The 71,035-nt window shown below is 41.7% G+C and overlaps 4 protein-coding genes and 2 pseudogenes across 4 annotated transcripts; all 6 read right to left on the reverse strand.

Moving 5' to 3' along the window:
• Nucleotides 1-10,241: 10,241 nt before the first annotated feature.
• On the reverse strand, nucleotides 10,242-18,833 carry LOC139165513 (mas-related G-protein coupled receptor member H-like; annotated as a pseudogene).
• A 6,782-nt stretch (nucleotides 18,834-25,615) lies between these two features.
• LOC139166020 (mas-related G-protein coupled receptor member H-like) lies at nucleotides 25,616-34,067 on the reverse strand. The gene is made up of 3 exons (XM_070749280.1): nucleotides 34,004-34,067; nucleotides 31,484-31,610; nucleotides 25,616-26,674 (listed from the first exon to the last, which is right to left on the reverse strand). The coding sequence occupies exon 3, from the start codon at nucleotides 26,602-26,604 to the stop codon at nucleotides 25,675-25,677; it is 930 nt and encodes a 309-aa protein (XP_070605381.1). The 5' UTR covers nucleotides 26,605-26,674; nucleotides 31,484-31,610; nucleotides 34,004-34,067; the 3' UTR covers nucleotides 25,616-25,674.
• Nucleotides 34,068-38,013: 3,946 nt separating this feature from the next.
• On the reverse strand, nucleotides 38,014-38,947 carry LOC139165514 (mas-related G-protein coupled receptor member H-like). The gene is given in 2 exon segments (XM_070748692.1): nucleotides 38,014-38,292; nucleotides 38,294-38,947. Coding segments are annotated over 2 exon segments (933 nt in total).
• Nucleotides 38,948-50,098: 11,151 nt separating this feature from the next.
• Nucleotides 50,099-50,953, reverse strand: LOC139165515 (mas-related G-protein coupled receptor member H-like). Its single transcript, XM_070748693.1, has one exon. It carries the CDS (start codon nucleotides 50,951-50,953, stop codon nucleotides 50,099-50,101), a length of 855 nt encoding a protein of 284 aa, XP_070604794.1.
• A 2,833-nt stretch (nucleotides 50,954-53,786) lies between these two features.
• LOC139165516 (mas-related G-protein coupled receptor member H-like) lies at nucleotides 53,787-54,581 on the reverse strand. The gene has a single exon (XM_070748694.1). The coding sequence runs from the start codon at nucleotides 54,579-54,581 to the stop codon at nucleotides 53,787-53,789; it is 795 nt and encodes a 264-aa protein (XP_070604795.1).
• Nucleotides 54,582-69,281: 14,700 nt separating this feature from the next.
• On the reverse strand, nucleotides 69,282-70,316 carry LOC139166021 (mas-related G-protein coupled receptor member H-like; annotated as a pseudogene).
• Nucleotides 70,317-71,035: the final 719 nt, after the last annotated feature.

The raw sequence follows: 71,035 nt of genomic DNA on the forward strand, positions 1-71,035 counted from the left end.
AAAGAGTAGTAGATCCTTGGAACAAACTTCCAGCAGACGTGGTTGGTAAATCCACAGTAACTGAATTTAAACATGCCTGGGATAAACATAGATCCATCCTAAGATAAAATACAGAAAAGAGTATAAGGGCAGACTAGATGGACCATGAGGTCTTTTTCTGCCGTCAGACTTCTATGTTTCTATGTTTTTATAAATGCTAGTACTAGAACTGGTGCTAAAGTGCTTCAGGAGCAGCATGCTATGTTTCCTGTAACATCCACAGGCGTTTCCTTGATTAGCAGGGCAACATAACAGCTTTATGAGCCAGTGTTTAGACTGCAGTATTGCAGACTAATTCAAGAGTTCAAGTCCCATTGGTTCAAGGTTGATTCAGCTTTTCATCTCTCTGAGGTCAGTAAAATGTGGATCCAGATTGTTGGGGACAATATGCTGACTCTATAAACTGCTTAGAGAGGACTATGGAGAAGTATATAAGTCTAAGTGCTAAGTTCTATTTATGAATCTAATCTGTCACTTTAACCATTTTCAAAAGGAGTGTCAAAGGTCATTCAAAATCATAAAATATCCCCAAATTACAAACATGGCTACAAAATGGTGCATTGGTTCCATGGTGCAGGACTCACTAGGGCTTTGAAGAAGCTGTTACTGCTGAACCAGTGGAATTTCAATCTCAGGAGGCACCAAGACAATGATATTTATTTGTTGTTTGTTTGTTTGTTTGTGTGTGTGTGTGTTTGTTTGTTTACTTACTTACTTACTTACTTACTTACTTACTTACTTACTTACTTACTTACTTACTTACTTACTTATTTATTTATTTATTTATTGGATTTTTATGCCGCCCCTCTCCGTGGACTCGGGGCGGCTAACAACAGTGATAAAAACAGCATGTAAAAATCCAATACTGTACTAAAACAGCTAAAAACCCTTGTTATAAAACCAATCATACATACAAACATACCATGCATAAATTGTAGAAGCCTAGGGGGAGAGAATATCTCAGTTCCCCCATGCCTGATGGCAGAGGTGGGTTTTGAGGAGCTTACGAAAGTCAAAGATCACTAAAGATTCATCAAAAACAGGCACCCTCAGAACACTATAGTAGTAAGATGGTGAAATGGGTCCTACAAGTCCTTTGGTGACAAGGAGTAGAGTTGGAAAGAAGAGGAAAGAGACTCAATGAGGCTCCTTGCCAACAAGGGAGTCAATCATTTAGCTGAAAAGAGGAACAGGTGGCTCCTGTTTCCTGTTTGGAAAATATCTCAATTTATTTCTTAAACTCAAGTACAGCTTCAAGAGTAACCCAAAGATATATCCCATTCACATTCCATTGCATAGTTCCCTCTAAGCTGAGCAGTGAGCAATGGCTCACTTAAAAATCATCATCAACTCAGAGTTTTTCAAACCTGCCCAGAAGCCGAGAGGGAAAGAGTGAGAGGGAAAGAGTGCCGCCCAGTCCCGAAGGGACTGCCGCTCAGACACTATACTTTTCCGCCCCCCCCCCCCCAAAAAAAAAATAGAGGGAACACTGTTCCAGAGTCCTCACTTTGATGCCTTCACACAACACAACAAAGCTTTGAGCAGAGGACGTGCCTGAGAGACATTAGATCCATGAAAAGCAACAGTTGGGGGTTTGTTTGTTTGTTTTTTGTGTGTGTGTGTCAAACCTGCCTCTATTTAATAAAAAAAGCTGAAATCCTCTTGTCCCTTAGCAATTATATTTATGAAGCTCATAAACCATCTGCTGGCCAATTGTTGGTATAGTTTTAAAATCATATTTATTTCATGAAGAACGTATTCTGCAGTGTTGTTGAAATTGCTACATTGTCTATTAAAGACTATATTTTCTTTTCTTTCTTTCTTTCTTTTTCTTCTTCCTTCCTTCCCTTTCTCCCTTTCACTCTCTCACTCTCTTACTTTTTTCTTTTTCTCTCAATTTCATTGGTTGTTTTTTTAGAATCACTTTTTTATATTTTTCTGCACCATGCAATAAAAAGATACATAAAAGAAAACACATCCTACATGCCTAACATTATTTATACATGGGATTTTCTTATCTGATAAAAAAGCATAGAAAATAGAAAGCTTTCAGGAGCTTCTCCTCTTTGTTCTAACATTTAAACAATTAAAAGAGGTCTAATCTTATACAGTATATACCCATACCTATATCTATACCTATACATTATATACAGGGGTGGGCTACTGCCTGGATGGGGTTGGGGGAAAATGCAGTGGGGTATTGAATATATATGTTTGTGTGTTTGTGTGTGTGTGTTTTCATAGATTTTCATGGGTACAGATATGAAGGTCTTGGCATATTCGTGTTTCCTCTCGTGTAGGATTCAGAGATTTCTGGCGACGTTTCAACGAAGTCCCACTCGTCATCTTCAGGCTGGTGCTTCTGTCCTTGTGCTAGGGCAAACACATTTTTCCTTTTATTATTTTTATTTTTTTATTTATTAGATTTGTATGCCGCCCCTCTCCGTAGACTCGGGGCGGCTCACAACACAATAAAACAGTTCTAATAATCTAATAATCAAATCTAATAATTTACAATTTAAAATATTTTAAAAAACCCATTATTAAGGAGACATACATACAACCATACCATACATAACATAGGCCCAGGGGAAATATCTCAGTTCCCCCATGCCTGATGACAAAGGTGGGTTTTGAGGAGTTTACGAAAGGCAAGGAGGGTAGGGGCAGTTCTAATCTCTGGAGGGAGCTGGTTCCAGAGAGTCGGGGCCGCCACAGAGAAGGCTCTGGGCGGCCCCGACATTGCTTAGTTGATGGGACATTGCTTAGTTGACGGGACCCGGAGAAGGCCCACTCTGTGGGACCTAATCGGTCACTGGGATTCATGCAGCAGAAGGCGGTCTCGGAGATATTCTGGTCCAATGCCATGAAGGGCTTTATAGGTCATAACCAACACTTTGAATTGTGACCGGAAATTGATTGGCAACCAATGCAGACTGCGGAGTGTTAGTGTAACATGGGCATACCTGGGGAAGCCCAGGACTGCTCTCGCAGCTGCATTCTGCACGATCTGAAGTTTCCGAACACTTTTCAAAGGTAGCCCCGTGTAGAGAGCGTTACAGTAGTCGAACCTCGAGGTTTTTCAATTTTATGTACCAATGTCATTATTTGCTGTATTGGTTTGCTGATTTTCAGTTGAGAGATGTGACAAGGACAGGGACCTCAAGTAAAACCTTGATTTTATCTGCTTCAGTGGATAGCTCTTTGGTTTATTCAAGGCACCTCTCCTAGCTATGAGATATATGAATTTATTTGGTAATTCTTTGGCTCTAATGTGGCATCTTAAATGTACAAAACATTTCCATCCCAAAAAAAAAAGCCTGAAAATATCTCTCACATTTGTTAGATATTGTTTCAATGCATAGAAAATTTGAATAAGTGGAATATTTTTTTCTCATCTGTGAGATGATGTTGCTTGATGAGATGTCTCTTGGTCAAAGTCTAGCATCCTGAAGACAAATGGCCTTTCACCAGCATCTTGGAACCTCCCAAGTCAGATGAAATGGACAGATTAACCCAAAAACTCAAAAATAAAGAAGAATCAAAATATTATGAATTCTGGAAAAAATGTTATGACTGAGTAGAGACAAGGGAAAAAAACAAAAACCAAAAACAATTATGGTAGTAAATAAACAAGATGTTCTTGAAATCATTCCGAGATACAAAATCAAGATCAATCCAATCTGACTTTAGATTAATTGTACGATAGAACAAATGTGTGACAACCGCTGATGCCATAAGCTGCATATTGATATCAAAAGGGAAAAAATGGAACTGTTAGGTCAACAGTTCAACGGGGAGGGAGAGGGAACTAGGGGAAGCTCTGTATAAAGTATCTTAGAATTTAAGCACAACAACCATACAAATAATAATTATACTCTGAAATGATGTAATATGTAAAATACTATATATCTGCTCTTTTTTAATCTTTGTATTATAATAAAAATTATTTAAAACTAAAATAAAAATAAAAAACTCAGCCTGGACAATTCTCTCCAGAACATGACTTCAGAATTCTTGATCTATGTCTTCAAGGAGATGGAACCCTAGACATTAGATAATATCATAAAGTACAATTTCAGTTGTATCTTCTCAAAAGGGTATCCTATTGATCCAGTAGCAGTTACTCTCTTCGTGATATACAGTAGTGGGATTCAAATTTTTGTTACTGCTGGTACTGTGGGCTTAGTGGGTGTGGGTTTGTGCACATAGAAGGGGAGGGATACTATAAAATCTCCATTCCCACCCCATTCCCACTCCAGGGAAAGGTTACTGCAAAATCCCCATTTCCTCCTGCTTAGCTGGGATTCTTGAGGCGGAGAATAGATGGGACCAGGACCAGGAAGAGGGGGTATTTATCCATTCTCTGAACTACTCAAAATTTCCGCTGCTATTTCCCTTGAGCTATAGCTCTGTAAAAGGGACCTCAACTGCAAAACAGTTTTAGTGATGGTCTTATCCAGTGAAGCGTTACCAAATACAGTAATACCTCACCTTACGAACCTAATTGGTTCCCGGGGGAGGTTCGTAAGGCAAAAAGTTCGTAAGACGAAACACTGTTTCCCATAGGAAACAATGTAAAATGAATTAATGCATGAAAGAAAAAAAACGCAAAAAACCGCCGCCGCCCGGCTGTCACCTTTTGAAACAGCCGGGCGCTTCTCAGCGTTCTCCCAATGCCGAACCCGGAAGTTCGGCAAAAGTTCGGGTTTGGCGTTCGGGTTCAGGAAGATGCCGAGAAGCCCCCCGGCTGTTTCAAAAAGTGACAGCCGGGCAGCAGGGCTTCTCGGCAACGGCGGTGGGTTCGTAAGATGGAAAAATTTCAGAAGAAGAGGCAAAAAATTTCTGAACCCCGGATTCGTATCTCGGATTGTTCATATGGCGAGGGGTTCATATCATGAGGTACCACTGTATACCAAATACCAAACACTGTGAGCGTGGCTTATGAAGGACACCCTGCATTTTCTTTCCACATCTTTCATTGCAAACTGGGTGCTCTGGGGTGGAGCTCCATTTTTACTACCCCACTGCATTCGTGCCCTCCATCCGGGTAGCAGCCCACCCCTGGGCTCATCATTCTGATATCTTTCTGACATGGTTCTAAATCGGTAGTTTATAGCACTGTATGGGAAATTCTTGCTTCTCACATCTTCAAGATGAACTCTGACAACATAGTTTTTTGAGAGATATAAAAGATGTTTATATTTTATTTTTGTAGCAAGAAAGACATTTCGAAGCAATACCCAAGATTAGAGGCAGGTTAAAACTACATTTTTACAGAGGGGTTGATTTATTTTTCCCTCTGGTGATACAATATATCCTTACCAATTTTAATATTAATTCAACAAGTCCAGTTTATACCATTCTGTAATATAATTGTGATTTCCCAACATTACCATCTATTTGTATAAAAGTTATATTTAAATGTTTAAGATCTTTAAATAAAAGCTTGTGTATTTTCTATATTGATTATCATGAAAACGTACTTTTTTGAGGCAAACAAAATATGATTATATTTTATTTTTGGATCAGGAAAAACATTTTTGAAGCCAAGCAATGTCCAGCATTAAAGCGAAAGTTAAAATTATGCTTTTACAGAGAGGTTGAAACTCTATTTGTAGCATTCTCTGTGCTTTCAGGAGGTTCATCTTCCCTGAAGACTCTTTGAAAAATGACCTTGATGCTCTCTCTGGTCTGAGCTCGTTTCTTTCTCCCCACCAGATAATAGATTATTGGGTTAACACTGCTGTTTAGACAAACACCCAGATTAAAGCATTCCTGTAATCTGAAAAATTGTCCCCACGTTAAAAAGTAAAAAAAGTGCATTAACACAAAGATAGGTAATGGCAGAGTAAGAATAAGGAAACAGAGAAGAGTAATTAAGATCATCACTAACATTCGTCTACGTTTGATCTGTCTAGGTTTAGTACAGATTTTGACAAATAGGATCAGAGTAGAGATTGTAATCAATGGAAGGCCAAGCACAGAAGGCACAACCAAATGGAGATAGAGCCAGATATCTTCTTCAAACACCAATTCCACGATATGCTGTATTCCAACCAAGAGGACAGAGAGGATCCAGAGGAAAGCACAGACAGCAGAGGACAAATGTTTTGGCCGGGAACAGCGATGCCAGAATGGGAAAAGGACACACACACACCGGTCAATGCTGATGGCTGACAGAAGAAAGATACCATTTATATACATGATTTCAAGGAAAAAGGTTCTGATCCAATTGGGAAGTCTTGGCAAATCAAATTGTATGAAAGAACAAATGTAAGATATAGAGAAAAATACAAGATTTCCAAAATCAGCAATAGCTAAATTAAGGATCAATACGGTGAAAGGGTTCCTCTTAATCTGGAAGCCAAGTAGCCAGATAACAATTCCATTTAATGGGATTCCAATGCAGCAGATGATAAAGATTATAATACTTAGCACAAACATATTTTTGTGCTCAATGTAAATAACTGATAGAAGTAGTATATCTTCAGAATATTTTGCTCTAGTATTTCAGGATGAAATCCACCAATAGACTTTTGTAATGCAGCAATAATCTCTGATTTTAATGGGATTTTCTTCCTATTAGAAGAAAAGGAAGAAGAATGGATTCAATTATTTCTCCATAATTAACATATTGAAATGTCCAGCTCATTTAATAACAACAACAACAATACAGTGTTCCCTCAATTTTCGCGGGTTTGAACTTCGCGAAAAGTCTATACCACGGTTTTTCAAAAATATTAATTAAAAAATATTTCACAGTTTTTACCCCCTATACCAGTTTTTCCCACCCGATGACGTCATATGTCATAGCTAAACATTCGTCCGCCTTTAATAAATATTTTTTAATAAACTTTAATAAATAAACATGGTGAGTAATAATCTAAATGGTTGCTAAGGGAATGGGAAATTGCAGTTTAGGGGTTTAAAGTGTTAAGGGAAGGCTTGTGATACTGTTCATAGCCAAAAATAGTGTATTTACTTCCGCATCTCTACTTTGCGGAAATTCAACTTTTGCGGGCAGTCTCGGAACGCATCCCCCGCGGAAAGTGAGTGAACACTATAATAACCTCAATAGATGATGAGAGTCTCTTCTATAAAGAATAAAGTAAGGCATAATTTACAGAAACCCATAAGGGACAAGTTGTCACTTTTATCAAAAAGAACGTTGGAGTTTTTCGACATCTGGTGCCAAGTAGATTATAGGACCTAAAACTGTTGGCTAAGCAATCAGGCCAGCAATGGTAGGACTAATTGAAGATATGACAGAAAAGAAAGTAACAAAATAAAAAAGGAAATATTAACAGAAGTAATAGGTGCCCTTGAATGTAATCCCAGAACATTTGAAGCTTTCCTTAAAATACCATCGGGATTGACAAAATCACCATCGGTCAATTGCAAAAGGCAGATTTAGTTAGGAAAAGCTGCACATTGTGACAATTCCTTTAACACCATCAAACCATCACATCTGTCTGTCCCAGGTTCTTGGGAAGAACTGGATAGATGGCTAAAACCACTAAATCCAATCTAAACATCTGGCTAAATGATTATAACTATAATTTGTTAAATCACAATTCTAGCTGACTCTTATACACTGCACAATTCAGAACAGTGAAAAATAAAAAATAGAATAAAATCAATCCAAAAATATATATCCCCTTAGAAGGATTGTTGCTTCCACTATCTGTTCTGTCGGGCTCTCTGGTAGACTTCTCCCAAAACTTCACAGGTACAAATTTCAGACACACACACATTTGAAAATTCAAAACAATGTTCTTTATAATGAAAATTCACTTAACCTAAGCCCTCTTTTGGTATAGCAAAGAGCACTTGTCTCCAAACAAACTGGTAATTTGTACAAGTCCCTTATCAGTTCTGTGATACTTAGCTTGCAAATGTGAGGCAATTCAGTCGTTCTTTTTTCGCAAAGTGAAACACACTTTGCCCTGGTTTAGTTTCAAAGCGGGGGGGGGGGAAATCAGCACACAAAAGGTCAAAGTCAGTAAAGCAGTCACGAAACACAAGGATCAGATAATCCTCCACAATGGCCAAACCAACAGGCTGATATTTATAGTAGCCTCACTAATTACCACAGCCCCACCCAACCACAGGTGGCCTCATTTTCTTTGATAATAATCTCTCAGTTGTTGTTGCCTATGCATCGCTCTCCACATGCATGGCTGTATCATTAACTCTTGTTCTGAATCCAAGGAGGAGCTAGATAATTGATCTCCTTCTGAGCTGTCTGCCACACTGTCCTCCTCCCTGTCACTCATGTCTTCTTGGTCAGAGGAGCCTTCATCAGCAGATTCCACTGCGGGCAAAACAGGCCTGCAGCATGTGGTTGTCTCCCCCACATCCACAGTCCTTGGGGCAGGAGCTGGGCCAGAGCAAACCACAACACTATCCACAAAATTTGTCTATTTTTTAAAATCATATGGAAGAAGCTTAATTACATTGTTCAGTTTTCAGGACATGCTTTGTTCAAAGCTTCTTAGCAATTGAGAAGTCCTTTCAAGATTTGCACACCTCTTCTGTTTAGAGGGTATTAGGATGCCCCTTGGGACATTCTAGTCATTTTGTCTTAGTTGAAGCACAGAGGAATATAAAAGATGGCAGAATCTGTAGAGAAAATACATCAAAATTGATGAACATTCACTGCTAACTGAAGCTCTTCCTGTTTAAATCTGTGGAGGTCTCCATCTATTTACATTGTTTCTGAGGTTAAGAAAATGGATTTTATGCACAATATTCATGAAGGAGGGAAAGGAGAATGAAACAAAACTAAATCTAGTCTACTCAGAATTTTTTGATAACAAAAGATTTTTGATAACAAAATCTTAATCAAAATCCTAAGAGAAATTATGACTAATTCTAACTGTATGAGAGCTTGGGATAACCAGTTTGATCTGATTTTTATTTAAGGCATTGCCTAGAAACTGGGGGCTGTGATTTCTTTTATTTATTTGTTTCTTTTTCATCTCTAAACATCATAACATTTTTTTCACAAATCTACTTCCAAATTTCATACTTTGCAATTCATTTATCTATTTACAATATATTATATATTTCCATTTTTAGTCTTTCCACATTGTCACGCTGTTTTTCTCTTATTTTTCTCTTATTTTTCCCATCCAGTTGTAGCATTTCGTCTAAACTTGATCCGACTCATTTGGTCCTTTCAATTCTATTGTCAATTTGTCCATTTCAGCACACCTGTATATGTTATCAATAAATGCATTTCCCACCTCAGATACCAAAATCAGGTAGGTGACATTGTGCCAGTCACCTTCTTGTAACCCAACCCAAATAACTAAATGAATTAAAAGCTGAATAACAAACTGGGAGTGAGATTTTACATTTAGCCATTGAGTTCAGTGGTGTTACCTGATACCATCTTAATAATCCCCCCAATATCTATTCTGAATTAAAGAACTGAAAGGTATTTGAAAATAGCAATTACCACCATTCAAGTGCTACTTTTACTCCTGACATACCTGTTGAGGATAGGAGGAATCTCCAGGGGAGACAAGCAGCTCTCTATCAAAATCTAACTATCAGACAAAGTTCCTGCTGTCTGTCAATTGAAGCAATTATAACTGGAACAGAGAATTTTTGTGGCCCAAGACACAAAGTTATGTAGTAAACAAACTCAGAGAACTTGCTGAATAGTCTTCTCTGAATATTTCAAGTTAAACTGTTCACACACTTGATTTGCAAAAGAAGTACTTAAATATGGGAACTTAATTTGGAAGAAGGAACAACCTAAAAACCAAAATCTGGCTGAAAAGCAGATTAATTTGGATGTGGAATTTATTTTTATTTAGGAAATATTTTCATTTTCCCAAGCTAAGGCAATCCGTTCTGCTGATATCTAAAACAAATGTGAGCTTGTTCAATAGCATCTGAAAGCAAAATTTGCCAGTTTCATGGACTTTCTCTTAATGGATAATCATTTCCTTCTGTGCATTCTGCACCTTTTTCATCTTCAGTTGTGAAAGCGTATTGATCAGCAAGTCCAGTATATACCATTCTGTAATATAATTGTGATTTCCCAAAATTACTTTCTATTTGTATAAATAGTTATATTTAAATGTTTAATATCAAAAGCTTGTTCATTTTCTATATTGATTATCATGAAAACATACTTTTGAAGCACACAAAAATGTTTATATTTTATTTTTGGAGCAGTAAAAACATTTTTGAAGCCAAGCAACATCCAGCATTGGAGACAAGTTAAAATTATGCTTTTACAGAGAGGCTGAAACTCTATTTGTAGCATTTTCTGTGCTTTCAGGAGCTTCATCTTCCCTGAAGACTCTTTGAAAAACGACCTTGATGCTCTCTCTGGTCTGAGCTCGTTTCTTTCTCCCCACCAGATAATAGATTATTGGGTTAACACTGCTGTTTAAGGAACCACCCAAAACTATATACAAAGCGAAGGAAGTACTTTCCATAGAATGATCATTATAAAGATAAGAAACATAGAACCCGTAAATATTTAATGGAAGATTAAAAATAAGGAAACACAGAAGAGTAATTAAGATCATCACTAACAGTCGTCCACGTTTCATCTGTTTAGGTTTAAGAAAAAGTTTGACAAATAGGATCACAGTAGAGGCTGTGATCAATGGAAGGCAAAGAACAGAAGTCACAATAAAAGAAACATGGAAGGAGTGACTATAATAATAAGCATAATTCAGAATGCTTGCAATTCCTTCCAGGAGGAAAGAGCCGGTCCAGAGGAAGGTACAGACAGCAGAGGACAAACGTTTTGGCCGGGAACAGCGATGCCAGATTGGAAAGAAGATACACACACACACCAGTCAATGCTGATGGCTGTCAGAAGAAAGAGACTATTGATATACGTGAAGCCAATGAGCCCACTTATGACATTAATGAATACAAAGGTAAAAGGGATATTTGCAGAAGAGACGGAGTAACGACACGGACACCAGAGCTGGATTTAAACTTGGGTCATTTTATTATAATAAATTTGCATAATTTATTAATTAAATTAGCATGAATTAGCATGAATTTGCATAAATCAACATATTCAACTATGACCAGGAAACAGTGGACCTGCAGGGTCAAACAAACACTTCCGGGGCGGAAATGACGTAAAAGGTCAACATTCCTGGGCAACTAAGGGCGTAGTCAATGCTGGTCCAGGTGAGGGACCTCTCCCTCACCTGAGACCCTGCCATGCACTCGCATGAGGGGGGTCCCGCCGGCTCACCCCTACCCTGGGACTTCAATAGCGGGACCCAAAGACAGGTTCCCCCCAAGCGTGCAGGTAGCACCCACCATGGGCTTGGAGAGAATCTGTCAATCATCCCCAAAGATGCCCAAGGGAGAACGCGCAGTTGCTGAAACCACCCAGATTTCCGCCCCTAACCTGCCACGGAGCGGGGGTCAGATCTCTATCTTGGCCCCCCGACTCCCCCCTCTATCTGCGCCAGCTCACGCAGAGACCGCTGCAGGTCCTGTAAGAAAATGGCGTTCCCCTGTTCTGACAGGTGAACGCCATCGGCCCGGTAAAGCCATGGCCGATCTACAGTGATGAGGGGATGGGCCACTACAACCCCACCTAATTCTTTGACAGTTTTTCCCACGGCCTTATTCACCCTACGCCTGACCCGGTGTATGGCCCTAAGGGAAATGGCGTCCCTCCAAACGATCCTTGGGAGGATCTCTGACCACACCACTTGCGTGGTGGGCCATACCGTGCGAAGCCACCGCAGGTCTTCGCGCGCCTGGATGATCAATGGAAGACCACCAAGCAGGCACAGGTCATTGCCACCGAGGTGCAAGACCAGCCATCTGGGTGTGGCTATGGGTTGCCGACCACCCAGTCCCATCTGGGCGCGACCCTGGGTAGCCGCCCGCCCAGCAGCGCCGGGTACCGCCCTGAGATGCTGAGTACCCAGCAACGTCAGTAGGAGCCCCTCCCACCGCATACCCCTCCGGCCCATCCAAACAACATTGACCCACCGTCCCAACGACAGCTGGGTCCCAATGGCGCTTCTGGCAGCTGAGCGGCCGGCCCAGAAGACCATGCTGTGGCCACACAGCAGCGCCGTCGGTTTCTGCCTGGACTGGGAACCTGGAAGGGGACACACACAGAGAGGTTACCTAGCCTAAACCCTGCCCAGAATCCTCAGCAGGCCTAACATAACCCAAATATGCCGCTGACCGCCAGCGGCCGATCTCCTGAATCCGTTGGGCCGGGAAACCAGAAAGAGCCGCGCTAGTGGCGGCGCCGATACGGAACGAATGCGTCCCATAGCCGGCGGGATCCATGCCTACCTGAGACATAGCCTTTGACACTAACGCCCAGAATTGATACCGGGTCAGGGGGGTGCCATCCTGGTGTTGAAACAGGTACCCACTCCCTGACCCCCGCAAGCCACAAAATTGCTGCAAAGCAGCCACCGGGCACACCGACTGATCGGTGGCTGCACTAAGCTCAATCTTAACCCCTCTGTGTAACTGATCTGTCTTGGAATGTCTCACCAAAAGGGAGACACCCCCCTGCTTAAAGGTCAGATCAGCAAGCTGGAAAGCCCGGAGCGACAAGTCAGACTGCGAGGAGGCCATTGCCTCGCTGACCCTGAGGGCCCCAAAAAACATAACACAAGTCGCTGCCCTAAAAAGACGGGCCTCGTACAGAGAGGCACACAGACTGTCAAATGCCTGATTAATCAAAGACAGCTGCTGAACCGTCAGGGCCTGACGAGTGTCAGAAGGGAACCCCTGTCGCTCCCTAACCCAGCCTTCCAGCATCCTCCGGATGCGAAAATCACCCGAAAAATCACCAAACCCCCCCCGCCTTGGACAGAAAGGCGAGGCCGGCCAACCGAGACCTGATAGTCCTAACTGAAAGGCCACGCCCCTTCAGCAGGACACAAAATTCAGCTAGGTGCTCAACCGGGGCAGGCCAGCTATGGGGGTAACCCCTACCCAGCCTGAAATCCCCAAACTCCTTACCTGCACGCTGGTAAGCTCGCAGGGTGCCAGGTGCTACAGATAAGGCGATCGCCCTGGAGGCCTCGACTCTCCAGCTCTCGGGAGCCCGCCCAGGCTCCACAGGTGGGCTGGAAACACCTCTGGCGACTCTCGGGCCCACGGGGCCAGGGTCCGAAACCTGGACAACTGACCACGAGACAAGGCATCAGCCACCCCGTTATCTAGCCCCGGGACATGCCTAGCCAAAAACAAGGCGTTCAGAGACAAGGACCTGTGCACAAAATGGCGGACAAGCCGCATTACCCTGTCACTTTTAGAGGACAGGGCGTTCACAACATGGACAACCGCTAGATTGTCACACCAAAAATGCACAGTCTTGTCCCTAAACTGCTCTCCCCAGAGCTCTAAGGCCACTATCAAGGGGAAAAGCTCCAAAAAGGTCAAGTCCTTAACCAATGAACAAGCACTCCATTCCGGAGGCCATGCCGACCAGCACCACTGGTCACCTAACACTACCCCAAAACCGCAAGTCCCTGCGGCGTCGGAACACAGCTGCAGCTCCACTTCCAAAAGAAGCTCCTGCCGCCAGAAAGACAACCCGTTAAAACGTTCCAAAAACTCCCGCCACACGCAGAGGTCAGCCCTGACCCCAGCGCATAAGCGGGTACGATGGTGGGGCAAACGTAGCCCCTTCATCGCATCATACAACCGACGAGAAAAAGCCCTACCAGGCACCACAACCCGACAGGCGAAATTCAGGATCCCGGCCAATTCCTGGAGCTGCCGAAGAGTAACCTTCCTGCAGCCCAAGACCGCCTCAAGCTTGGTCCTAATTTTAATCAACTTATCCAGGGGCAATCTGGAAGATTGCTCCTCTGAATCCAATTCAATACCGAGGAAGGTAATCCTGGTGGCAGGGCCTTCGGTCTTCTCAGGGGCTAAAGGCACCCCCAATTGAGCACAAAGGGCTTCGAAGTCCCGCATCAAAGCAAAGCATTGCTCCGAGTGCGCCGGCCCGGCCAACAAGAAATCATCAAGGTAATGAACGACCGAACCCAGGCCACTACTCCTCCTGAGCACCCACTCCAGGAAGGTACTGAAGCTCTCAAAAAGGGAGCAGGAAACAGAGCAGCCCATAGGCAAAGCCCTGTCCACATAAAACCCACCTTCAAAATGGAAGCCCAGAAGCTCGAAGTCGCCTGGGTGAATGGGGAGGAGCCAGAATGCCGACTTAATGTCGCATTTACCCATAAGGGCTCCAACCCCACACTCCCTAACCATGGCCACGGCCGCATCAAAGGATGCGTACCGGACTGAACAAAGGTCGTCAGGAATGAAGTCATTCACTGACTCCCCTTTTGGAAAAGACAAATGGTGAATCAACCGAAATTCACCACTCGCCTTCTTGGGAACCACCCCCAGGGGGGACACTCTAAGATTCGAAAAGGGCGGCTCCGGGAAAGGCCCGAGGACCCTGCCCTCAGCAACCTCCTTTCGAATCTTAGCTCGAACAATGTCCTCATGTCTGACAACCGACCTGAGGTTGTCCGACATGAAAGCCTTCCTAACACCCACATAAGGGATCCGAAATCCCTCGGAGAAGCCCCTCAAGAGCAACTCGGCTCTCGGGCGAGGGTGGTAGTCGACCAACCAACCCTCAAGCACCGACACATTAATTGGGCTGGGCCCCTTTTCCCCCAGCTGCTGGGGGAGGTTTTCCCGGACCCCCGCCCTTCTTCTCCGCCCCTTTCTTGGGGCGGGGACAGACTGAAGCTGCATGGGACCCCCCACAATTCCCGCAGGCATGCTTGTACTTACAAAAGGGACGAAAACACGCCCCCTTTGCAGCAAACTCATGACAAGCGGGCGAGGCCACCTTGCCAGCCACACCAGGAGTCGCCTTGGCCGGCGAAGCCGTGCCAGGCTCCTCTTCCATGAAGTGCCCACTATCAGTACGCTCACACCCTTCCTTTCCAGACATATGCGTGGCCCGGAACCAAAGGTCCGGAACCACCATATCCCAAGGCAAGTTAGGCTCTATCGCCATCCTCATACGAAAGCCTTTATCATAATGGCGCCATATGGTGCCCTTATATTCGAAATGGGCCCTGGCAATCAAATCTATATATTTAAACATGGCAGAGGCCATAGCCGGCTGCCTCTGAATCACCACAGACCCATAAGTAAGAAAAGCATATAGCCAGGAGCTGAAGCATTTCGTTACTTTGGTCTTCTTTGCCTTCTCCCCCGGGACAATCTCTTTCTCCTGCTTAGGAACCTCTCGGTTTAAAAGCGAAAAAAGATCCACGTATTCTCCCCGCCATATAGCCTCCTTAACCGAAGGGTGAAGGTGGCATCCAAGAGGGGTGGACGGCAACCCGCACGGGATGGCCCCTGCTTTAATACAAGCGAACGGGTCCCAAACCGTGTTGGCCGCAACCCCAAAAACTCCCGCACCATGGGGGTAGGGCAAGACAGGAAGCGGGGGCATAACAGCAGGGGCTGGGGGGACCCACCCCCCTGCCCCGGGCACTGCAGGCATCCCCGCAGTGCCAGGCCCGGGCGGCGGAGCAGGGCCAGGCGCCAGCGGCCCCGAAGGAGGAACCGGCGGCGCCCAGACCTGCCCGCAGGTGCCCGTGGAAGACCCCAAAAAACTGGACCCACTCCCAACCCCCGCCGGGGGAAAACCCGAGGAGGATGAAGGGAGAAAGGACAGCGGTGTAGTGTGTAGTGCAGCCTCACCTGCCCCGTACGGGGTTGATGACATCCACGGGGGGCCCATTGGTGAGGGGCCCGAGAAAGCCGCCATCGACCCTGCCGGGGCCTGTCGTCCAGCAGGAGCCATCTGCACAGCCTGGGCCGCCGCAGGATCTCTTCCCAACGCCGCAGGAACTTGCTCGAGGGACCCTCCGGGGCCCGAACCACTTCTCCACTGCTCGAGCTCGTCGAGCCTCTCCAACACCCTGGCCCAAGACATGGCAGGAGAAAGATCAGGTTGAGGGGCAGGAGGCAACGAAACCCCCCCCCCCCCGTGCTGGGGAGCAACCCCCATAGGCCCCTCCCTACTGGCCCGAGCCCGGGCGGATGGCCTAAGGGCCCTCCTGGGACGCGTAGCCGGCGGAGCCATAGGGGCAGTGGCAGGCCTCTTCTTTGGGGCCATAACAATTCCCTAAAGTCTAAGGATACAGGGAGCAAACCCCAGCTGTTACCTATGATTAACTCCAACCCTCTGAGAGGAAGACAAGCGTCCCCACCCCTGAGCCACTACCAGTGTTAAATAAAATAAAAGGAGAGGCCCTTGCAACACCCCCTAGGCCCCCTTTCAAAGGCCCAAAAGGAATAAGCTCCCCCTCATGTGTAGGCCGCCTAAGGCCTGGAAGCCGGCCTCTACTCCAACACAGGACCGGGGACCACCAGAAGCCAAACCACCCCACCCCAAGTCCCGGCGGGGCCCCAACCGCGCCCTCCTCCCGTCCGGGAGGAGGTTACCAGTCCCCCTCGGGCCCGAGGGGGATCTTGCAGAAACTGAGCTCCAAAAGGTGGATCCACCGGGATTTGAACCGGTCGCTAGGCTGTTGAGTCCTCCGACGCTGCTGCAACTTTTCGCTCCCTCTGCAGGCCACAAAATGGCGGCCGCGACACGAGGGCACCCAAAATGGCGACCGGAGCAGCTCTCAAACGAGTGTCTGCTCCAGTGCTGGGTCCGGGCGAAAAGGCTTGCCTCGAGGCCTGCCGCCCTTAAATAGGGCCGGCAAGCCCCGCCCGGTCCCCACGTCATGCCCGGCCACGTGGGCCAGGCATTCCCGGCCGAAATCTCGCCTCGCGAGATTTCGGCCGAAAACAAGATGGCGGCCGCCATTAAGGGTCCGTGTCTTCCCGGCCCTTCAGCAAAACCGCCGTGGGCCGGTAAGTCGAGCCGGCGATATTATCTGTAACATATAGGCTATAAATTGATGAATGCAAACTATAGCCAAAAATAAAAGAAATCCAAAGTCAGCAATAGCCAAATTAAGAATCAACACAGTGAAAGGGGTCCTCTTAATCTGGAAGCCAAGTAGCCAGATAACAATTCCATTTAATGGGACTCCAATACAGCAGATGATTGATAATATGGTAAGAAGATCAATCATATTTTTGCTCAATGTAAATAATTGATAGAAGTTCTGAATACTCTGCTCTAGTACTTCACACTGAAATCCACCAAGAGACTTTTGTAATGCAGCAATAATCTCTGATTTTTGAATGGAAGTTCCTATAAGAAGAAAAGAAAGAAGAATGCATTTAATCATTCCTCCTTAATTATCATATAATCATGCATAGCTCATTTAATAATAACAACAACGAAGTAGGGGCAGCATAAAAGTTAAACAAACAAACAAACAACAATAACAATAATCAATAGATGAAGAGGGTCTCTTCTATAAACAATAAAGTGATGCATAACTTACAGAAACCCATAACGGACAAGTTGTCACTCCCATCAAGTAGAATGTTGGAGTTTCTCGACATCTGGAGCCAAATAGATTATATGACTCAAAAATGTTGTCTAAGCAATAATGTCCAGCAACTGCAGAACTAACGGAAAAAATGACAGAAAAAAAGTAATAAAATTAAAAAGTTATTACCAGAAGTAATAGGTGCCCTTCAATGCAATCCCAAAACATTTGAAGCTTTCCTTAAAACAACATTGGCATTGACAAAATCACCATCAGTCAATTGCAAAAGGCAGATTTACTTAGGAAAACCTGCACATTGTGACAATTCCTTTAACACCATCAAACTATCACATCTCTCTGTCCCAGATTCTTGGGAAGAACAGGATAGATATCTAAACTCACCAAATCCAATCTGAATATCTGGTCAATTAATTATAATTTATTAAACTAGGATCTAGCTGACTCTGATTCACTGCACAATTCAGAACAATGAAACATTTTTAAATACAATAAAATCAATCAAAAAATATATATCCCCTTAGCAGGATAGCTGCTTCCACTATCCACAAAATGTGTCTATTTTTTAAATTATGTGATAGAAGCTTAATTGCACTGTTCAGCTTTCAGGACATGCTTTGTTCAAAGCTTCTTAGCAATTGAGAAGCCCTTTCACGATTTGCACACCTCTTCTGTTTAGAGGGTATTAGGGTACCCCTTGGCACATTCTAGTCATTTTCTCCCAGCTGAAGCACAGGGGAATATAAAAAAGGACAGAATCTGTAGAGGAAATACACAGATGAACATTCACTGCTAATTGAAGCTCTTCCTGCTTAAATCTGTGGAGGTCACTCTATTCTCCAGAGCACCAGAGGGTCGGACGAGGAACAACAGCTGGAAGCTGACCAAGGAGAGATTCAACCTAGAAGTAAGGAAGAACTTCCTGACGGTCAGAGCGATCAACCAGTGGAACAATCTGCCTGCGGAGGTTGTGAACTCCCCAACTCTGGACACTTTCAAGAGGAGATTGGACTGCCACTTGGCTGGGGTGCTTTAGGATTCCTACTCAGGCAGGGGGTTGGACTTGATGACCTGCATAGTCCCTTTCAACTCTAACAATAAATAAATAAATACTCACAACCCAACCCAAATAACTAAATAAATTAAATGAAAAGCTGGGAGTGAGATTTTACATTTAGCCATAGAGTTCTGTGGTGGTAACTATGCCATCTTAATAATCCCACAAATCCTATTCTGAACTAAAGAACTGAAAAGGTATTTGAAAATAACAATTATCACCATTCAGGTGCTACCTTTACTCATGACGTACCTGTTGAAGATAGGAAGAATCTCCAGGGGAGACAAGCAGTTCTGAGATGAGGTTCCTGGAGTCTGTCAGTTGAAGCAATTGGAACAGAGAATTTATGTGGCCCAAGCCACAAAGTTATGTAGAAAAACAACCTCAGAGGACTTGCTGAATAGTCTACTCTGAATTTTACAAATTAAACTGTTCACACGCCTGATTTCCGGAAAAAGTACTTAAATATGGGAACTTAATTTGGAAGAAGGAACAACCTAAAAAAACAAAATCTGGCTGAAAAGCAGCTCAGTTTGGATGTGAAGTTTATTTTTATTTAGATAATATTTTCATTTTCCTAAGCTAAGGCAATCCGTTCTGCTGATATCTAAAACAAGCATAAACTTGTTCAATCGTTTCTGCAGCAAAATTTGCAAGTTTTTTGCTCTTTTTTTTAAAAAAAAATCTTTATTAAGTTTCTACATGTAAAAACAATCTAAACAAAACATACAGAGGAAAAAAAGGGAAGAAAAATGAAGGAAAGTAGATAAATATATAGAACATATAGAGCGTTCAATTTCAGTGATGTTCGATATATGCAAATAGATAGTTTTCTTTTTTCTTTTTTTTTTTTTTGAAAAATAATTTTTGTTGATTTACAAAAGAGATTATGTACAAAGGGAGAAAGATACATCGATTAACAACATTGTGATAACCTGACATACTTGCAGTTATGCCATAATTGCTCCATTCAATTATTTACATAGTTTTCTTATATTTATTTGTTGTATAAAAGACATAATTTGTCAACCATATTGTTGACTATCTCTATCAAGCGACCTAATATTATGTATTTTTTATCTAGTATGTGGAAATGTGTATTTATTTTCTTTAGTTCTGTATACCAGAGGTCCCCAACCTTTTTTGCACCAGGGACCGGCTTTCAGCTAGACCAGTTTTCCATGGCCCGGTGGGGGGGGGGGGGGAGCTAGCTGTCAGCGGCGCCGTAAAAGGGGCGATCAAGAGAGGAATGGGTGAATGAATGGACGGAGGGTGGGAAGGAAGGAAGGAAAGAGGGAAGGTACAGGAACAGAAGAAGGGTGCAAAGAAGCAAAGAAAGGTGTGAAAGGGGAGAGTAAGAGAGGAAGGAGTGAAAGAAGGGAATGAGGGAGGAAAGAAGGGAGGAAGGAAAAGGAAAGCAAGAAATGGAGGGAGGAAAGGAAGGGAGGAAAGGAAGGAAGAAAGAAGGAAAGAGGGAAGGGACAGGAACAGAGGAAGGAAGCAAGGAAACTTATGAAAGGGGAGAGTAAGAGAGGAAGGACTGGAGGGAGGGAGGGAAGAAGGTAGGAAGGAGAAAGAAAAGAAATAGAGGAAGGAAAGGTAAAAGAGAGAAAGAAAAAGAGCAAGAAAGAAAGAAAGAAAGAAAGAAAGAAAGGCAACTTCAAAGAAAGGCTCACTGAGCATCTCTCACTCTCTCTCTTTCTATCCCTCTTTCTTTCTTTCTCTTCCTTTCTCTCTCTCCTCTTCCTTTATCTCCTCTTTCTCTCCCCCCTCTCTCCCCCTTTCCCTCTCTCTTTCTCTCTCCCTCTCTTGCTATCTCTCCCCCCTTTCCCTCTCTTTCTCCCTCTCTTTCTCTCTCTCCCCCCTCTCTCTTTCTCTCTCTCTCCCCCTCTTTCTCTCTCTTCTTCTCACTTTCTCTCTCTTGTTTTCTTTCTGTCTCTTTTGCTTTCTCTCTCTCTCTCTTTCTCTTTTGTTTTGTTTCTCACGCTCTTTCTCTCTCTTGTTCTCTCTCTCTTGCTATCTCTTTCTCTCCCCCCTTTCTCTCACTCTCTCTTTCTCACTTTCTCTCTATCTTGCTGTCTGTTGCTTTCACTCACTCTCGTTCTCTCTCCGTTCTTCTCAGCGGTGACGCGCGCACGCCCTGCCCGCCTCACATTTGCCGAGAGGACTTTCGCCCCGGGCTCTCAGCAAGGGGGTTTGCATGAGAGGCGGGGCCGGCGGAAGGTGATATTCAATGTCGGGGGCGCACGGGCGGTCTTGCGCGCGCTCCCTATCTCCCTGCTAGCCCACTCGGAATACGTATTCAAAATAAGAAAAGCCTTTGCCGGCGAAGGCTTTTCTTATTTTGAATACAGTATTCCGAGTGGGCTAGCAGGGAGATAGGGAGCGCGCGCAAGACCGCCCGTGCGCCCCCGACATTGAATATTACCTTCCGCCGGCCCCGCCTCTCATGCAGCCCCCTTGCTGAGAGCCCGGGGCGAAAGTCCTCTCGGCAAATGTGAGGCGGGCAGGGCGTGCGTTCCGGGTGCGGGAGGAGCTGCGGTGAAAGGCAGGAGGTGGCAGAGGAGCAGAGGGGGCAAATCGGGCGGGCGGTGGGCAGCGCGGAAAGGCCGAGGGGGCCCTGGCGCCGCGGACCGGCTGAAAACCCCCAGCGGCCCGGTGCCGGTCCGCGGACCGGCGGTTGGAGACCCCTGCTATATACTATATTGGATATTTGGTTATTTCTGAGGAAGGTACAAATCATTTGGGGGGGGGGCTTATGTTACATTGATTTATGGTGCAATGTTTCTATATTTTCATTTTATTTGGGTACGGAGGGAGTGTCTAGTTTTTTCCTTTTAGGTTTTTTATGTATTTTTTCTGTTTGAGCCATCTTACCAATTTTCCCATATTTTGTAAAATTCAGATTTATCTTTCTCCTGAAATTCCGAAGTCATTTCGGTCATTTCTGCGCACTCAAGGACCTTAATTATGAAGATTAAAGTTGTGGGGGCTCTTTCTGTTTTCCAATTTTGCACATATAGGAATCTTGCTGTCTTTACAATATTGTCTTCATTTTTAAATTTCTGCCTTGCAATTCCAAGAAGCAAATGTTCAGGTTTTAAAAGGATTTTCTGTGCCACAATTTGCTCTAGATAGCTTTTCATTTTGCACCATTTTTTTTTAGCAAGTGGGCAAGTCCACTGTAAGTGGTAGTAGGTCCCTATTTCCCTTTTGCATTTCCAACATAGTGGTGAAACGTTTGGATACAGTTTGTTGAGTCGTGCTAGGTGTGTGTGTGTGTGTGTGCCAGTGGTAAAACGTTTTATATAAGATTTTTTTGTATGATGTTGCTAGCGTTAATTTGTTGTTTGTGTTCCAAATTTTTTCCCATGGACTTGCTCTTAATGTATACTTATATTTATGACCTATAAAGCCCTTCATGGCATCGGACCAGAATACCTCCGGAACCACCTTCTACCACATTTAATCCCAGTGACCGGTTATGTCCCGTAGAGTTGGCCTTCTCCAGGTCCTGTCGATGAAGCAATGTCGTCTGGCGGGACCCAAGGGAAGAGCCTTCTCTGTGGCGGCCTCGACCCTCTGGAACCAACTCCCCCCGGAGATTAGAATTGCCCCCACACTCCCTGTCTTTCATAAATTGCTTAAGACCCACCTGTATCGCCATGCATGGGAGACCTGAGACATCTCCCCCGGGCCTATACAGTTTATGTATGGTATGTTTGTGTGTATGTTTTCTTTTTAATAAGGGGGTTTAGTTATTTTTAATTATTAGATTTGTTATAAATTGTTTTGTTGTTGTAGTGAGCCGCCCCGAGTCTGCGGAGAGGGGCGGCATACTAATCTAATTAATAATAAGAGTAAGAATAAGAATAAGAATTAGCAGACTTGCTAATTTTTGAAGCATATTTGTAGATTAAGATAAAATCCTGTCATGATCCATTAGGGGTTTTATGAAAGAAGCAAGTTGACTCCTAGCTCTGTTCAAAAATCCATTAATTCTCCTGAAACACAATGCTGAACTTATGATATTTATTTATTGATTGATTGATTGGTTTTATCCAATACACAATGAGGGTTTTAGTGAGTATACACATAGTAAAATACATAATGAAGGTTATAGAGGAGGTTTTACTCATAGTAAAATATATCTAAGAAAGAACAGAAGAATAGAAGAGAAGATATAGGAATGGAACATATCAGTGAAAGAATAGAAGAAGAAATATAGGAATAGAAGAATGGTATAGGACAGCGGTCCCCAAACTATGGCCCGTGGGCTGGATGCGGCCCGATAAGGTCTTTTAACTGGCCCACGGCAGCTCATGAGATTTTACTGATTGATATAATAAGCTCCCGAATCTCCTGTCCACTCACCGCGGTCGGCTGCTGAGCAAGGAGAAGGTGGAGAGGCAAGGGGGCAGGGAGGAAAGCGAGCCTGCAATTGGCCCCTTCCTTTGCCGCCTTTAGGGAGAGAAACTGTTGCTGCCCTATGGCAGAGCAGCAACAGTTCCTCTCCCTAAAGGCAAGAAAGAAATTGGCCAAATGCAGGCCCCCCTTGCCTCTTCACCTCCTCCTCCCCACCTCCTGCTCCGCGGTGAGTGGATTCGAAATTCAGGAAAAGGCGATTGGCGATTGAAACTGTCCACTGAAAGTCACAGTTAAGTGCACCATGGCTAAGTGTGTGTGAGGGGGGGAGGCGGCTGCTTGAAAACCCCTGACCTCCATTGCCTTCTCCCCGTGGCACAAGGCGAGCGCACCTCGCCACTGACACAGGCAGCGGGGACCACCCTGTCCCCCCTGCACCAAGCTATGCAGTCCCGGATCGCTCGCTTCTCTAGCCAGCAAAGCCGACTGCCCGGCTTTGCTGGCCGATCCAGGAAAGCATTGCATTTGAAAAGAGAGCGGAGGGAGGTGGATGCAGCATGGGGCCGGACGCTGAGTGCCGGGGACGCCGGGGAGGGCAAAGGGGTAGATGTGGCTGCTGCCTCTCAGCTGCAGAGCCAAACGGGGGCGGAGGCAATGGTGGAGTCCGGCGCTGGGGCCATGCAGGGCCACTCATCCAGGGGGGCATGGACCGGCAAGCCGCCCTCTGCTCTCTCTCTTTCTCTCTCTGTTGCCGATGTGGTGTATGAGAGAGAAAGAGAGAGAGCAGAGGGCGGCTTGCCAGTCCATGCCCCCCTGGATGAGCGGCCCTGCATGGCCCCAGCGCCGGACTCTGCCATTGCCTCCGCCACCGTTTGGCTCTGCAGCTGACAGGCAGCAACCATGTCTACCCCTTCGCCCTCCCCGGCGTCCCCCGCACCCAGCGTCCAGCCCCACGCTGCCTCCACCTCCAGGTAACTCTCTTTCTCTCTCTGTTGCTGGCATGGCGTATGAGAGAGAAAGAGAGAGAGAGAGAGAGAAAGGAGGGGAGAGAGAAAAAGAGAGAAAGAAAGAAAGCAAGAGAGAGAGGGAAAGGAAGAGGAGAGATAGAAAGGGAGAGAGAGAAAGAGGGAGAGAGAGAGAGAAGGAGAGAGAGAAAGAGAGGGAGAAAGAGAGTGAGTGGAGGAGAGAGAAGAGAGAGAAAGAAAGAGAGGGACAGAGAGAAAGGGAGAGATAGAAAGGGAGAGGGAGAAAGAGAAATAGGGAGAGAAAGAAAGAGAGAGAGTGAGTGAAAGAGAAGAGAGAGAAAGAAAGAGAGAGAGGGGAAGAGGGAGAGAAAGAGGGAGAGATAGAGAGGGAGAGAAAGAAAGGAGGAGACAGAGAGAGGGAGAGAGAAAGAGATACAAAGAGAGTGAGTGAGAGAAAGAGAGGAGAGAAAGAAAGCAAGAGAGAGAGAGAAAGAGAGAAGGACAGAGAGAAAGAGAGAGAGAGAGAAAGAGGGAGAATAAATATTAAATATTATATTTGTTCCCATTTTGTTTTTTACTTTAAGTAAGGTATGTGCTGTGTGCATAGGGATTTGTTCATACATTTTTTTAATAGTCCGGCCCTCCAACAGTTTGAGGGACAGTGAACTGGCTCCCTGTGTAAAAGGTTTGGGGACCCCTGGTATAGGAGATATAGGAGAGCAATAGTACAGGGGACGGAAGGCACGCTAGTGCATTTGTACTCACCCCTTACTGACCTGTTAGGAATCTGGATAGGTCAACCATGGATAATCTAAGGGTAAAGTGTTGGGGGTTTGGGGATGACACTATGGAGTCCGGTAATGAGTTCCACGCTTCGACAACTCGGTTACTGAAGTCGTATTTTTTACAGTCAAGTTTGGAGCGGTTAATACTAAATTTAAATCTGTTGTGTGCTTTTGTATACTTGTGGTTGAAGCGGAAGTAGTCGCCGACAGGCAGGACGTTGCAGCATATGATCTTGTGGGCAATACTTAGATCATGTTTAAGGTGTCTTAGTTCTAAACTTTCTAGGCCCAGAATTGAAAGTCTAGTCTCGTAGGGTCTTCTATTTCGAGTGGAGGAGCAAAGGGCTCTTCTGGTGAAGTATCTTTGGACATTTTCAAGGGTGTCAATGTCTGAGATTATTTTGTTATATATATTAATATTTATTAGATTTGTATGCCGCCCCTCTCCAAAGACTCGGAGTGGCAATATGGGTTCCAAACAGATGAGTTGTATTTGAGGATTGGTCTGGCAAACGTTTTGTAACCTCTGGTAAGCTACTCCCATCCCTATGTTTCTCATAAATAAATGCCCCCTTAAATTCCACATTTACCTGTATTTACAGTAAAATATCAATTCATATTAAGTGCTTTATATATTGTTTCAAATTAATATCCTATATAGTGAAGAAGGTAATAGTAATTATTCAAATTCCAAAATGTCCACACACTAACTCATTTCTTTCCATTTTTTTGTTGCGATTTATCTTTCTCTCTGGTGGTACAATATATGTTTACCAATTTTAATATTAATTCAACAAGTCCAGTTTATTCTGTAATATAATTGTGATTTCCCAAAATTACTATTTATTTGTATAAATAGTTATATTTAAATGTTTAATATCTTTAAATAAAAGTTTGTTCATTTTCTATATTGATTATCATGAAGACATACTTTTTTTGAGACACACAAAAGATGTTTATATTTTATTTTTGGATCAGGAAAGACATTTTTGCAGCCAAGCAACATCTAGGATTGGAGACAGGTTAAAATGATGCTTTTACAGAAGGGTTGAAACTCTGTTTGTAGCATTCTCTGGGCTTTCAGGAGGTTCATCTTCCCTGAAGACTCTTTGAAAAACGACCTTGATGCTCTCTCTGGTCTGAGCTCGTTTCTTTCTCCCAACCAAATAATAGATTATTGGGTTAACACTGCTGTTTAGACAAGCACCCAAATTCATGTACCAATTGAAGGAAAAACTTCGGTAAAAATATCTATCATAAGCAATAGAGAACCCGTAAATATTTAATGGAAGATTAAAAATAAGGAAACAGAGAAGAGTAATTAAGATCATCACTAACAGTCGTCCACGTTTCATCTGTTTAGGTTTAATACAAATTTTGACGAATAGGATTACAGTAGAAGCTGTGATCAATGGAAGGCAAAGCACGTAAGTCACAATTAAAGAGATATTTAAAAAGTCATCATAATAAAATACATAATTCAGAATGTTTTGAATTCCTTCCAGGAGGACAGAGAGGATCCAGAGGAAGGCACAGACAGCAGAGGACAAACGTTTTGGCCGGGAACAGCGATGCCAGATTGGGAAGAGGACACACACACACCGGTCAATGCTGATGGCTGTCAGAAGAAAGAGACTATTGATATACATGATGCGAGTGAGCCAACCTATGTGAATCCAAAAATTGGTAAACAAAGTAATTCCTTGTGACATACAGACTATAAAATAATATATGCAAGATATAGCCAAAAATAAAAGAAAACCAAAGTCAGCAATAGCCAAATTAAGAATCAACACAGTGAAAGGGTTCCTCTTAATCTGGAAGCCAAGTAGCCAGATTACAATTCCATTTAGTGGGACGCCAATACAGCAGATGATTAATATAAATATAATAAAAAAAGGCACAGGTTTGACCTCAATCTCCATAATTGGTAGAAGTGATGTATATTCAGAATACTCTGCTCTCATACTTCACACTGGAATCCACAAAGAGACTTTTGTAATGCAGCAATAATCTCTGCTTCTTGAATGGATGTTCCTATTAGAAGAAAAGAAAGAAGAGCAAATTCAATCATTCCTCCATAATTATATTGTCATATCTAGCTCATTTAACAACAGCAACAATAATAGAAACATAGAAACATAGAAGATTGACGGCAGAAAAAGATCGCATGGTCCATCTAGTCTGCCCTTATACCATTTCTTGTATTTTATTTTAGGATGGATATATGTTTATCCCAGGCATGTTTAAATTCAGTTATGGGGATTTACCAACCACGTCTGCTGGAAGTTTGTTCCAAGCATCTACTACTCTTTCAGTAAAATAATATTTTCTCATAATACTTCTAATCTTTCCCCCAACTAACCTCAGATTGTGCCCCCTTGTTCTTGTGTTCACTTTCCTATTAAAAACACTTCCCTCCTGAACCTTATTTAACCCTTTAACGCATTGAAATGTTTCGATCATGTCCCCCCTTTTCCTTCTGTCCTCCAGACTATACAGATTGAATTCATGAAATCTTTCCTGATAAGTTTTTTGATTAAGACCTTCCACCATTTTTGTAGCCCATCTTTGGACCTGTTCAATTTTATCACTAGCTTTTTGTAGATGAGCTCTCCGCAACTGAACACAGTATTCCAAATGTTATTTTACATTTGGAAACATTAAACTGCAGTTTCTATTGCTTTGACCACTTATCTAGTAAAGCTAAATCATTTGCCATATTATAGACGCCTCCAGGAACATCAACCCTATAGCACACTTTAGAGTCATCGGCAAATAGGCAAACCTTCCCTACCAAACCTTCTCCTATGTCACTCACAAAGATATTAAAAAGAATAGGACCCAAAACAGACCCTTTTGGCACACCGCTTGTAACAAGGCTCTGCTTAGAATACTCGCCATTAACAACAACCCTCTGATATCTACGCTTCAGCCAACTGAAAATCCACTGAACTATCCAGGGATTAAGTCCAATATTCACTAATTTATCTATCAGCTCTTTATGTGGAACAGTATCAAAGGCTTTGCTGAAGTCCAGATAGGCAATATCCATGGCACCACCTTCATCCAACACCTTTGTGACATAGTCAAAGAAATCAATGAGATTAGTCTGACATGATTTGCCTTCAGTAAAGCCATTCTGGTTTGGGTCCAATAAGTTATTGTTTTTAGGTGCTGATTTTTCCTCTTTTTGAGTAGAGTCTCCATCATTTTAACTATAACTGATGTCAACCTAACTGGCCTGTAGTTACCAGCTTCTTCTCTACTGCCCTTCTTGTGGGTAGGCACAACACTGGCCATTCTCCAATCATCAGGAACATGTCCTGTTAACAGGGATTGGTTAAACAAATCATTCAGGGGGGCAGCAATCACATATCTGAGTTCTGTAAGAATTCTGGGGTGGATGCCATCAGGACCCATTACCTTATTTGTCTTTTATCGTTCAAGTTCTTCTAAGACATCGGCTTCTAAGATCACTGGAGTTGAATCCCTACAGCTGGAAGCAATGCTACATCCACCCATAGTATTATATTGTAAGCTGACTTCTGAGAAAACTGAACAGAAGTAGCTATTCAAATGGTCAGCGACCTCCTTATTCCCATCATTGTATGTATTATGTCCAGTACTAAGCTTTGTGATGCTGCAGTTTTTCTTCTTCCTATCACTAATATATCTGAAAAAGGTTTTATTCCCTTTCTTCACAGATTTGGCAATTTCTTCCTCTTTTGAGGCTTTAGCAGCATATATTATCTGTTTCGCCTCCTTCTGTCTCATTTTATATACCTCTCTGTCAGCTATACTTCCAGACTCTTTATATCTCCTATAGGCAGCCTTTTTTTCATTGACTATAGCCCTTACATCATTACTAAACCATAGCGGTTTCTTCTTCCTTTTACCCTTAGTTATTTGCCTTACATACAGTCCACAGGGTTTTAAGATGGCCTTCTTTAATACAGTCCATTGGGCACTTGCTCCTGCCATTTTATCCCTGCCCTTTAATTCATTATTTAAATATTCACCCATTTTATTGAAATTTGTTTTTCTGAAATCCAGTACTTTGGTTGTAGTATAGGATTGCTCACAATTGGTTTTTACATCAAACCACAAACATAGGTGGTCACTGCAACCTAAGTTTTCTCCCACCTTAACCTCTGAAACCTGGTTCCCATTCGTAAAAACTAAATCTAGAATATTCTCCCCTCTAGTTGGTGTCTTAACCAGCTGTGCCAGAGCTGCTCCTGTAAGGGCCTCTACTATATTCTTACTTTTTCATGTAAGGGCACTGGGGATATTCCAGTCAACAACAGGCATGTTGAAATCACCCATAACCACAATATCTCCCTTTACTGCCATTTGGGTAATTTCATCCACCATCTTTTTGTCATAATCCTCAGATTGCCCCGGAGGCCTATAGATCACCCCCAATCTAATGACAGAACCCTCTTTAGTTTGCATGCAAACCCATAGAGTCTCCAGCTCTTTACATGTATTTTGAATTCGTGTTGCTTTTAGATTTTCCTTAACATTAATGGCTACTCCACCTCTGCTTCTCTCTACTCTATCCTTCTTATACAATGTATATCCTGGTATGGATATTTCCCAATCATTGAAGTCCTTAAACCATGTCTCAGTTATGGCAACCAGATCCAAATTATCTCTAGATATTATCGCCTATCATATGTCTAGATCAGCGTTTCCCAACCGGTGTGCCGCGGCACAGTGGTGTGCCACGAGACACTGTCAGGTGTGCCGCGGCGAGAGGCGGTGGAGGAGAGTGGGCGGATCGGGCGGGCAATGGGGCAGGGCGGAGAAGCCAGGGGCGCGTTTGGCCGGAGGCACCGTGGGGAGGCAGGGGCAGCCGCGGCTCCCTTTACTCCTACTGCCGCACCACCCTGCCCCTGCTCCCCACGGTGCCTCCGGCCAAACACGCCCCTGGCTTCTCCGTCCTGCCCCATTGCCTGCCCGATCCGCCCACTCTTCTCCGCCACCACCTCCTGCTTTGGGGCGAGGAATCCGAGAGTCCGGGACTGTGTGGCTTTGCGCCATGAAGAGAAAACGGCCGACTTTTCCCTGCTGCCGTTTTCTCTTCATGGCGCAAAGCCAGGGCCGCCGCTAGACGGGTACTACAGGGAGCGCGCTACCGGGCCCCGGGCAAATTGGGGCCCGCAGTCAGCGGCTCCTTGCACTGAGCTCCCGCTCGCAGCTGTCCCCTGGCTCCTGCTCGATGCCACGGTTTTCGGCGCTGTCCTGCTGGGCCCCAAAGACGGAAGGCAGGAAGGAGGAGAGCTCCATTCTTCTCGCCTTTTTCCCACCTTCCTTCTTTGGGGCACAGCAGGACAGCGCCGAAAACCGCGGCATCGAGCAGAAGCCGGGGGACAGCTGCGAGCGGGAGCCCCAGGAGGGAAGTACCGGCAGCGCCCCGCCCAGCTGAAGCTTCACTGGCGTCGGCGGCAAATGTCCTTTGTGGCCCGGTGGGAGGGGGGAGCTGCAGCGGCCGCAGGCAGTCGCAGGGAGATGGCTGCGGCGAGAGGGAGCTCCAGGCGGTGGCAAGAGGGAGCGCTTTCTCTCTCTCTCAGCTGACTGCAAGCAGGAGCCCTGACGTGGCGGTCAATTGAGAGAGAGAGAGAAAGAAAGAAAGAGAGACATATAAGAGAGGCAGAGAGAGAGAGAAAGAGAGACATAGCAAGAAAGAGAGACAGCAAGAGAGGCAGAGAAAGAGAGAGAGAAAGAGAGACATAGCAAGAGAGGCAGAGAGAGAGAAAAAGAGAGACATAGCAAGAGAGGCAGAGAGAGAGAAAAAGAAAGAGAGACATAGCAAGAGAAAAAGAGAGACTTAGCAACAGAGGCAGAGAGAGAAAGAGAAAGAAAGAGAGACATAGCAAGAGAGACAGAGAGAGAGAGAAAGAGAGACATAGCAAGAGAGAGAGAGAGAAAGAGGGACATAGCAAGAGAGGCAGAGAAAGAGAGACAGCAAGAGAGGCAGAGAAAGAGAGACATAGCAAGAGAGGCAGAGAGAGAGAAAAAGAAAGAGAGACATAGCAAGAGAAAAAGAGAGACTTAGCAAGAGAGGCAGAGAGAAAGAGAAAGAAAGAGAGACATATAAGAGAGGCAGAGAGAGAGAGAAAGAGAGACATAGCAAGAGAGGCAGAGAAAGAGAGACAGAGCAAGAAAGAGAGACAGCAAGAGAGGCAGAGAAAGAGAGAGAAAGAGACATAGCAAGAAAGGCAGAGAGAGAGAAAAAGAAAGAGAGACATAGCAAGAGAAAAAGAGAGACTTAGCAAGAGAGGCAGAGAGAGAGAGAAAGAGAAAGAAAGAGAGACATATAAGAGAGGCAGAGAGAGAGAGAAAGAGAGACATAGCAGGAGAGGCAGAGAGAGAGAGAAAGAGAAGGAAAGAGAGATAGCAAGAGAGGCAAAGAGAAAGAAAGAGACATATAGCAAGACAGTGAAAGAGAGAGAGAAAAAAGCAAGAAAGAGATAGCAAGAGAGACAGAGAGAGAGAGCAAGGGAGAGAGAAAGACAGAGGAAGGGAAGGAGGGAGAGAGAAAGAGAGCAAAAAAGAGAGGAAGAAAGAAAGACGGATGGAGAGAGAGAAAGAAGGGAAGGAAGGAAAAGAGAGAAAGAGGGAAAAATAGAGCAAAAGGGAGGAAGAGAGAGGGGTTTTTTGTCCAAACTTTTCTTTAGCCCGCCCCCCCCCCTTCAATGTTCCCCAGGATTTTGAAAATATGAATAAGGTTGGGAAAAAAGGTTGGGAAACACTGGTCTAGATAATATATATTGATATAATAACATCAGTAGATGACAAGGATCCCTTCTATAAACAATAAAGTGAGGCATAACTTACAGAAACTCATAACAGAAAAGTTGTAACTCGCATCAGGTAGAATGTTGGAGTTTCTCAACATCTGGTGCCAAGTAGATTATAAGACACAAAACTGTTGGCTAAGCAATCATGTCCAGCAACTGCAGGACTAATGGAAGAAATGATAGAAAAGAAAGTAATAAAATAAAAAATTATTACCAGAAGTAATAAGTGTGCTTAAATGTATTCCCAAAACATTTGAATCTTCACTTAAAACACCATCAACATTGACAAAATCACCATCAATCAATTGCAAAAGGCAGAATTTGTTATGAAAACCTGCACATTGTGACAATTCTGTTGACACCATCAAACTATCACATCTGCCTGTCTCAGGTTCTTGGGAAGAACTGGATAGATATGTAAAACCACCAAATCCAATCTGAATATCTGGCCAATTGATTATAAGTATAATTTATTAAGCTAGGATCTAGCTGACTCTGATTCACTGCACAATTCAGAACAATGAAACATTTTAAAATACAATAAAATCAATCAAAAAAATAGAATAGAATAGAATAGAATTTTATTGGCCAAGTGTGATAGGACACACAAGGAATTTGTCTTGGTGCATATGCTCTCAGTGTACATAAAATAAAATATACATTTGTCAAGAATCATGTGGTATGACACTTAATGATTGTCATAGGGGTCAAATAAGCAATGAAGAAGCAATATTAATAAAAATCTTAGGATATAAGCAACAAGTTACAGTCATACAGTCAATATGGGAGGTTGGCAGCAATTGCTTTTTCTGCAGTTCTGATTGTCCTCTGAAGTCTGTGTCGATCCTGTTGGGCTGCAGCACCAAACCAGACAGTTATAGAGGTGCAGATGACAGACTCAATGATTCCTCTGTAGAACTGTATCAGCAGCTCCTTGGGCAGTTTGAGCTTCCTGAGCTGGCACAGAAAGAACATTCTTTGTTGTGCTTTTTTGATGATGTTTTTTATGTTAGGTGACCATTTTAGGTCTTGAGTTATGATAGAACCTAGAAATATATCCCCTTAGGGGGATAGCTGCTTCCACTATCCACAAAATATGTCTATTTTTTAAATCATGTGATAGAAGCTTAATTGCACTGTTCAGCTTTCAGGACATTTTTCTAAGCAATCGGGAAGCCTCTTCTGTTTTGATTGATTGATTTGTTTGTTTGTTTGTTTGTTTGTTTGTTTGTATGCCGCCCCTCTCCGCAGACTCGGGGTGGCTAACAACAGTAATAAAACAGTATATGACAATAATCCAATATTAAAAACTGTTAATAACCCATTATATAAAAACCAAACATACATACAGACATACCATGCATAAAATTGTAAAGGCCTAGGGGGAAAGTCTATCTCAATTCCCCCATGCCTGGTGGCAGTGGTGGGTTTTAAGCAGCTTACGAAAGGTAAGGAGGGTGGGGGCAAGTCTAATCTCTGGGGGGAGTTGGTTCCAGAGGGCCGGGGCCACCACAGAGAAGGCTCTTCCCCTGGGTCCCGCCAAGCGACATTGATGGTATTAGGGTACCCCTTGGCACATTCTAGTCATTTTGTCTTAGCTGAAGCACAGAGGAATATAAAAGAGGACAGAATCTGTAGAGGAAATACACAGATGAACATTCACTGCTAATTGAAGCTCTTTCTGCTTAAATCCACGGAGGTCTCCATCTATTTACATTGTTTCTGATGTAAAAATGGATTTTATGCACAATATGTGTGTACCATATTTGTGGAGGAGACAATGGAGAATGAAGAAAACTAAATCCACTCTGCTCTAATCATCTGAGATACGATCTGGCAAAATTAACCATGTTCAACTTGCAGAATTGAATTTTTGCTTCTTGCAAGAATTTTGATAACAAAATCTTAATCAAAACCCTAAGAAAAATTATGACTAATTCTAAATTGTGTGAGAGCTAGAGATAACCTGTTTGGTCTGTGGTTAGTTAAGGCAGTGCGTAGAAACTGGGGACTGAGTTCTTTTATTGTTTTATTGTTTTTTCATCTTTAAAAACATCAAAACATGTTTTTCACATATCTACTTCCAAATTTCATACTTTAAAAATCTACATATATATTTACAATATATCATATCTTTCCATTTTTAGTCTTTTCCATGTTGTCATGCTGTTTTTCTCTTATTTTTCCCATCCAGTTGTAGCATTTCATCTAAATTTTATCCGACTCATTTTGTCCTTTCAATTCTATTGTCAATCTGTCCATTTCAGCACACCTGTATATTTTATCAATCAATACATTTTCCACCTCAGACACCAAAATCAGCTGGGTGACTTTGCGCCAGTCACCTTCTCACAACCCAACCCAAATAACTAAATAAATTAAATTAAAAGCTGAATAACAAACTGGGAGTGAGATTTTACATTTAGCCATAGAGTTCTGTGGTGTTAACTATACCATCTTAATAATCCCCCAAGTCCTATTCTGAACTAAAGAACTGAAAAGGTATTTGAAAATAACAATTATCACCATTCAAGTGCTACCTTTACTCATGACGTACCTGTTGAAGATAGGAAGAATCTCCAGGGGAGACAAGCAGTTCTGACATGAGGTTCCTGGAGTCTGTCAGTTGAAGCAATTGGAACAGAGAATTTATGTAGCCCAAGCCACAAAGTTATGTAGAAAAACAACCTCAGGGGACTTGCTGAATATTACAAATTAAAATTTTCACACGCCTGATTTCCGGAAAAAGTACTTAAATATGGGAACTTAATTTGGAAGAAGGAACAACCTAAAAAACAAAATCTGGCTGAAAAGCAGCTCAGTTTGGATGTGAAGTTTATTATTATTTAGATAATATTTTCATTTTCCTAAGCTAAGGCAATCCATTCTGCTGATATCTAAAACAAGCGTGAACTTGTTCAATCGTTTCTGCAGCAAAATTTGCAAGTTTCATGGACTTGCTCTTTTAAAAAAATAATAATAATAATCTTTATTAAGTTTCTACATGTAAAAACAATCTAAACAAAACATACAGAGAAAAAAAAGGAAGAAAAATGAAGGAAACTAGATAAATATATAGAACATATAGAGCATTCAATTTCAGTGATGTCCGATATATGCAGATAGATACCGGTAGTTATTTTCTTATCATTAGTTAATATTTTCTTTCACTACATACATATATTTATTTGTCAACCATATTGTTGACTATCTCTATCAAGCGACCTAATATTATGTATTTTTTATCTAGTATGTGGAAATGTGTATTTATTTTTTTTAGTTCTGAGCCATCTTACCAATTTTCCCATATTTTGTAAAATTCAGATTTTTCTTTCTCCTGTAATTCCAAAGTCACTTTGGTCATTTCTGTGCACTCAAGGACCTTAATTATGAAGTTTAAAGTTGTGGGGGCTCTTTCTGTTTTCCAATTTTGCGCATATAGGAATCTTGCTGCCTTTACAATATTGTCTTCATTTTTAAATTTCTGCCTTGCAATTCCAAGAAGCAAATGTTCAGGTTTTAAAAGGAATGTCTGTGCCACAATTTGCTCTAGATAGCTTTTCATTTTGCGCCAATTTTTTTTAGCAAGTGGGCAAGTCCACTGTAAGTGGTAGTAGGTCCCTATTTCCCTTTTGCATTTCCAACATAGTGGTGAAACGTTTGGATACAGTTTGTTGAGTCGTGCTAGGTGTGTGTGTGTGTGTGTGCCAGTGGTAAAACGTTTTATATAAGTTTTCTTTGTATGATGTTGCTAGCGTTAATTTGTAGTTTGTGTTCCAAATTTTTTCCCATGGACTTGCTCCTAATTTATACATATATTTGTGACATATAAAGTCCTTCATGGCATCGGACCAGAATACCTCCGGAACCGCCTTCTACCATACGAATCCCAGTGACTGATTGGGGTCCCATAGAGTTGGCCTTCTCCGAGACCCGTCGACGAAGCAATGTCGTCTGGCGGGACCCAGGGGAAGAGCCTTCTCTGTGGCGGCCCCGACCCTCTGGAACCAACTCCCCCCGGAGATTAGAATTGCCCCCACCCTCCCTGTCTTTTGTAAACTACTTAAAACCCACCTCTGCCACCAGGCTTGGGAGCCTGAGACGTCTCCCCCGGGCCTCTACAGTTTATGTATAGTATGTTTGTGTGTATGTTTTCTTTCTAATAAGGGGTTTTTAGTGATTTTTAATTATTAGATTTGTTATATATTGTTTTGTTGTTGTAGTGAGCAGCCCTGAGTCCGCGGAGAGGGGCAGCATACAAATCTAAATAATAATATTAATAATAATAATAATAATAATAATAATAATAATAATAATAATAATTATTATTATTATTATTATTATTATTATTATTATTATTATTATTATTATTATTATTATTATCAGACTTGCTAATTTTTGAAGCATATTTGTAGATTAAAATAAAATCCTTACATGATCCATTAGGGGTTTTATGAAAGAAGCAAGTTGACTCCTAGCTCTGTTCAAAAATCCATTGCTCCTTAAGAGTTTTAATTCTCCTGAAACTCAATGCTGAATTCATGATATTTATTTATTTATTGATTGATTGATTGATTGATTGATTGGTTTTGTCCAATACACAATGAGGGTTTTAGTGGGTATACACATAGTAACATACATGATGAAGGTTATAGAGGAGATACTCATAGTAAAATATATCTAAGAAAGAATAGAAGAGAAGATATAGGAATAGAACATATCAATGAAAGAATAGAAGAAGAGCTATAGGAATAGAAGAAAGGTATAGGAGATATAGGAGAGCAATAGGACAGCGGACGGAATGCACGCTAGTGCACTTGTACTCGCCCCTTACTGACCTCTTAGGAATCTGGATAGGTCAACCATGGATAATCTGAGTGTAAAGTGTTGGGGGTTTGGGGATGACACTATGGAGTCTGGTAATGAGTTCCACGCTTTGACAACACAGTTACTGAAGTAGTATTTTTTACAGTCAAGTTTGGATTTGTTAATACTAAATTTAAATCTGTTGTGTGCTCTTGTGCAGTTTTGGCTGAAGCTGCAGTAGTCGCCGACAGGCAGGATGTTGCAGCATATGATCTTGTGGGCAATACTTAGATCATGTTTAAAGCATCTTAGTTCTAAGCTTTCTAGGCCCAGGATTGAAAGTCTAGTCTCGTAGGGTCTTCTATTTCGAGTGGAGGAGTGAAGGGCTCTTCTGGTGAAGTATCTTTGGACATTTTCAAGGGTGTCAATGTCTGAGGTTATTTTGTTATATTTATTATTATTTATTAGATTTGTATGCCGCCCGTCTCCGAAGACTCGGAGCAGCGATATGGATTCCAAACAGATGAGTTGTATTCGAGGATGGGTCTGGCGAACGTTTTGTAAGCTCTGGTAAGTAGTGAGAGATTGCCAGAGCAGAAGCTATGTAGGATTAGGTTTACAACTCTTGAAGCCTTCTTGGCTATATTGTTGCAGTGGGCTTTGGCACTTAAATCTTTTGTTATTAGTATACCAAGGTCTTTAACCGAGTGGGGGTTATCTGTGATAATTTGATTATTCAGTTCGTATTTGGAGTTCAAATTCTTTTTCCCAATGTGTAGGACAGAGCATTTGCTGGTTGAGATTTGGAGTTGCCATGGTTTAAGGGTTACACCAGCTGGAACGGTTGATTTCTGTGTTGTGCACATGAACATAGCAGGGGTGGGTTCCACTTGGTCACCGGTTCACATCATGAGCTTGAAAAATGAACTCAATGAACTCTACAAGGAGGAGGAGGAGGAGGAAGTTGCGGTCACCTTTCCTTCCCTCTTGCTACTCCGATCCCTATGTTTCTCATAACTAAATGCCCCCTTAAATTCCACATTTACCTATATTTACAGTAAAATATCAATTCATATTAAATGCTTTATATATTGTTTCAAATTAATATCCTATACAGTGAATAGAATAGAATAGAATAGAATAGAATTTTTTTATTGGCCAAGTGTGATTGTACACACAAGGAATTTGTCTTGCTGCATATACTCTCAGCGTACATAAAATAAAATATACATTTGTCAAGAATCATGTGGTACAACACTTAATGATTGTCATAGGGGTCAAAAAAGCAATGAAGAAGCAATATTAATAAAAATCTTAGGATATAAGCAACAAGTTACAGTCATGCAGTCAACATGGGAGGAAATGGGTGAAAGGAATGATGAGAAAAACTAGTAGAATAGAAGTGCAAATTTAGTAGAAAGTCTGACAGTGTGGAGGGAATTATTTGTTTAGTAGCGTGATGGTGTGAAGAAGGTAAATAGTACTTATTCAAATTCCAAAATTTCCACACACTAATTCATTTCATTCATTTTCATTGAGATTTCTCTTTCTCTCTGGTGGTACAAATATATATTTACCAATTTTAAATTTAATTCATCAACTTCAGTTTATACCATTCTGTAACATAATTGTGATTTCCCAACATTACCATCTATTTATATAAATAGTTATATTTAAATGTTTAAGACCTTTAAATAAAAGCTTGTTTCTTTTCCATATTGATTATCCTGAAAACATACTTTTGAGGCACAGAAAACATGTTTATATTTTTGTATCAAGAAAGACATTTTTGCAGCCGAGTGACATCCAACATTGGAGACAAGTTAAAATTATGCTTTTACAGAGAGGTTGAAACTCTGTAGCATTTTCTGGGCTTTCAGGAGGTTCATCTTCCCTGAAGACTCTTTGAAAAACGACCTTGATGCTCTGTCTGGTCTGAGCTCGTTTCTTTCTCCCCACCAGATAATAGATTATTGGATTAACACTACTGTTTAGGGAAGCCCCCAGAATTATGAACAAATTTAAGTCCAAACTTTGGAAAATAAGAATCATAGAAGCCGTAAATATTTAATGGCAGATTAAAAATAAGGAAACAGAGAAGAGTAATTAAGATCATCACTAACAGTCGTCGACGTTTCATCTGTTTAGGTTTCAGACAAATTTTGATGAATAGGATCACAGTAGAGGCTGTGATCAATGGGAGGCAAAGAATAGAAGTCACAATTAAAGAGAGACGGAAGGAGAAACCATAAACAGTTAAATAATTCAGAATGTTTGGAATTACTTCCAGGAGGAAAGAGCTGATCCAGAAGAAGGCACATATAGCAGAGGACAAACGTTTTGGCCGAGAACAGCGATGCCAGATTGGGAAAAGGACACACACACACCGATCAATGCTGATGGCTGTCAGAAGAAAGATACTATTGATATACATTATGTGAATGAGCCAATTTGTGATGCCGAAGAAAGTAGATACGACAGAATAGTTAAAACTTGTTAGCACTAAAGGTATAAAATGACAAATACAATATATAGCCAAAAATGAAAGAAGTCCATAGTCAGCAATAGCCAAATTAAGAATCAACACAGTGAAAGGGTTCCTCTTAATCTGGAAGCCAAGTAGCCAGATCACAATTCCATTTAATGGGATTCCAATACAGCAGATGATTAAGAGTGTTATAACAAGAGTATACATATTTTTGTGCGCAATCTAAATAATTGATAGAAGTGCTGGATGCTCAGAATACTTTGCTCTAGTACTTCACACTGAAATCCACCAAGAGGTTTTTGTAATGCAGCAATAATCTCTGATTTTCGAATGGAAGTTCCTATTAGAAGAAAAGAAAGAAGTGCAGATTCAATCATTCCTCCATAATTATCATATTATCATGACTAGGTCCTATAACAACAACAACAACAATTATAAGAAGAGGGTCTCCTCTATAAACAATAAAGTAATGCATAACTTACGGAAACCCATAACAGACAAGCTGTCACTCACATCAAGTAGAATGTTGTAGTTTCTCGACATCTGGTGCCAAGAAGATTAGAGGACTCAAAACTGTTGGCTAAGCAGTCATGTACTACAGGACTAATTGAAGAAATGACATAAAAGAAAGTAATAAAATAAAAAAGTTATTACCAGAAGTAATAGGTGCCCTTGAATCAGTGATGAGCTCCTTCGGGAACAGTCAGCAGTTCCGGTAGCAAAATTTGGATCTCCACCCCAGAGCATCCAATTTGCACTGAAAGATGTTGATACAAAATGCATAAGCCAATGGCCAATCGTCTCAAAAGGTGTCCTTTGAAAATAACAGTTACAAAAACCAAAGCGCTCCCTAATGATGCTAAGAATCTCCAAACAGGACCAGCAGGTCTTTTTTGGAATATAAGGATGAGATCTTTTTCAATCACTCCCCTTGGCCTCCACTTGATGCAGTAGGTCCCTTCTTCAGAGAAAGAGGAATTGAGATGAACCTCCTAGCTGCAAGCTTTCTTAGCAGCAAAAAAACAACTTGCGTCAAATGCATATCTGATTTTTGCAATTTAAAGTATAATCACACACACAGGATGAGGAAGTACTTGAAGATTCCATAATACCAAAAACGATAGGAGTTTTAAGGTCGTGAATTGAGATTTGGTTCACAGGGTAATGTACAGTTTAAAAATCTTTTTATTAGATGTGCTATGCTTAAAGTTTGGAATAAAGTTTAAAGTTTGGAATTAAAGTTTGGCAGTAGGAAAAGCAAGTAGGATGCTTGGCTTCATAGCTATAGGTATAACAAGCAGGAAGAGGGAGATTGTGATCCCCTTATATAGAGCGCTGGTGAGACCACATTTGGAGTACTGTGTTCAGTTCTGGAAACCTCACCTACAAAAAGATATTGACAAAATTGAACGGGTCCAAAGACGGGCTACAAGAATGGTGGAAGGTCTTAAGAATAAAACGTATCAGGAAAGACTTAATGAACTCAATCTGTATAGTCTGGAGGACAGAAGGAAAAGGGGGGAAGTGTTTTTAATAGGAAAGTGAACACAAGAACAAGGGTACACAATCTAAAGTTAGTTGGCGGAAAGATCAAAAGCAACGTGAGAAAATATTATTTTACTGAAAGAGTAGCAGATCCTTGGAACAAACTTCCAAGGTTGGTAAATCCACGGTAACTGAATTTAAACATGCCTGGGATAAACATAGATCCATCTTAAGATAAAATCAGAAAATAGTATAATGGCAGACTAGATGGACCATGAGGTCTTTTTCTGCCGTCAGTCTTCTATGTTTCTATAAATATAAATATAAAACAAGTTATTTCCTAAATTGCCCTTAGTGTTGTTCAAATCCATTTTATTTTTTCACTTTGGGAATCCCAAATAAAAGGACCAGATAATCTTTCCTAAACTCGCAAAAAAAAAAAGTCATTTCAATTTAGTGACTATCAAAGAAAAGACATCTAGCAGGCATTTCTTATCAGTTCATCCAGCATTTTTGAGTTCTGGTATATCTCGTGAAGGCAGGAAAAGATAACATAGATCAGTGATTAATTTCTTCTATCGATTGCCTATGCTTCCTGCAGCACCACAACTGCAGCCTGTTAAATGGCAGAGCAACAGGAGAGCTTTACGCGCCCAACCGGTCACTTCAGCTTTGTATGTAAACATTTTTCTCAGAAGGAGCACGGAAGACCATTCGAAATATAACAATGGCTGAAAAGTACCAAATGGCTGACTATTGGCTCATCAGTGTCATGGCCCAGTTGACGCTTTCAATTACTCTTCAAGAGCAGTCTCATCTAAGACACAGGGGGTGGACAGAAAAATGGAAACACCTTGAAAATCCAGATTTTGAATCCAGATTTGTGAAGCTCCCTTCGAACAGTTTTTGTGGAAACTGGATTCTGTACGTGTCTATTGAGCTCTGTGGTGATTTTAGGAGCTGTGGTTTGCGATCCACTCTAACCATTCGCTTTAGAGTCCGACGGTCTCTCTCAGACAACTTCGACTTTCTACCAGACCTGTGCTTGGCTGAGGACGTTTTCCCTTCTCTTTCAAAAGCAGTGAACTTAGAGGAGAGGATATATGAAAGAAAGAAAATATATATGATAAGTGAGAGAAAGGAAAGACAATTGGACACGGGACGAAAGGCACACCAGTGCACTTATGTACGCTCCTACATGTAGATGTAGATGTAGATGTATGCTTGCACACATTGCTCAAAAAAAAAGGGAAAACTTAAACAACACAATATAACTCTAGGTAAATCAAAGTTCTATAACCTGACCCAAAATCCTGTTCATTTGTTTAAACAGTTATTACATTCATGCAGAATAAGATTTTGAGTAATGGGTATGGAGGGAAAAGGGAAGGACATCAGAAAGAAGTTGAAGAGTTGCCATGTTTAGCAACTGTGACATCCGGTTAATGATAGAAAGTGGGAGTGCAGAGACTATCATCACTGAGCAATGTAGCCCCATTTAAAACCCCATAGCTTACTGATTAAAAATAAATTGCTGCCTAAACTGCCATCGTAATTTGAGATTCTGGAGACCTCACCTACAAAAAGATATTGACAAAATTGAACCGGTCCAAAGACGGGCTACAAGAATGGTGGAAGATCTTAAGCATAAAACGTATCAGAAAAGACTTAATGAACTCAATCTGTAGAGTCTGGAGGACAGAAGGAAAAGGGGGGACATGATCGAAACATTTAAATATGTTAAAGGGCTAAATAAGGTCCAGGAGGGAAGTGTTTTTAATAGGAAAGTGAACACAAGAACAAGGGGACACAATCTGAAGTTAGTTGGGGGAAAGAGTCTGGAGGACAGAAGGAAAAGGGGGGACATGATCGAAACATTTAAATATTTTAAAGGGCTAAATAAGGTCCAGGAGGGAAGTGTTTTTAATAGGAAAGTGAACACAAGAACAAGGGGACACAATCTGAAGTTAGTTGGGGGAAAGATCAAAAACAATGTGGAAAAATATTATTTTACAGAAAGAGTAGTAGATCCTTGGAACAAATTTCCAACAGACGTGGTAGATAAATCCACAGTAACTGAATTTAAACATGCCTGGGATAAACATAGCTCCATCCTAATATAAAATACAGAAAATAGTATAAGGGCAGACTAGATGGATCATGAGGTCTTTTTCTGCCATCAGTCTTCTATGTTTATATGTTTATATGAGATCAATTTGTATCTTGTTGGAAAAAGCTCTATACCGTATTTTTCACTGTATAAGGCGCACCAGTGTATAAGACGCACCTAGATTTTAGAGGAGGAACACAAGGAAAAAAGTATTCTGAACCAAATGGCATAGTATTATACTGTTTAATAAAATGCCAGTGTAGCAGAATACCTTTTACAACCATGCACACTTTTAAAAACCATGTACAGTTTTTACAAACTTCAAATCTGGAAGCTTCAAGACTTGTGGACTTCAACTCCCAGAATTCCTCCACCAGTCACGCTAGCTCAAAAATGGGAGTTGAAGTCCACTAGCCTTAAACCCATGGCGAGTAGATCCAAACCCCACGCCTTTATCTCGCCTGTTCCACTTAAATGTAAAGCAAGGGAGTTCAGCCTGCTTGCCACATAGACACAGGATTGGCTGTTCACACAAAGCAGAGGGAGGCAAACTCTGCCCACACGAGGCAGAAGAAGAAGAGGAGGAGAAAGATGCAACTGTAAACCTTTTTTTGAAAAAATACTAGATCATTTTAGAACAGCAGCAGCAAAGTCGCTGACAACCAGGAACCCTTGTGAGGACTTCTTCCAACCTGCAAATCATCCCAGGCAAATCTTCCTTTTCCCCATCCATCATGCAGGCATCCCGAGATGAGTCGCTGGTTAGTCGGTGGCAGCAGATAGATTGGCTCTCTCCTCCACAGACTTACTCTCTTTCCCCTCCAGACACTCTCCTCTTTCTCTCTCTCCCTATTTCTCTCTCCCATCTCTCTCTTTCCCCCCTCCCCTCCCCTTTCTTTCTCCTTTTCTCTCTCTTTTCTCTCTCATCTCTCCTTTTCCTCTCTTTCTCTTTCTCTCCCCTCTCCATCTCCCCTTTCCTCTTTCTCTCTCTCTCTATTTCTCTCTCCCATCTCTCTCTTTCCCCCCTCCCCTCCCCTTTCTTTCTCTTTTTCTCTCTCTTTTCTCTCTCATCTCTCCTTTTCCTCTCTTTCTCTTTCTCTCCCCTATCCATCTCCCCTTTCCTCTTTCTCTCTCTCTCTATTTCTCTCTCCCATCTCTCTCTTTTTCCCCTCCCCTTTCTTTCTCTTTTTCTCTCTCTTTTCTCTCTCATCTCTCCTTTTCCTCTCTTTCTCTTTCTCTCCCCTCTCCATCTCCCAATTCCTCTTTCTCTCTCTCTCTATTTCTCTCTCCCATCTCTCTCTTTCCCCCCTCCCCTCCCCTTTCTTTCTCTTTTTCTCTCTCTTTTCTCTCTCATCTCTCCTTTTCCTCTCTTTCTCTTTCTCTCCCCTATCCATCTCCCCTTTCCTCTTTCTCTTTCTCTCTCTCTCTATTTCTCTCTCCCATCTCTCTCTTTTTCCCCTCCCCTTTCTTTCTCTTTTTCTCTCTCTTTTCTCTCTCATCTCTCCTTTTCCTCTCTTTCTCTTTCTCTCCCCTATCCATCTCCCCTTTCCTCTTTCTCTTTCTCTCTCTCTCTATTTCTCTCTCCCATCTCTCTCTTTTTCCCCTCCCCTTTCTTTCTCTTTTTCTCTCTCTTTTCTCTCTCATCTCTCCTTTTCCTCTCTTTCTCTCCCCTCTCCATCTCCCATTTCCTCTTTCTCTCTCTCTCTATTTCTCTCTCCCATCTCTCTCTTTCCCCCCTCCCCTTTCTTTCTCTTTTTCTCTCTCTTTTCTCTCTCATCTCTCCTTTTCCTCTCTTTCTCTCCCCTCTCCATCTCCCATTTCCTCTTTCTCTCTCTCTCTATTTCTCTCTCCCATCTCTCTCTTTCCCCCCTCCCCTTTCTTTCTCTTTTTCTCTCTCTTTTCTCTCTCATCTCTCCTTTTCCTCTCTTTCTCTTTCTCTCCCCTCTCCATCTCCCATTTCCTCTTTCTCTTTCTCAGTACTTCCCTCCCTTCCTCACAGTGCAACCAGAAATTAGTTGAAAACAGGCGAGCGATAAAATGAAAAAAAAAACTGAAAGAAAAAGCCACAAGAGGAAGCCGTGTTGCAACAAAATATTAGCAATGCAGCGTCACTAAGTGGCGATGAAGAGGAAGATGAAAAAAAGTTGGTCTGGAATTACCAGGAAAGCCTCGCCGACTGAGCAAAAGAGCCGCTTGTTAGCAACTCGCCTCTCCTGGTTTCTGAACCCCAAAGAAAAGAGCCCGAGTTGTGCTTCCTTCCGGGCTACCAAGCTGGCCCAGTGCAGAAAATACCAAGTGTGGGAAGGACGGGAGGGTTTTTTGTGTTGTAATTGTCAAGGCAGAGGAGAGTTCCAAGCAAAAGCTGGCCTCTTTCTCCGCAGCATTCTCATCTTTTGGCGGCTGCAGGGCAGTGGGTGGCCGGAAAAGTATAGTGTCTGAGCGGCAGTCCCTTCAGGACTGGGCGGCACAGAAATAATAGATAGATAGATAGATAGATAGATAGATAGATAGATAGATAGATAGATAGATAGACAGACAGACAGACAGACAGACAGACAGACAGACAGACAGACAGACATGGGCGGCACAGAAATAATAAACAGACAAACAAACAAACAAACATGGGTGGCACAGAAATAATAAATAAATAAATAAATGAATGATTAAATGATTAAATGATTAAATGATTAAATGATTAAATGATTAAATGATTAAATGATTAAATGATTAAATGATTAAATGATTAAATGATTAAATGATTGAATGAATGAATGAATGAATGAACGAACAAACAAACAAACAAACAAACAAACAAACAAACAAATAAAAAACCCACCCTGTTTTGCCTCAGAGAATTTCAAAATAAAATACTGTACTGTGTGTCTATAAGAGTGAGCTCATAATAGGGCAACTCTATCAATATCAAAATGCCACTTAAATAGTTGAGCTAGTTTCAAACTAGATTTTGATTTCCTTTCTCTCTTCCTTACTCCCATTCTTTTTCTTTCCCTTTTCCTTCCTCTCTTTTTTCTAGCTGTTTCGCTCTCTTCCTCTCTTCCTCTCTCTCTCCTTCCCTCTCACTCTTTCCCTCTCGGCTTCTGGGCAGGTTTGGAAAACTCTGAGTTGATGATGATTTTTAAGTGAGCCATGGCTCACTGCTCAGCTTAGAGGGAACTATGCTGCAGGGGCAGCCAGCCGCCAAACTGCATGAAAAGCTACCACCACAGGACTACAGGAAGGCTGCTGCCACCACCCAACTCCCCCCATGCAGCATTCAGTGTATAAGATGCACTCCGTTTTTGACACACTTTCTTGAGGTGCATTTTATACACCGAGAAATACAGTAATGCAGATGTGGGGGTTTTTCTTCTTTCAGTTGCTTTTTCCTTTCCAATATTATGTCCCTATGTCATTGTTTGTATTAGTTTGCTGCTTTTCAATTAAGAGATATGACAAGGACAGGGACATCAAGTAAAACCTTGATTTTATCTGCCTCAATTGATGGCACTTTGGTTTATTCAATGCACCTCTCCTATCTACGAGATATATGAATTTATTTGGTAATTCTTTGGTTCTAATTTGGCATCTTAAATGTACAAAACCTTTCCACCAAAAAGAGCCTGAAAATGTCTCTCACATTTGTTAGATATTGTTTCAATGCACAGAAATATTGAATAAATGGAATGATTTTTCTCATCTGTGAGATGAGTTTGCTTGGTGAGCTGTCACTTGGTCACAGTTTAACATCTTGAAGACAAATGGCCTTTCACCAGCATCTCAGACCCTCCCGAGTCAAATGTAAAATTCTGCCTGGACAATTCTCTCCATAATATGTACTTGGGATTCTTGATATTTATCTCTTAAATAACTTCTCAGGAGCCAGAATCAATGCCTTCAAGGAGTTGGAACCCTAGACATTAGATAATATTTATTTATTTATATTGTCCAATATACAATGAGAGTTTTAGTGGATATATATATTTATATATAAACTTCCTCCCTCATCCAGCACATTAAAAAAACAGGGCATGAAATTGACTTTGAAAAACTAAATTACTTTCCAAAACAGAAAATGTGTACAAAAGAATAATCATGGAGGCCATAGAGATAGAAAAACACCCCCTAAGCATGAACAAACGAGATGACACGTCCCGCCTACCAGAGATTTGAAAACCAGCCTAAAACACAAAAACATATCCTAATCATCACCATGTCAATCCTTTAACTAAATGTGATTCCACCAACCAATCAAATCATTAAAACATAGCCACCCAATCTATTTGCTACATTCAAACCAAATCTCCACCCCCACCACTATATATAAGGAACAAATGGCAGTTGCAAACAAACTATATTTACAGCAGGACGAAGCTTATAACTTCAGCCTGATGATGGTGAATGTGATTTCACCGAAACGTCGCACTGTAAGTGGTAGTAGGTCCCTATTTCCCTTTTGCATTTCCAACATAGTGGTGAAACGTTTGGATATAGTTTGTTGAGTCGTGCAGGGGTGTGTGTGTGAGTGCCAATGGTAAAACATTTTATATAAGTTTTCTTTGTATGATGTTGTTAGCGTTCATTTGTCGTTTGTGTTCCAAATTTTTTCCCATTGACTTGCTCTTAATGTATACTACAAGAATGGTGGAAGGTCTTAAGCATAAAACGTATCAGGAAAGACTTAATGAACTCAATCTGTATAGTCTGGAGGACAGAAGGAAAAGGGGGGAACATGATCGAAACATTTAAATATGTTAAAGGGTTGAATAAGGTTCAGGAGGGAAGTGTTTTTAATAGGAAAGTGAACACAAGAACAAGGGGGCACAATCTGAAGTTAGTTGGGGGAAAGATCAAAAGCAGCATGAGAAAATATTATTTTACTGAAAGAGTAGTAGATCCTTGGAACAAACTTCCAGCAGACGTGGTTGGTAAATCCACAGTAACTGAATTTAAACATGCCTGGGATAAACATATATCCATGGTAAGATAAAATACAGGAAGTAGTATAGAGGCAGACTGGATGGACCATGAGGTCTTTTTCTGCCGGCAGTCTTCTATGTTTCTATATTTCTATACTTATATTTATGATCTATAAAGCCCTTCATGGCATCGGACCAGAATTACTCCGGGACTGCCTTCTGCCGCACGAATCCCAGCAACCGGTTAGGTCCCACAGAGTTGGCCTTCTCCGGATCCCGTCGTTTGCAATGTCATTTGGTGGGACCCAGGGGAAGAGCCTTCTCTGTGGCAGCCCCAGCACTCTGGAATCAACTCCCTCCAGAGATTCGAACAGCCCCCACCCTCCTCGCCTTCCGTAAAATGTTGAAGACCCACCTCTGCCGCCAGGCATGGGGGACTTGAGACATCTCCCCTGGGCCTATACAGTTTATGTATGGTATGTTTGTGTGTATGTTTTCTTTTTAATAAGGGTTTTTTAGTGATTTTTAATTATTAGATTTGTTATATATTGTTTTGTTGTTGTAGTGAGCTGCTCCGAGTCTGCGGAGAGGGGCAGCATACTAATCTAATTAATAATAAAAATCCATTAGGGGTGATGAAAGAAGCAAGTTGACTCCTAGCTCTGTTCAAAAATCCATTGCTCCTTAAGAGTTTTAATTCTCCTGAAACTCAATGCTGAATTCATGATATTTATTTATTGATTGGCTGATTGGTTTTGTCCAATACACAATGAGGGTAAAATACATGATGAAGATTATAGCGAGATACTCATAGTAAAATATATCTAAGAAAGAATAGAAGAGAAGATATAGTAATAGAACATATCAATGAAAGAATAGAATAAGAGATAGAGGAATAGAAGAAAGGTATAGGAGATATAGGAGAGCAATAGGACAGGGGACGGAAGGCACTCTAGTGCACTTGTACTCGCCCCTTACTGGCCTCTTAGGAATCTGGATAGGTCAACCGTAGATAATCTAAGGGTAAAGTGTTGGGGGTTTGGGGATGACACTATGGAGTCCGGTAATGAGTTCCATGCTTTGACAACTCGGTTACTGAAGTCGTGTTTTTTACAGTCAAGTTTGGAGCAATTAATACTACATTTAAATCTGTTGTGTGCTCTTGCGTAATTGTGGTTGAAGCTGAAGTAGTTGCCGACAGGCAGGATGTTGCAGCATATGATCTTGTGGGCAATACTTAGATCATGTTTAAGGCATCTTAGTTCTCGGCTTTCTAGGCCCAGGATTGAAAGTATAGTCTTGTAGGGTATTCTGCTTCCATCTATTCGAGTGGAGGAGTGAAGGGCTCTTCTGGTGAAGTATCTTTGGACATTTTCAAGGGTGTCAATGTCTGAGATTATTTTGTTATATTTATTATTATTTATTAGATTTGTATGCCGCCCCTCTCTGAAGACTCGGAGCGGCGATATGGGTTCCAAACAGATGAGTTGTATTCGAGGATTGGTCTGGCAAACGTTTTGTAAGCTCTGGTAAGTAGTGAGAGATTGCCAGAGCAGAAGCTACGTAGGATTAGGTTTACAACTCTTGAAGCCTTCTTGGCTATATTGTTGCAGTGGGCTTTGGCACTTAAATCTTTTGTTATTAGTATACCGAGGTCTTTAACTGAGTGGGGATTATCTGTGATAATTTCATTATTCATTTTGTATTTGGAGTTCAAATTCTTTTTCCCAATGTGTAGGACAGAGCATTTGCTGGTTGAGATTTGGAGTTGCCATGTCTTCCTGAATTTATGATCCTTTCTGGCTTAAGGGTTACACCAGCTGGCATGGTTGATTTCTGTGTTGTGCACATGAACATAGCAGGGGTGGGTTCCACTTTGTCACCGGTTCACATCATGAGCTTGAAAAATGAACTCAATGAACTGTACAAGGAGGAGGAGGAGGAGGAGGAGGAGGAGGAGGAGGAAGTTGCGGTCACCTTTCCTTCTCTCTTGCTACTCCCATCCCTATGTTTCTCATAACTAAATGCCCCCTTAAATTCCACATTTGCCTATATTTACAGTAAAATATCAATTCATATTAAATGCTTTATATATTGTTTCAAATTAATATCCTATACAGTGAATAGAATAGAATAGAATAGAAAAGAATTTTTTTTATTAGCCAAGCGTGATTGGACACACAAGGAATTTGTCTTGGTGCATATGCTCTCAGCGTACATAAAATAAAATATACATTTGTCAAGCATCGTGTGGTACAACACTTAATGATTGTCATAGGGGTCAAATAAGCAATGAAGAAGCAATATTAATAAAAATCTTAGGATATAAGCAACAAGTTACAGTCATACAGTCAACATGGGAGGAAATGGGTGATAGGAATGATGAGAAAAACTAGTAGAATAGAAGTGCAGATTTCGTAGAAAGTCTGACAGTGTTGAGAGAATTATTTGTTTAGTAGAGTGATGGCGTGAAGAAGGTAAATAGTACTTATTCAAATTCCAAAATTTCCACACACTAATTCATTTCATTCATTTTTCGTTGAGATTTCTCTTTCCCTCTGGTGGTATAAATATATGTTTACCATTTGTAAATTTAATTCAAGTAGTCCAGTTTATACCATTCTGTAATATAATTGTGATTTTCCAACATTAACCTCTATTTATATAAACAGTTATATTTAAATATTTAAGACCTTTAAATAAAAGCTTGTTCATTTTCTATATTGATTATCCTGAAAACATACTTTTGAGGCACACAAAAGATGTTTATATTTTATTTTTGTATCAAGAAAGACATTTTTGCAGCCGAGTGACATCCAGCATTGGAGACAAGTTAAAATTATGCTTTTACAGAGAGGTTGGAACTCTGTTTGTAGCATTTTCTGGGCTTTCAGGAGGTTCATCTTCCCGGAAGACTCTTTGAAAAACGACCTTGATGCTCTGTCTGGTCTGAGCTCGTTTCTTTCTCCCAACCAGATAATAGATTATTGGGTTAACACTGCTGTTTAGGGAAGCACCCATAATTACGTGATGTTGGAAAGAATAGCGTTTGTAACGATAAGAAGCATGGAAACCATAAATATTTAATGGAAGATTAAAAATAAGGAAACAGAGAAGAGTAATTAAGATCATCACTAACAGTCGTCGACGTTTCATCTGTTTAGGTTTCAGACAAATTTTGATGAATAGGATCACAGTAGAGGCTGTGATCAATGGAAGGCAAAGAACAGAAGTCACAATTAAAGAGAGACGGATGGAGTTATGATAATAAGATGCATAATTCAGAATGTTTGGAATTCCTTCCAGGAGGAAAGAGCCGATCCAGACGAAGGCACATATAGCAGAGGACAAATGTTTTGGCCGGGAACAGTGATGCCAGATTGGGAAGAGGACACACACACACCGATCAATGCTGATGGCTGTCAGAAGAAAGATACTATTGATATACATTGTGTGAATGAGCCAATCTGTGATGGCGAAGAAAATATATGTACCAAAATACTTTTGCAGTACAGATATAAAATGAATAATACCATATATAGCCACAACTGAAAGAAATGCAAAGTCAGCAATAGCCAAATTAAGAATCAACACAGTGAAAGGGTTCCTCTTAATCTGGAAGCCAAGTAGCCAGATAACAATTCCATTTAATGGGATCCCAATACAGCAGATGATTAATGATGTCATAAGAAAACCAGACATATTTTTGTGCTCAATCTAAATAATTGATAGAAGTGCTGGATACTCAGAATACTCTGGTCTAGTACTTCACACTGAAATCCACCAAGAGATTTTTGTAATGCAGCAATAATCTCTGATTTTCGAATGGAAGTTCCTATTAGAAGAAAAGAAAGAAGTGCAGATTCAATCATTCCTCCATAATTATCATATTATCATGACTAGGTCCTATAACAACAACAACAACAACAACAACAACAACAACAATTATAAGAAGAGGGTCTCTTCTATAAACAATAAAGTAATGCATAACTTACAGAAACCCATAACAGACAAGCTGTCACTCACATCAAGTAGAATGTTGTACTTTCTCGACATCTGGTGCCAAGAAGATTAGAGGACTCAAAGCTGTTGGCTATGCAGTCATGTACTGCAGGACTAATTGAAGAAATGACATAAAAAAAAGTAATAAAATAAAAAAGTTATTACCAGAAGTAATAGGTGCCCTTGAATCACTGATGAGCTCCTTTGGGAACAGTCAGGAAGTTCCAGTAGCAAAATTTGGATCTCCACCCCAGAGCACCCAATTTGCACTGAAAGATGTTGAAACAAAATGCATAAGCCAATGGCCAATTGTCTCAAAAGGTTTTCTTTGAAAATAATAGTTACAAAACCCAAAACATTACCTGATGATGCTAAGAATCTCCAAACAGGACCAGCAGGTCTTTTTTGGAATATAAGGATGAGATCTTTTTCAATGACTCCCCTTGGCCTCCACTTGATGCAGTAGGTTCCTTCTTCAGAGAAAGAGGAATTGAAATGGACCTCCTAGCTGCAAACTTTCTAAGCAGCAAAAAAAACAACTTGTGTCAAATGCATATCTGATTTTTGCAATTTAAAGTATAATCACACACAGGATGAGGAAGTACTTGAAGATACCATAATACCAAAAACGATAGGAGTTTTAAGGTCGTGAATTGAGATTTGGTTCACAGGGTAATTTATGGTAAAATAAATTAAAAGTTAATGTACAGTTTAAAAATCTTTTTATTAGATGTGCCATGCTTAAAGTTTGGAATAAATATAAAATGAGTTTATTTCCTAAATTGCCCTTAGTGTTGTTCAAATCCATTTTATTTTTTCCAGAGTTGGTCACTTTGGGAATCCCAAATAAAAGGACCAGATGATCTTTCCTATACTCACAAAAAAATCATTTCAATTTAGTGACTATCAAAGTAAAGACATCTAGCAGGCATTTCTTATCAGTTCATCTAGCATTTTTGGGTTCTCGTAAATCTCGTGAAGGCAGGAAAAGAGAACATAGACCAGTGATTAATTTCTTCTATCCATTGCCTATGTTGCCTGCAGCACCACAACTGCAGCCTGTTAAATGGCAGAGCAACAGGAGAGCTTTAAGAGCTCAACCTGTTACTTCAGCTTTGTATGTGAACATTGTTCTCAGAAAGAGCATGGAAGACCATTCGAAATATAACAATGGCTGAAAAGTACAAAATGGCTGACTATTGGCTCATCAGTGTCATGGCCCAGTTGAAGCTTTCAATTACTCTTCAAGAGCAGTCTCATCTAAGATACAGGTGGTGGACAAACAAATGGAAACACCTTGAAAATTCATAGAAACATAGAAGACTGACAGCAGAAAAAGACCTCATGGTCCATCTAGTCTGCCCTTATACTATTTCCTGTATTTTATCTTACAATGGATATATGTTTATCCCAGGCATGTTTAAATTCATTTACTGAGGTTTTACCAGCCACGTCTGTTGGAAGTTTGTTCCAAGGATCTACTACTCTTTCAGTGAAATAATATTTTCTCACGTTGCTTTTGATCTTTCCCCCAACTAACTTCAGATTGTGTCCCCTTGTTCTTGTGTTCCCTTTCCTATTAAAAACACTTCCCTCCTGAACCTTATTTAACCCTTTAACATATTTAAATGTTTCGATCATGTCCCCCCTTTTCCTTCTGTCCTCCAGACTATACAGATTGAGTTCATTAAGTCTTTCCTGATACGTTTTATGCTTAAGACCTCCAGATTTTGAATCCAAATTTGTGAAGCTCCCTTCGAACAGTTTTTGTGGAAACTGGGTTCTGCAGTGATTTTAGGAGCTGTGGTCTTGCGATCCACTCTAACCATTCGCTTTAGAGTCCGACGGTCTCTCTCAGACAACTTCGACTTTCTACGAGACCTGTGCTTAGCTGAGGTCATTTTCCCTTCTCTTTCAAAAGCAGCCATTACTTTTAAGACAGGACCTCTTGAAACGCCAAACATTCGGGCAACTTCTGGTCCACTAGCGCCTGCCACTGGAGCACCAACAATTTGCCCTCTTTGAAAGTCTGAGAGGTCTGCCATTTCTAGAAGGTTATAACTAATTTTCTTAAATTTCTGTAAAAAATAGGTAATTTAAAAAAAAAACATATCAAACAACAGAATTTAAAAAAAACAACATTAAAATATGTCAAGTTTTGATTGATTCGAACATGTCCAAACATTATAATGCCAAAAAGTCAAGTGTTTCCAATTTCTTGTCCACCCCCTGTATATTGTTGTAGTCCAGCTTGGAGGTCAGGAGTGACCATGAGCAGGTCCTCTTGGTCCAAGAATACATGCAATGGATACACACACTTAAACTGTGCAACATTACTATCTATTTGTATAAAAGTTATATTTAAATGTTTAAGATCTTTAAATAAAAGCTTGTGTATTTTCTATATTGATTATCATGAAAACATACTTTTTTGAGGCACACGAAATATGATTATATTTTATTTTTGGATCAGGAAAAACATTTTTGAAGCCAAGCAATGTCCAGCATTAAAGCTAAAGCTAAAATTATGCTTTTACAAAGAGGTTGAAACTCTATTTGTAGCATTCTCTGTGCTTTCAGGAGGTTCATCTTCCCTGAAGACTCTTTGAAAAACGACCTTGATGCTCTCTCTGGTCTGAGCTCGTTTCTTTCTCCCCACCAGATAATAGATTATTGGGTTAACACTGCTGTTTAGACAAGCGCCCAGATTAAAGCATTCCTGTAATCTGTGCAATTGTCCCCATGTTAAAAAGTTTAAAAAGTGCATTAACATAAAGATAGGTAATGGCAGAGTAAGAATAAGGAAACAGAGAAGAGTAATTAAGATCATCACTAACATTCGTCTACGTTTGATCTGTCTAGCTTTAGAACATATTTTGACAAATAGGATCAGAGTAGAGATTGTAATCAATGGAAGGCCAAGCACAGAAGGAATAACCAAATGGAGATACTGCCAGGAACCATATTCAAACTTATGTACCATGATAATCTGAATGCCAACCAAGAGGAAAGAGAAAATGCAGAGGAAGGCACAGACAGCAGAGGACAAATGTTTTGGCCGGGAACAGCGATGCCAGATTGGGAAAAGGACACACACACACCGGTCAATGCTGATGGCTATCAGAAGAAAGATACCATTTATATACATGATTTGAAGGAAAAAAGTATTGATCCAATTGAGAAGTCTTGGTAAATCAAATAGTATGAAAAAACAAAGGTAAGGTGTAGCAATAAATACAAGATTTCCAAAATCAGCAATAGCTAAATTAAGGATCAATATGGTGAAAGGGTTCCTCTCAATCTGGAAGCCAAGTAGCCAGATAACCATTCCATTTAATGGGATTCCAATGCAGCAGATTATTAAGATTATGATACTAAGCACAATCATATCTTTGTGCTCAATGTAAATAATTGATAGAAGTAGTTTATCCTCAGAATACTTTGCTCTAGTAATTTCAAGATGAAATCCACCAAGAGACTTTTGTAATGCAGCAATAATCTCTGGTTTTTAATGGAAGTTCTTATTAGAAGAAAAGAAAGAAGAATGGATTCAATCATTCCTCCATAATTAACATATTGAAATGTCTAGCTCATTTAATAACAACAACAACAATAATAACCTCAATAGATGATGAGAGTCTCTCCTATAAAGAATAAAGTAAGGCATAATTTACAGAAACCCATAAGGGACAAGTTGTCACTTTTATCAAAAAGAACGTTGGAAGAACATCTGGTGCCAAGTAGATTATAGGACCTAAAACTGTTGGCTAAGCAATCAGGCCAGCAATGGTGGGACTAATTGAAGATATGACAGAAAAGAAAGTAACAAAATAAAAAAGAAAATATTAACAGAAGTAATAGGGGTCTTGAATGTAATTCCAAAACATTTAAAGCTTTCCTTAAAACACCATCGGGATTGACAAAATCACCACCAGTCAATTGCAAAAGGCCGATTTAGTTAGGAAAACCTGCACATTTCCTTTAACACCATCAAACCATCACATCTGTCTATCCCAGGTTCTTGGGAAGAACTGGATAGATGGCAAAAACCACTAAATCCAATCTAAACATCTGGCTAAATGATTATAACTATAATTTGTTAAATCACAATTCTAGCTGATTCTTATTCACTGCACAATTCAGAACAGTGAAAAATAAAAAATAGAATAAAATCAATCAAAATATATATAGTATATCCCTTTAGAAGGATAGTTGCTTCCACTATCCACAAAATTTGTCTATTTTTAAAAATCATATGGAAGAAGCTTAATTGCACTGTTCAGCTTTCAGGACATGCTTTGTTCAAAGCTTCTTAGCAATAGAGAAGCCTTTTCAAGATATGCACACCTCTTCTGTTTAGAGTGTATTAGGCTGTCCCTTGGGACATTCTAGTCATTTTGTCCTAGCTGAAGCACAGAGAAATATAAAAGATTGCAGAATCTGTAGAGGAAATACATCAAAATTGATGAACATTCAATGCGAACTGAAGCTCTTCCTGTTTAAATCTGTGGAGGTCTCCATTGTTTCTGAGATTAAAAAAAATGGATTTTGCAGGAGAGGCGGAGTAACGACACAGACACAATGAGCTGGATTTAAAACTGGGTCATTTTTATTAAAATAAATTTGCATAATTTATCTTAAATAAATTAGCATAATTAACAATAACCCTAACAAGGACCCGCAGGGTCAAACAATTACTTCCGGGGCGGAAAATGACATATAATAAACTTCCGGGGCAATTTATGGGCGTAGCTCCATGCTAATCCAGGTGAGGGACCACCCCCTCACCTGAGACCTTTCCATGCACTTGCATGTGGGAAGTCCTGCCAGCTAACCCCTACAAGGGGAATTACATGGGCGGGACCCAAAGACAGGTTCCTCCCAACTGCTCAGGCCGTCAGTGCCACAAGCCTTTGGAGAGAACATGTCAATCATCCCCAAAGATGCCCAACGGAGAACACCCAGTTGCTAAACCACCACCCAGTTTTCTGCCCCTAACCTGCCTACCCAAATGACCAAAGGTAAGCCAATTAACCTAAACAGGTGCAAGCACCCCCTAACCGCATATCCGTCACCGCAGTGTGGAATAGGCGAAAAAATGGTCCTTGCTAAAATGCCAGGGCCGCCAAAAATTCCTATTCGGTCCCGTAGGGCGACCCCAAAAGGTACACTGTAAGATAGGGAGGGAGGGCGGGTGTCTGCCGACGCTGTCCGGGCGAAAAGGCCGATCTCGAGCCTGTCAGCCCTTTTATAGGGCTGGCAAGCCCCGTCCGGACATGTCACTGATCAGGCCACTCTGGCCTGATCATCGGCCGAGATCTCGCGAAGCCTCGTGAGATCTCAGCCAAAAATTAAAGATGGCGGCTCCGCCGGGTGTCAGCGTCTCCCCGGGCCGCCTGCAAAATGCGCTGGTGGATGAAGACCACCGGCGCTATTATGGACAATATTTATGAAGGAGGGGAAGGAGAATGAAATAAAACTAAATCTAGTCTACTCTAGCCTGCTGAGAAACTATCTAACAAATAGTCTATGTTAGACTTGCAGAATTGAATTCTTGTTTAATTCAGAATCTTTTGATAACAAAAGATTTTTGATAGCAAAATCTTAATCAAAATCCTAAGAGAAATTTTGACTAATTCTAACTGTATGAGAGCTTGGGATAACCAGTTTGATCTGATGGTTATTTAAGGCATTGCCTAGAAACTGGGGGCTGTGATTTCTTTTATTTATTTGTTTGTTTTTCATCTCTAAACATCATAACATTTTTTTCACAAATCTACTTCCAAATTTCATACTTTGCAATTCACTTATCTATTTACAATATATTATATATTTCCATTTTTAGTCTTTCCACATTGTCAGGCTGTTTTTCTCTTATTTTTCCCATCCAGTTGTAGCATTTCGTCTAAACTTGATCCGACTCATTTGGTCCTTTCAGTTCTATTGTCAATTTGTCCATTTCAGCACACCTGTATATTTTATCAATAAATGCATTTCCCACCCTCAGATACCAAAATCAGGCAGGTGACATTGTGCCAGCAACCCAACCCAAATAACTAAATAAATTAAATTAAAAGCTGAATAACAAACTGGGAGTGAGATTTTACATTTAGCCATTGAGTTCAGTGGTGCTACGTGATACCATCTTAATAATCCCCCCAATGTCTATTCTGAATTAAAGAACTGAAAGGTATTTGAAAATAGCAATTACCACCATTCAAGTGCTACTTTTACTCCTGACATACCTGTTGAGGATAGGAAGAATCTCCAGGGGAGAGAAGTTTGAAGTTTGAAGTTTTATTGGATTTATATGCCGCCCCTCTCCGAAAACTCGGGGCGGCAATTCTCTATCAAAGTCTAACAATCAGACAAAGTTCCTGCTGTCTGTCAATTGAAGCAATTATAACTGGAACAAAGAATTTATGTGGCCCAAGACACAAAGTTATGTAGTAAACAAACTCAGAGAACTTGCTGAATAGTTTTCTCTGTACAGTGGATCTATAGCTCTGCACAAAGAATGTGCTGTAGTTCCAACCTCTCTCTCTCTCTCTCTCTCTCTCCCTCTCTCTCTCTCTCACTCCTCCCATTTCCTATTACTGTTATTCTGTCAGGAGGCCTGGCACAATGAAATAAGATTGGTTTGGCATAATCTGTTTTTAACAGACCCATGCTGGGTTCTAGTTTTAAGTTTATTTGTTTCTAGATATTCGTAGATTTGTGTTATTATAAAAATCAATTAAAATTATATAAAAATAGATATTTGTAGATCTGGCTTTTTTAAATTATCATTTCCAGTATCTTCCCAAGTATTGATGTTAGGCTGATTCATCTGTGGTTTCCTGTATTCTCCATGGTGGTATGTCAGCTCATCTATGAAGGTGATTTCCTCCCTTTCTCATACCTTTTAATGCAACACCTGTATGATAATAATAATAATTTATTAGATTTGCATGCAGCCACCCCCCGACCAAAGACTCGGGGCGGCTCAAGACTCAATATAACTTTTAGATCCATTTGGAGTTCAATACACTGCAACGTTTCCCCCCATCCAAATAATTTTCTACCCAAAGCCAGACAACAGCATCAGAAGAAGCAATAGTTTAGCAAACATATTTACATATTCAGCATATTTGTTTAATCTCATCTTTTGTCCTCCAAATGACAACAATCATTTGATTCTTTATGGTCTTAATGACAAAGTGGCTATATTAATATACCCGTGAAATGATGTGGGTATAGTACACCTAGATTTCAGTAAGGCATTTGACAAAATAGACTACAACCTACTACTTGGTAAGCTAGAAAAATGTGGAATAGACAGCATCATCACCAGATGGATTTATAACTGGCTGACCCATACTCAACATTTGGACATTTTCGAGGGTGCTGATGTCCGAAATGTGGCATGGGTTCCAGACAGATGAGCTGTATTCTAGGATGGGTCTGGCAAAAGTTTTGTAAGCTCTGGTGAGTAGTGTGAGATTGCCGGAGCAGAAGCTACGTAGGATCAGGTTGACAACTACAGGGTTCCAGCTTAGGGCCAGTACTCTTCAACATCTTCATAAATGACGTAGATGAGGGAATTGAAGGGGAACTCATCAAATTTGCAACTGACAGTAAACTGGCAGGAATAGCCAACACCCCAGAAAGAAAGCTCATAATCCAAAAGGATCTTGAGAGACATGAAGAATGGACCCTATCCAACAAAGTGACATTCATGTGGAGAAAAGCAAGGCTTTACACAGACAGGAAAAACCAAAGGTACAAATACATGCTACGTGAAAAGTGGCTCAAAAACAGTAAGTGCGAGAAGGATCTTGGAGTGCTAATGGATGATCACTTAAATATAAGATAGCAATGGGTGGCGGCAGCCAAAAAACCTAAAACAATCCTTGGTTATATAAACAGAGGCATAGAATCAAAATCATGTAAAGTATTAGTACCACTTTATAAAACCTTAGTAAGGTCACACCTAGAATCGTGCATCCAGTTTTTGTCACCACGTTACAAAAAAGATGTTGAGACTTTGGAAAAAGTGCAGAAAAGAGCAACCAGATTTTTATTATTATTGTCATTTCCAGTATCTTCCCAAGTGTTGATGTTAGGTTGATTCATCTGTGGTTTCCTGTATTCTCCATGGTGGTATGTCAGCTCCTCTATGAAGGCAATTTCCCCCCTTTCTTGTGCCTCTTAATGCAACACCTTAATGATAACTTCAATGTAATTTTTAGATCCATTTGGAGTTCAATACTCTGGTGGAGCTGCCGCTCTTCTGAGAATTATGGAGGAAAACGCCAGACAATGACCCATTCTAGGCCAGTTATTGTTTTTGTCCTCTTTGTTGCTAAGCCCTCCGTTTGGGGGTCCAGAGGGTGAATGCTGCCATTTCTGTGGGGTGCCGGGACAGCAGTGCCAGGAGACCAGCCGGGAGGATCAGCTGGGGCACGGAAAATGGCACCGCTCCTAGACACCGAGGGGAGAAGGAGGTGGAAAGATGTGAGCTTTGCCTCCCGGCTGCGTGTCAACAGCCCTGCCTGTGCTGCTCGAGGAGGTAGCCGGGCTGGCGGTAGGATTCCCCAGACTTATAGTCTTGGGGGATATTAACCTGCCATCGCTCGGCGAAACCTCTGGGTTAGCTCAGGAATTCATGGCCACCATGACAGCCATTGACCTGACCCAAGTAGTACAGGGTCCGACTCATGAGGGGGGGCACTCGTCCACAGTTCGGCGGAGTCCCTTGCTGAGGCCTGGAACAGGGCTGCGGCAGGGGCTCTTGACCGGATTGCGCCTTTGCGACCTCTCCGCGGCGCTAGACCCCGTAGAGCCCCATGGTTCAACGAGGAGCTCCGGGTGTTGAAACGCCAAAAGAGACGTCTAGAGAAGCGATGGAGGAAGAGTAAGTCCGAATCTGATCGAACACTTGTAAGAGCTTTTATTAAGACTTACAAAGTGGCGCTCAAGGCGGCAAGATGCGCGTACCATGCCGCCTTGATTGCATCAGCAGAATCCCGCCCGGCTGCTCTGTTTAGGGTGACCCGCTCCCTTCTTAATCAGGGGGGAGTTGGGGAGCCCTTGCAGAGTAGTGCCGAGGTGTTTAACACGTTTTTCGCTGATAAAGTCGCTCAGATCCGGGCCGACCTCGACTCCAATTGTAAAACAGAGTCGACTGACAACGAGTCAGTCGAGGTGACTGGGGTACGTACTTGTCCACCTGTCTGGGAAGAGTTTGATCTGGTGACACCTGATGAAGTGGACAAGGCCATCGGAGCTGTGAGTTCTGCCACCTGCTTACTGGATCCATGTCCCTCCTGGTTGGTCTCGGCCAGCAGGGAGGTGACACGGAGCTGGGCCCAGGAGATTACCAACGCTTCCTTGGGGAGGGGAGTTTTTCCATCACTCTATAAAGAAGCGCTTGTGCGCCCCCTCCTCAAGAAGCCCTCCCTGGACCCAGCCGTACTTAACAACTATTGTCCAGTCTCCAACCTTCCCTTTATGGGGAAGGTTGTCAAGAAGGTGGTGGCACTCCAGCTCCAGAGGTCCTTGGAAGAAGCTGATTATCTAGGTCCCCAGCAGTCGGGTTTCAGGCCCGGTTACAACACGGAAACCGCTTTGGTCGCGTTGATGGATGATCTCTGGCGGGCCCGGGATAGGGGTTTATCCTCTGTCCTGGTGCTCCTCGATCTCTCAGCGGCTTTCGATACCATCGACCATGGTATCCTTCTGCGCCGGTTGGAGGGGCTGGGGGTGGGAGGCACTGTTCTTCAGTGGTTCTCCTCCTACCTCTCTGGCCGGTCGCAGTCGGTGTTAGTGGGGGGTCAGAGGTCGGCTCCAAGGTCTCTCCCTTGTGGGGTGCCTCAGGGGTCGGTCCTCTCCCCCTTGCTATTTAACATCTACATGAAACCGCTGGGTGAGATCATCCAAGGACATGGGGTGAGGTATCATCAATATGCCGATGATACCCAGCTTTAATCTCCACCCCATGGCCAGTCAACGACGCGGTGGAAGTGATGTGCCGGTGCCTGGAGGCTGTTGGGGTCTGGATGGGTGTCAACAGACTCAAACTCAACCCGGATAAGACAGAGTTGCTGTGGGTTTTGCCTCCCAAGGACAATTCCATCTGTCCGTCCATTACCCTGGGGGGGGAATTATTGACCCCCTCAGAGAGGGTCCACAACTTGGGCGTCCTCCTCGATCCACAGCTCACATTAGAAAACCATCTCTCAGCTGTGGCGAGGGGGGCGTTTGCCTAGGTTCGCCTGGTGCACCAGTTGCGGCCCTATCTGGACCGGGACTCATTGCTCACAGTCACTCATGCCCTCATCACCTCGAGGTTCGACTACTGTAATGCTCTCTACATGGGGCTACCTTTGAAAAGTGTTCGGAAACTTCAGATCGTGCAGAATGCAGCTGCGAGAGCAGTCATGGGCTTACCTAGGTACGCCCATGTTTCACCATCACTCCGCAGTCTGCATTGGCTGCCGATCAATTTCCGGTCACAATTCAAAGTGTTGGTTATGACCTTTAAAGCCCTTCATGGCATCGGACCAGAATATCTCCGAGACCGCCTCCTGCCGCACGAATCCCAGCGACCGATTAGGTCCCACAGAGTGGGCCTTCTCCGGGTCCCGTCAACTAAACAATGCCGGTTGGCGGGTTCCAGGGGAAGAGCCTTCTCTGTGGCGGCGCCGGCTCTCTGGAACCAACTCCCCCCGGAGATTAGAACTGCCCCTACTGTTCCTGCCTTCCGAAAACTCCTTAAGACTCACCTTTGCCGTCAGGCATGGGGAAACTAAACATCTCCCCTGGGCATGTTAATTTATACATGGTATGCTTGTGTGTGTGTTTGCTATGTACATGGGGTTTTTCTTAAATCGTTAAATATTTTAATTAATTGGATTGTTGTGACTGTTTTTACTTGTTGTGAGCCGCCCCGAGTCTTCGGAGAGGGGCGGCATACAAGTCCAACTAATAAATAATAAATAAATAAATAAACATGGTATTCCTCTCTGAGCAATTGAGTAATGGTCTGAGACTAAGGGGCTTAGAAGTGTTGCCTTTGTCATGGTAATAGACCATTTTCTATTTCATAATAGACCATTTTCTATTATGGCTTGACTTCCTGGCTCCAATCCTTCCCCGCAGGGAGGCGGAACCGATTAGACCGTTCCGCCCCAGACACCTGATGGACCCAGAGGGCTTTCAGAGGGCGCTTGGGGTTATTCCAGATGCACTCATCCACAGTTTGGCGGAGTCTCTTGCTGAGGCCTGGAACAAGGCTGCAGTGGAGGCTCTTGACCGGGTTGTGCCGTTGCGACCTCTCCGCGGCACTAGACTCCGTAGAGCTCCAAGGTTCAACGAGGAGCTCCGCGAGTTGAAACGCCAGAAGGGACGTCTAGAGAAGCGATGGAGGAAGAGTAAGTCCGAATCCGATCGAACACTTGTAAGAGCTCATATTAAGACTTACAAAGTGGCGCTCAAGGCGGCAAGATGCGCGTATCATGCCACTTTGATTGCATCAGTGGAATCCCGCCCAGCCACTCTGTTTAGCGTGACCCGCTCCCTTCTTAACCAGGGGGCAGTTGGGGAGCCCTTGCAGAGTAGTGCCGAGGATTTTAACACGTTTTTCACTGATAAAATCGCTCGGATCCGGGCAGACCTTGACTCCAATTGGATAACAGAGTCAACTGACAACGAGTCAGTCGAGGTGACTGGGGCTCACACTTGTCCACCTGTCTGGGAAGAGTTTGATCTGGTGACACCTGATGAAGTGGACAAGACCATTGGAGCTGTGAGTTCTGCCACCTGCTTACTGGATCCATGTCCCTCCTGGTTGGTTTCGGCCAGCAGACCCAACTGAGACATCTCCCCCAGGCCTATACAGTTTATACATGGTATGTTTGTCTGTATGTTTGCTTCTAATAATAATAATAATAATAATAATAATAATAATAATAATAATAATAACAATAATAATAATAATAATAATAAATAATTAATAATAATTTATTAGATTTGTATGCCGCCCCTCTCCGATAATGGGGGTTTTAGTGTTTTTTAAATTATTAGATTTGTTCTTACATTGTCTTTGTTATTGTTGTGAGCCGCCCCAAGTCTATGGAGAGGGACGGCATACAAATCTAATAAATAATAATAATAATAATAATAATAATAATAATAATAATAATAATAATAATTTTCCCCCATCCAATTTTGCGGGATCTGGATATAGCTAATCTAGAACACAGAAGGATTGGAGTGACATGACAGCAATATTCCAGGCTTTGGGAGGTTGCCAAAAAGAAGAGCAGGTCAATTTATTTTCCAAAGGATCAGGAGGCAAGACAAACAGCAGATGGCAACTAATTAAAGAGAAAGGCAACCTGGAATTCAAGAGAAACTTGCTAACAGCAACAACAATTTACCACTGGAATGTCTTGCCTACAAAAATAATGGTAGCTTCATCACTGGAGTTTTTAAAGAAGCAATTGGACAGCCACTTGTCTCCAATTGTATAGGATCTCATGTTTGAGCTGGGGTTGAGCAGGGAAAACATCTAACGTCCCTTCCAGCTCTATTCCAGTTGATTGGTTGAACATCTGTGTGCTCACTAAAAACTGACAATGACTTGATCGCACATAATCAATCACTCACAAGAGATAAATTCCAGGTATGGGATGTATGCACAGAGTGCCTACCTTTTGATATCAAATTCCACTGAGTTGTCCTGTTTCAGGATGTCTTCATTCTAATCGCTGATCTGGCATCAAAAGAAGTCTTCTCTTCTCCCAGGTCTCCAGCAAAGCGTAAATACTACAGATGGCGTTGGCTCAAGAAGAGTGAGAGATCGATTCTTCAAGGCGTTCCTTATAAAGCCAGTAAACGCTGTATCATTATTGTTTGGCAGAACTCCACTATCATTCATTTTGTATTTCTGTTTAAATTACTCTTAATTGTCAATTAGCGTTCCTCTTTAAATTACCCTTATAGGGCAATTACATTTCTTATTTAAATTTCCTGTTTAAATTACCCTTAATGGGTACCATCCCAGAAGGAAAAGTAGCAAGAAAAGGGGAAATCAGATTTTCTGTTTTTTTAATTCCTTCCCTGAGGATGTCAAACATGAGAGCCCATTGAGTGCATGAAAGAAGCAACAATATCAATAAAGGAGAATATTTGCAGCTTGGGGTTGAAATGCGGAGTCCATTTTGGTAATGAAACTTCTGCAAAGTCATTGAGCTTGCAGAAGTCTCTTTACTAAAATGGGGTAATATCTAATTAGTAGTACTAATGATATTAACTAGTTTGGGTAATGAAACACCTGCTAGAAAACCATCAAGTTCAGATACTTAAGAACCAGGTCACGGAACAAATTAAGTTCGTAAGTAGAAGTACCACTGTACTGAATTCCGTTCTATTTGGAGGAAACAAAATTAGAAGGTATTGAGGGGGCTGCCATTCTTAGTCATTAAAGTTCTCCAAGCCAAGAAACAGGCCTGCAAGATTCTATTCTTATAGCCTGTCTCTACAAAATTTAGTTCTAGTCTTCTTTTTCATCCCCTCAGTGATTTAGGGTGATCTGCATTGGTTGCCGATCAGTTTCCGGTCACAATTCAAAGTGTTGGTTATGACCTATAAAGCCCTTCATGGCACCGGACCATATTATCTCAGGGACCGCCTTCTGCTGCACGAATCCCAGCGACCAGTTAGGTCCCACAGAAACACACTAAACAATGCCGCCTAGCAGGACCCAGAGAAGAGCCTTCTCTGTGGCGGCCCCAGCCCTCTGGGACCAACTCCCCCCAGAGATTAGAATTACCCCCACCCTCCTTGCCTTTCGTAAGCTACTTCAAACCCACCTCTGCCGCCAGGCATAGGGGGAATTGAGATTCTCTTTCCCCCTAGGCCTTTACAATTTTATGCATGGTGTAGTGTATCTGCCTGATAATTAGTTGCTGTCACCTCATTGGTTGCTTCTATCTCGAAGGATTATAGCCAAGATTTGGCGAGAGTAACTCTGTAATTCTATTGGCTGTTTAATTTTTATGCCGGGTATAAAAACCTGTCAGTCACCTTGGTTGTTGTTCTGTCTTCCGACTATGTAACAAACTTCTGTTCTTCCACGCTGGCTCCTACTTAATATTGGCGACGAAGGATTCTGTTCTCCACGCCGTGTCATTCATATCCTGTGAACAATTGATTCGTAAGTTACCAGGTCCACCCAGCTTACTTTCCCCCCCCCTTTGATCCCCAAGGGGAAACCTGGGATTCCTACGTGGCCAGGTTTGACTGTTTCCTTATCTCTAATGGATATACTGAAATCTCAGGGGATCATAAGCATGCCTATTTTTTAGGCTTCTGTGACACTGAGATGTTTGAGATGGCACACGCTATCTTCGCCCCTACTCCTATCCATGACGTGCCATGGGATGACTTCCTTGCAAGTTTACAGGACCATTACGCCCCCACCCCTCCCTCTGTGCCCGCTGCTACAAATTTTTCCATCATAACCAACTAGAGGGCGAGTCTATCAATGAGTTCATTGCTGCTATCCGCCGCACTGCCCTTTACTGTGAATTCAATAACAGTTCCATACTTCGATGATGTGCTTGTCTACGCCCGATCCGAGGCAGATCTCCTCAAAAGGGTTCAAATGGTCCTGTCTAAATTTCGAGAGGCGGGCCTTAAGATGAAAGCTCATAAATGTGTATTCGGAGTTCCGTAGGTAGAGTTTCTAGGGTTCATTGTAGATGGGAAGGGTATCCATCCAATCCACGAAAAAACTAGAGCTATTTGGCAGGCCCCCACCCCTCGCTCTAAGGCAGAGCTTCAGGCTTTCTTGGGGCTATTGAATTTCTATGTGGTTTTTATCCCTCATAAAGCGTCTCTAGCTGAACCCTTTCATCGCCTCCTTGACAAAAATAGAAAATGGGTCTGTGGACCCCATGAGGCAGGCACTTTTACGGCCGTAAAAGGAGTACTTGCCTCTAATACTGTCCTGGCCCAGTATTCCCCACACTTACCTCTCATCTTGACCTGTGATGCGCCCCCATACGGGGTGGGCACTGTACTTAGCCACAAACTTCCAAACGGGTCGGAAGTGCCATTAGCAGTTTTTTCCAGGACTCTGGCCAAGGCCGAACGGAATTTCGGCCACATTGACCGAGAAGCTCTAGCTCTAATAGCCGGAGTCCGCCGGTTTCACGACTACCTCTATGGCCGTTCTTTTGATCTTGTAACTGATCACCAGCCTCTTTTAGGCCTGCTGTCCGGGGATCGCCAAAGTCCACTTGTTTTATCCCTGCGCATGTCCCGGTGGATTGTATTCTTAGCCAACTATTCCTATCGCCTTCTCTACCGACCTGGACGCCACATTGCCCATGCGGACGCCCTTAGCCATTGTCCGTTGCCGCAGATATTATTGGATCCGGCCCCCGCTTCCTCTGTGTTAGCCATCATGGATCGCCCTTTAGCGTTATCTGCTTCCGCTGTGGCCGAAGAATCCCGACACGATCCATTACTGTCCATCGTCCTGCAGTGGGTTTTGCGAGGGTGGCCCCGGTTGCCCCCTCTGTTGATTATGCTCCATTTTTCTGTTGTAAGGAGGAGTTCTCCGTCATTCAGGGTTGCCTATTGCGAGGATGCTGAGTTTGCATTCCCCTACCTTTAAGGGCCAAAGTATTGTCCCTCTTGCATAAAGGGCACCCAGGGGTAGTCCGCATGAAAGCCCTGGCATGGGGTTATGTCTGGTGGCCTGGCCTTGACAGGGATGTGGAGACCCAAGTTGTTCAGTGTGTACCGTGCCAGGAGCACCGACCTTCATCCCCTCATGCAGCCCCCTTAGTTTGGGAACCTCCCTCTGGTCCTTGGACCAGGTTGCATATAGATTTGGCCGGCCCATTTATGGGCCAAGTGTTCCTAATAACTGTGGATGCTTACTCTCGTTGGCTCGAGGTTAACCTTTTGCACTCCACCACGTCCCACTCGATTATTGAGGTATTGGGTTCCCTATTCGCCACCCACGGGTTTCCGGACTTAATAGTATTGGACAATGGGCCCTGTTTGAAGGTTTCCTAGCCAATGCGGGCATTCACCACGCCCTTATTGCACAATGGCACCCCTCCTCCAACGGTCAGGCTGAACGCATGGTCCGAACCACCAAGGATGCCCTAAAGAAATTGTCCCAAGGGAGCTCGCGAGAGAGGCTGGCAGAATTTTTTTTTTTTTAAAGATTTTATTACAAATATATACACATTTACATACAATATGTTTTATATTAATACAATGCTAAATCAACGCATAACAAATAAACGAACAAACAAACATGACAAACAAACAGACAAACAAAAAGAAAATATTCTTAAAAAAAGATCTAATTGCTTATTTAAGTACATTGATAACAATAACTATTCACTTAGTATATTTTATAATATTTGTACTTATATTCCCTTCAGGAGGTTAGTTTTGAATGATTTTTGATTTTAAATTATTTTCTGGTGAAGCATGTTGTGTCCTCAGCGTATACCATTTTCTCTTGTAGGTTGTCACTGTTCTTTAAATCATTTAATTCTTTCTTATCCGCCTTCTTTTATTCATATTCAATTTCTTTAATATAATTTATTATTTATTTATTACTTGGATTTGTATGCCGCCCCTCTCCGAAGACAGATCTTTCTTTATAAAAAGGTTTTTTGTATATATGTCTTTTGTATTTTTTTTCTATGTAATGAAAAGGATATAAAGTATTGTTAATTTGATTTTTTCTTTTGAATTTTATTTCTTTTCTTAAACCAGTTATAAAAATGTATCCAGGTTTTATCGTGTTCGGAATCCTCTTTATTTTTTAATTTAATTGTTAGTGCATCAAATTCAGCACAGTCTAATATTTTTTTAATTATCAAATCGTCTTCAGGTGGTTCGGTTTGTTTCCAATTTTGAGCTATCGTTATTCTAATTGCTGTCAATATATGAATTAATAAGTAGTGTTTGTTTTTTTCAATTTTTTGATCTATAATTCCCAGGACAAAGGCTTCAGGTTTTTTATTTATCTTCATTTGTAAAATCTCTTCTATCCAATTCTGCATTTTGTTCCAGAATTTTTTCATTTTTGAGCAGGTCCACCAAATGTGGTAGTATGTCCCCATTTTTTTACACCTCCAACATTTTGGACTTGTTCCTTTATACATTTTGGCTAATGTTGCTGGTGGAAGGTGCCACCTATAATACATTTTGTATATGTTTTCCTTATAAGCTGTAGATTTGGTTAACTTATAGTTTTTGGTCCAGATTGATTCCCACTTATCTAAATTTATGCTATAACCAAAATTTTTGCCCCAACTATGTATACTATTTTTAACGATGTGTTCCTCCATTTTGTAGTGTAGCATATATCTATATATTTTGGAAATCATTTTTTTTTCTTGGCCTAAAATTATCTTATCTAATTCTATCTCTTTTATTTGTATTTCCTTCTTTTTCCCTTCTTGATATTTTGATTTGATTACATTATACGCCCACCAGTCGATTTTGATTCCAATTTCTTCTAATTGTTCCCTAGTTTTTAATTCCCCATTTTTTTCTAATGTTTGATAATAATTTAGCATTTTGTTTATTTCTCTTGAGTTTGGGTATACCGTCGCCTCTAAGCTCGAGTACCATTTGGGAGTTTGGTGATAGTACATTTTTTTGATTTTTTTCCAAGTTGTATATAACGAGTTTCTTATTATATGTTGTTTGAAGTAACTATGTGTTTGTTCTTTATTTTCCCACAGGATAGCAGAATTCTTATTCTCGCAACACACCACACCTACAACTCCTACCAACAAATCGCCGGCTGAACTCCTCATGGGCTGAAAGCTCCATATTACATTAGACAGGCTACACCCGGTGTATTCCCATGAGCCTTCTTGGCCTGACTCCCCAGCTCGCTCTTTCGTCCCGGGAGTGCAAATTTTCGCTCGCTCTTATGGCGGTGGACCACCCTGGGTCGCAGGAAGGGTCACTGCTATTAAGATCTTTAAATAAAAGCTTGTTCATTTTCTATATTGATTATCCTGAAAACATACTTTTGAGGCACACAAAAGATGTTTATATTTTATTTTTGTATCAAGAAAGACATTTTTGCAGCCGAGTGACATCCAGCATTGGAGACAAGTTAAAATTATGCTTTTACAGAGAGGTTGAAACTCTGTTTGTAGCATTCTCTGGGCTTTCAGGAGGTTCATCTTCCCGGAAGACTCTTTGAAAAACGACCTTGATGCTCTGTCTGGTCTGAGCTCGTTTCTTTCTCCCCACCAGATAATAGATTATTGGGTTAACACTGCTGTTTAGGGAAGCCCCCAGAATTATGTAATGTTGGGAATAATAGCCTTCGTAAAAATAAGAAGCATAGAAGCCGTAAATATTTAATGGCAGATTAAAAATAAAGAAACAGAGAAGAGTAATTAAGATCATCACTAACAGTCATCCACGTTTCATCTGTCTAGGTTTCAGACAAATTTTGATGAATAGGATCACAGTAGAGGCTGTGATCAGTGGGAGGCAAAGAACAGAAGTCACAATTAAAGAGAGACGGAAGGAGTTACCATTAAGAAATACATATTTCATAATGTTTGGAATTCCTTCCAGGAGGAAAGAGCCGATCCAGAAGAAGGCACATATAGCAGAGGACAAACATTTTGGCCGGGAACAGCGATGCCAGATTAGGAAAAGGACACACACACACCGGTCAATGCTGATGGCTGTCAGAAGAAAGATACCATTGATATACATTATGTGAATGAGACAATCTGTGATGGGGAAGAAAGTATATAGGACAGAATAGTTAAAACTTGTTAGTATTGAAGGTATAATATGACAAATACAATATATAGCCAAAAATGAAAGAAGTCCAAAGTCAGCAATAGCCAAATTTAGAATCAACACAGTGAAAGGGTTCCTCTTAATCTGGAAGCCAAGTAGCCAGATCACAATTCCATTTAATGGGATTCCGATACAGCAGATGATTAAGAGTGTGATAACAAGACTATGCATATTTTTGTGCTCAATCTAAATAATTGATAGAAGTGCTGGATACTCAGAATACTCTGCTCTAGTATCTCACACTGAAATCCACCAAGAGATTTTTGTAATGCAGCAATAATCTCTGATTTTTGAATGGAAGTTCCTATTAGAAGAAAAGAAAGAAGTGCAGATTCAATCGTTCCTCCATAATTATCATATTATCATTACTAGGTCCTATAACAACAACAACAACAACAATTATAAGAAGAGGGTCTCTTCTATAAACAATAAAGTAATGCATAATTTGCAGAAACCCATAACAGACAAGCTGTCACTCACATCAAGTAGAATGTTGTAGTTTCTCGACATCTGGTGCCAAGAAGATTAGAGGACTCAAAACTGTTGGCTAAGCAGTCATGTACTACAGGACTAATTGAAGAAATGACATAAAAGAAAGTAATAAAATAAAAAAGTTATTACCAGAAGTAAATCAGTGATGGGCTCCTTTGGGAACAGTCAGGAATGCAGATCTGGTAGCAAAATTTGGAGCTCCACCCCAGATCACCCAATTTGCACTGAAAGATGTTGAAACAAAATGCATAAGCCAATGGCCAACCGTCTCAAAAGGTGTTCTTTGAAAATAACAGTTACAAAACCCAAAGCATTACCTGATGATGCTAAGAATCTCCAAACAGGACCAGCATGTCTTTTTTTGGAATATAAGGATGAGATCTTTTTCAATGACTCCCCTTGGCTTCCACTTGATGCAGTAGGTTCCTTCTT

The sequence above is a fragment of the Erythrolamprus reginae genome, chromosome 3 (assembly GCF_031021105.1).
Source record: "Erythrolamprus reginae isolate rEryReg1 chromosome 3, rEryReg1.hap1, whole genome shotgun sequence".
NCBI lineage: Eukaryota > Metazoa > Chordata > Lepidosauria > Squamata > Dipsadidae > Erythrolamprus > Erythrolamprus reginae.

Excerpts from the sequence above, each read along its gene's own strand:
- LOC139166020 (XM_070749280.1), bottom strand. The coding sequence starts at position 26,604 with ATGAGAGCAGAGTATTCTGAATATACATCACTTCTACCAATTATGGAG.
- LOC139165515 (XM_070748693.1), bottom strand. The coding sequence starts at position 50,953 with ATGTCTGGTTTTCTTATGACATCATTAATCATCTGCTGTATTGGGATC.
- LOC139165516 (XM_070748694.1), bottom strand. The coding sequence starts at position 54,581 with ATGGTTATCTGGCTACTTGGCTTCCAGATTGAGAGGAACCCTTTCACC.